General features: G+C 61.5%; 3 protein-coding genes across 6 annotated transcripts; 2 read left to right on the top strand and 1 right to left on the bottom strand.

Moving 5' to 3' along the window:
- Positions 1 to 6,250: 6,250 nt before the first annotated feature.
- SLC44A2 (solute carrier family 44 member 2 (CTL2 blood group)) lies at positions 6,251 to 28,879 on the bottom strand. 4 transcript variants are annotated; one of them, XM_069882425.1, is made up of 22 exons: positions 28,826 to 28,879; positions 22,551 to 22,599; positions 22,066 to 22,139; positions 21,883 to 21,967; positions 20,313 to 20,397; positions 20,114 to 20,227; positions 19,971 to 20,031; positions 17,238 to 17,361; positions 16,870 to 16,953; positions 16,435 to 16,547; positions 16,103 to 16,234; positions 15,599 to 15,698; positions 15,393 to 15,485; positions 14,174 to 14,258; positions 13,649 to 13,911; positions 13,485 to 13,579; positions 13,016 to 13,119; positions 12,612 to 12,685; positions 11,402 to 11,472; positions 11,155 to 11,243; positions 9,815 to 9,899; positions 6,251 to 6,489 (listed from the first exon to the last, which is right to left on the bottom strand). In XM_069882425.1, exons 1-22 carry the CDS (start codon positions 28,869 to 28,871, stop codon positions 6,383 to 6,385), a joined length of 2,133 nt encoding a protein of 710 aa, XP_069738526.1. In that variant the 5' UTR covers positions 28,872 to 28,879; the 3' UTR covers positions 6,251 to 6,382. The 4 variants fall into 4 exon arrangements, with proteins under 4 accessions (XP_069738526.1, XP_069738527.1, XP_069738524.1 ...); XM_069882426.1 differs by lacking the exon at positions 28,826 to 28,879 and adding an exon at positions 25,793 to 25,860; XM_069882423.1 differs by lacking the exon at positions 6,251 to 6,489 and adding an exon at positions 6,501 to 8,311.
- Positions 28,880 to 30,366: 1,487 nt separating this feature from the next.
- On the top strand, positions 30,367 to 39,895 carry AP1M2 (adaptor related protein complex 1 subunit mu 2). The gene is made up of 12 exons (XM_069882427.1): positions 30,367 to 30,423; positions 32,033 to 32,189; positions 33,403 to 33,470; positions 33,579 to 33,709; positions 33,794 to 33,941; positions 34,862 to 34,988; positions 35,651 to 35,793; positions 35,872 to 35,943; positions 36,529 to 36,687; positions 36,772 to 36,897; positions 39,020 to 39,095; positions 39,856 to 39,895. Exons 1-12 carry the CDS (start codon positions 30,382 to 30,384, stop codon positions 39,876 to 39,878), a joined length of 1,272 nt encoding a protein of 423 aa, XP_069738528.1. The 5' UTR covers positions 30,367 to 30,381; the 3' UTR covers positions 39,879 to 39,895.
- Positions 39,896 to 40,400: 505 nt separating this feature from the next.
- Positions 40,401 to 62,107, top strand: LOC138734669 (protein KRI1 homolog). Its single transcript, XM_069882440.1, is given in 20 exon segments — positions 40,401 to 40,524; positions 41,969 to 42,036; positions 43,123 to 43,228; positions 44,114 to 44,219; positions 44,331 to 44,388; positions 44,984 to 45,034; positions 45,132 to 45,237; positions 45,665 to 45,733; positions 47,916 to 48,021; positions 48,023 to 48,037; positions 49,330 to 49,432; positions 49,555 to 49,650; positions 55,191 to 55,361; positions 57,228 to 57,303; positions 57,386 to 57,474; positions 58,062 to 58,185; positions 59,344 to 59,474; positions 60,248 to 60,312; positions 60,400 to 60,495; positions 61,642 to 62,107. Coding segments are annotated over 18 exon segments (2,031 nt in total). The 5' UTR covers positions 40,401 to 40,524; positions 41,969 to 42,036; positions 43,123 to 43,125.
- Positions 62,108 to 65,583: the final 3,476 nt, after the last annotated feature.

The following is a 65,583-nucleotide window of genomic DNA, read 5'->3' as shown; positions in this document are numbered from 1 at the left end:
GGGGGGGGTCTCAAAGAGCCCCCCCTCCGCCTCTCACGGGGTGGGGAGGTTGTGGGGGGCCTGGGGGGGGGTGTAATTCACCCTCAGCTTTCCCTCCCCCATCCCATTTGTAAAGCGCAGGGAGAACAAAAGCGATGGGAAAGGGGATGGGGGGGCGCACTTTGAGACCCCCCCCTCTTTATTGATTGCGGGGAGGGGGCACTTTGAGACCCCCCCTTCTTTATTGAGACTCCCCCCCTTCTTTATCCAGTGGGGGGTTGTTTAAGATGTGAATTAGGAAGGGATTTACCGCAGCCCCCCCCCCAATTAAAAGCACAGGGAGAACAAAGGAGGTGGGAAAAGGGGGGGGGCACAGCCCCCCTCCAATCCCTGTTTCCCCCCCTCGGCATGGGGAGAATAAAAGATGGAAAAAAGAGCCCCCCCCCAATTTATAATCACGGGGAGAACAAAAGAAGCGGGGGGGGACGCTTTGAGCCCCCCCTAAATGGGGTGAGGGGTCTGAAGCTGGGGGGGAGGGTGATTTGCAGCCCCCACCCCTCATTTTACTCTTTCCACCCCCCATGTTGGGGGGGGGGAACACGTTGGGGGTTTGAATCACAGCCCTCCCCCCCATTTATAATCACGGGGGGCAACAAAAGAGGAGGAAAAAGGGGGGGGGGGGGCGCTTTGAGCCCCCCAAAATGGGGTGAGGGGTATGAAGGGGGGTTGATTCGCAGCCCCTCACCCCCCATTTCACTCATTCTCCCCCTCATGTTGGGGGGGGGGCACATGTGGGGGGGTTGAATCACAGCTCCGCCCCCCCCATTTACAATCACAGGAGGAACAAAAGGGGGGGGGGCGGTTTGAACCCCCACAAAATGGGGTGCGAGGTCTCAAGGGGGGGGGGTGTGACACGCAGTCCTTCCCGCCCCCCCCCATTTTCACTCCTTCCCTCCCATGTTGGGGGTTTGAATCACAGCCCCCCCCTCCCAAATTTACAATCACGGGGGGAACAAAAGAGACGGGAAAAGGGGGGGGGGCCCTTTGAGCCCCCCAAAATGGGGTGAGGAGTCTGAATAGGGGGTGAATCGCAGCCCCCCCCCCATTCCCCCACGTAGGAGGCTTGAATCACAGCCCCCCCCCCCATTTACAATCACGGGGGGAACAAAAAAGGCGGGAAAAGGCGGGGGGGGGCGCTTTGAGCCCCCCAAAATGGGATGAGGGGTCTGAATAGGGGGTGAATCGCAGCCCCCCCCCCCCCCCGCCATTTGCAAGCGCCCAAAAAAGGCGGGAAAAGGGGGGGGGGGGGCTGTGAGGGGGATTCGCCGCCGCCATTTTGTCCGCTCCGCACAATGGGCGGGAGGCGGAGGGGGCGGGTTACCGACTCCCCCCCCCCCCAAACCCCTCCCACAGCGGGTGCTGCCTTCCCCCCACAGCCCCCCCAGACCCTCCCGCGAGGCTCTTACCGGGCTGGGATGGAGGGGGGGGGGCGGCGGCGGCTCCTCCCGGGGCGGCGGGGCCCGGGCCTGGGGCCGGACCGGGGCCGCGGGCGGCGAGCGGCGAGCGGCGCGGGGTCACGTGGTGGCGCGCGGGGGCCAATGGGCGCGCGGCGGGCGGTGACACCGAGGGGGGCGGGGCTGAGGAGGGTCACGTGGGGCGCGCGGAGCCAATGGGAGAGCGCCCCGGGGCCCGGTGGGGGGGTGGGGGGAGCGCGCGGTCACGCGTTCGCGCGCGGCGGCGTTAGGGGGCGGGGCTGGTGGGGGTCACGTGTTTACGCGCGGTAGACGCTAGGGGGCGGGGCTAACCGAGGTCACGTGGGACGCGCGGAGCCAATGGGAGCGCGCGGGGGGGGGGGGAGACGCCAGGGGCGGGGCTAAGGGGGGTCACGTGGGACGCGCGGTGACGTCATGGCGGGCGCGTGTCCGTTCGTCCCCTCGGGTCCGTCTGTCCCGGCCTTTCCCCTCTTCAACCTTTCCCTCTTCTTCCTTTCTCTTTCCCCCTTTCCCTTTTTCCCCTTCTCTCCTTCCCCTCTTCCCCTTCCCCTTTTCCCCCTTTCCCCCCTTTCCCCTTTTCCCTCTTTCCCCTTTTCCCCCTTTCCCCTTTTCCCCCTTCCCCCTTTCCCCTTTTCCCCCTTTCCCCTTTCCCCCTTTCCCCTTTTCCCCCTTTCCCCTTTTCCCCCTTTCCCCTTTTCCCCCTTTCCCCTTTTCCCCCTTTCCCCCTCTCCCCTTCTCCCCCCTCCCCTTCTCCCCCTCTCCCCTTTTCCCCCTTCTCCCCATCCCTCTTTCCCCTTTCCCTTCCCCCCCTTTCTCTTTTCCCCTTTACCGCTTCCCCTTTTTCTCCTTTCCCTCTTCCCCCTTTTCCCTTTCTCTCCTTCCCCCTTTTCCCCTTCCCTTCTCCCCCTTCCTCTCCCTTTCCCCTCGTTCCCCTTCCCCTCTTCCCTTTTCTCTTTCCCCTTTTCTCTTTTCCCCATCCCCTTTCCCTCTTTCCCCTTTTCCCCTTCTCCTTTTCCCCTCTTCCACTTCGCCACCTTCTCCTTCCCATCTTCCCCTTCCCCCTTTCTCTCCCCCTTCCCTCTTTTTGCCTGTCCCCTTACCCCCTTTCCCTTTTCCTCTTCCCCACTTTCCTCCTTCCCCCTTTTCTATTTTTACCTTTTCTTTTCTCCCTTCCCCCTTTCCTCTTTTCCCTTTTCCTCTTCCCCCTTTCTCCCTTTCCCTTTTCTTCGTCCCCCGTTCCCCCTTTCCCTTTTCCACCCTTCCCCCTTTCCCTTTTTTCTTTTCCCTTTTCCTCTTCCCCTTCCCCTTTTTATCCCTTTCCCCCCTCCCTTTTTTCTTTTACCTTTTCCTCTTCCCCCCCCTTTTCTTTTTTCCCTTTTTCCCCCTTCCCTTTTCTTTTTTCCCTTTTTCCCCCTTCCCTTTTCTTTTTTCCCTTTTCCCCCCTTTCCCCTTTTTCTTTTCCCTTTTCCCCTTTCCCTTTTCCTCTTCCCCTGTTCCCCCTTTCCCTCTTCTGCCCTTCCCCCTCTTTTCTCTTTTCCCTTTCCCCTTCCCTTTTCTTTTCCCCTTCCCTTTTCTTTCCCCTTTCCTTCTTTCCCCTTCCCTTTTCCTCTTCCCGCGTTCCCCCTTTCCCTCTTCTGCACTTCCCCCTTTTCTTTTTTCTCTTTTCCCCCTTTCGTTTTTTCTTTTCCCTTTCCCCCTTCCCTTTCCCTTTCCCCCTTCCCTTTCCCTTTCCCCCTTCCCTTTCCCTTTCCCCCTTCCCTTTCCCTTCCCTTTCCCTTCCCCCTTCCCCCTTCCCCCTTTCCCTTCCCCCTTTCCCTTCCCCCTTTCCCTTCCCCCTTTCCCTTCCCCCTTCCCTTTTCTTTTCCCCCTTCCCCCTTTCCCTTTCCCTTTTTTCTTTTCCCTTTTCCTCTTCCCCTTCCCCTCTTCCCCTTCCCCTCCCTCCTCTCCCCCCCTCCCTTCTCAGCTCTGGATGAAGCCGAAGCCGCCGCCGGGAGCCAAAACCCCCTCCCGATTCCGGCACAGAAATAACCCCGAGGAGCCAGAAATAACGAGCCGGGAAACCACACGAACCCCAAACCCTTTAATGACTCCAGACACAAACCAGCCCCGTGTCGTACAAAAGTCTCCGCGAGCTCTAACCAGCCCCGACAAAGCCGGAGAAAACAAGCAAAGAGGAGCCCAAACCCCTCGATTTCAGCCCAAACCACCACGCGGGGAGCTGAGGGAGGCGCCCGCGGCTCAGCGAGGGGGGAAATTTGGCTTTAAGGGGGGAAATTTGGCTTTAAGGGGGTGAAATTTAGGTTTAAGGGATGAATTTTGGCTTTAAGGGGATGAAATTTGGCTTTAAGAGGGGGAAATTTGGCTTTAGTGGAGTGAAATTGCGATTTAATGGAGTGAAATTTGGGTTTAAGGGAGGAATTTTGGCTTGAAGGGCATGAAATTTGGGTTTAATGGAGTGAAATTTGGCTTTAAGGGGATGAAATTTGAGTTTAAGAGGGGGAAATTTGTGTTTAAGGAGGTGAAATTTAGGTTTGAGGGGTGAAATTTCAGTTTAGTGGGGTGAAATTTTGGTTTAATGGGGTGAAATTTGGGTTTAGTGGAGTGAAATTTGGGGTTAAGGGATGAATTTTGGCTTTAAGGGGATGAAATCTGAGTTTAAGAGGGGGAAATTTGTGTTTACGGGGGGAAATTTGTGTTTAAGGAGGTGAAATTTAGGTTTGAGGGGTGAAATTTGGGTTTAGTGGGGTGAAATTATGGTTTAATGGAGTGAAATTTGGGTTTAGTGGAGTGAAATTGCGATTTAATGGAGTGAAATTTGGGTTTAAGGGAGGAATTTTGGCTTGAAGGGCATGAAATTTGGGTTTAATGGAGTGAAATTTGGCTTTAAGGGGATGAAATTTGAGTTTAAGAGGGGGAAATTTGGGTTTAAGGAGGTGAAATTTGGGTTTAAGGAGGTGAAATTTAGGTTTGAGGGGTGAAATTTGGGTTTAGTGGGGTGAAATTTTGGTTTAATGGGGTGAAATTTGGGTTTAGTGGAGTGAAATTTGGGGCTAAGGGATGAATTTTGGCTTTAAGGGCATGAAATTTGGGCTTAAGGGGGAAAAGGTGGGTCTAGTGGAGTGAAATTTGGATTTAAGGGGGTGAAATTTGGGTTCAAGGGGGTGAAATTCAGGTTTAGTGGACTGAAATTTGGGTTTAAGGGGTGAAATTTGGGTTTAAGGGATGAATTTTGGCTTTAAGGGCATAAAATTTGGGCTTAAGGGGGGGAAATTTGGGTCTAGTGGAGTGAAATTTGGGTTTAAGGAGGTGAAATTTGGGTTTGAGGGGTGAAATTTGGGTTTAGTGGGGTGAAATTTGGGTTTAGTGGAGTGAAATTTGGGGTTAAGGGATGAATTTTGGCTTTAAGGGCATGAAATTTTGGCTTAAGGGGGAAAAGGTGGGTCTAGTGGAGTGAAATTTGGGTTCAAGGGGGTGAAATTTGGGTTCAAGGGGGTGAAATTTGGGTTTAAGGGGGGAAATTTGGGTTTAAGGGGGGAAATTTGGGTTTACGGGATGAAATTTCTGTTTAAGGGGATGAAATCTGGGTTTAGGGTGTGAAATTCAGGTTTAGTGGACTGAAATGTGGGTTTAAGGGGGTCAAATTTGGGGTCAAGGAGGTGAAATTTGGCTTTAATGGAGTGAAATTTGCGTTTAAGGGGGTGAAATTTGGGTTTAAGGGGGTGAAATCTGGGATTGAGAGGTGAAATTTGGCTTTAAAGGGTGAAATTTGGGTTCAATGGGGTGAAATTTGGGTTCAAGGAGGTGAACTTTGGGTTTAATTGAGTGAAATTTGGGTCTAAGTGCGTGAAATTTGAGTTTAAAGGGGTGAAATTTGGGTTTAATGGAGTGAAATTTAGTTTTAAGGGAGTGAAATTTGAGTATAAGGAGTGAAATTTGGGTTTAAGGGGGAGAAATTTGGGTTTAAGGGGTGAAATTTGAGTTTAAGGCGGTGAAATTTTTATTTAAGGGGTGAAATTTGGGTCGAAGGGGGTGGAATTTGGCTTTAAGGGACCGAAAATTGGGTTGGGAGGTTAATATTTCGGGTTTGCTGCTATTTAACCCCTTGTTGTCTCTTTCCCAGCCCCCTTTCCCTCTTCCTCGGGGCGGCAAGCGGAGTCGGATTTGGCACCGAAGGGCCTCAAGGCAACCTGGTGTCGTTTGTTTTTGCTGAAAATCACTCAAATAAACCTCAAAAAACCTGAATTATGTACAGAGTGACCCCCCCCACCCCGAATCCCCCCCCGGAGGCTCCGGGAACGCGGCGGCTCCGGATAATCCCGAAAACCAAGTTGGAAAATCCCAAATTTAGAATTTACGGGGAGGGTTCGGGAGAAGCCGGCGGCGTTTTCGGAGCCCGATCCCTGCTCCTCGTCCCCTCATTCCCCTCCGCCTCTGCCTCCGAGAGCACTAATTAGCCTTTTCCTACAGGAATTAATTAATTAGCATTTTCCTAAAGGAATTAATGGTGGCGCGGAGGTCGGAGCCGAGGATTCCGTCCCTCGGATCCGAATCGACTGCAATTTGAAGGCTGCGAAGTTAAAACAACTCAAGGAGCCACCAGAACCCACTAAAACCCGTCGGAAACGCAATTAACAACGCTAATTAACCCCAATTTGGTGCCGGAAGCGGGAATTCTGCCCCGCAGCAGGGAATTCATTCCCTGCCGATCGATCAGCGCCCGCGCTGGGAATTCCCAGGTTCCTCGTTTCGGCTGGGATCAACGGGCTAAGCGGCCTTCGTTAGGTTGATTAAAGCTGAATAATTAATTAATCCGCTCCCCTAATGATCCCCCCCTACTTCTTGCCCATCGCAGGCTCGTGAAGATGATTTTTTCCTGGTGGGACGAAGCGGGGAGGTGGCTCGGAGCGGCCTCAGGCGTCCGCTTGGCCCTTGTTCTTCTTCTTCAGGAGCCTCTTCAGGTCCGGAGACATGAAATACGGCTTCTCCGCCGACCCGTCGTGCCGCTCCAGGTCCTCCACTGCAAAGAGAAACCCCCCGGTGGCTACCAGGAGGCCAAAAAAGGCAACGAGGAGCCAAGAAAAGGCAACGAGGAGCCAAGAAAAGGCAACGAGGAGCCAAGAAAAGGCAACGAGGAGACCAAAAGAGGCAACGAGGAGACCAAAAGAGGCAACGAGGAGACCAAAAGAGGCAACGAGGAGACCAAAAGGGGAAGGAGGAGCCCCAAAAAGGCAACAAGGAGCCCCAAAAAGGCAACAAGGAGCCCAAAAAAGGCAACAAGGAGCCCAAAAAGGCAATGAGGAGACCAAAAGGGGAATGAGGAGCCCAAAAAAGGCAACAAGGAGGCCAAAAAGGGCAACGAGGAGCCCAAAAATGCAACAAGAAGCCCAAAAGGGGAATAAGGAGCCCAAAAACACAACGAGGAGCCCAAAAAACACAACGAGGAGCCCAAAAAACACAACGAGGAGCCCAAAAAACTCAATGAGGAGACTAAAAAGGGCAACGAGGAGACCAAAAAGTGCAACCAGGAGACCAAAAAGGGCAACAAGGAGCTGAAAAACACAATGAGGAGCCCAAAAAGGGCAACAAGGAGCCCAAAAACACAACGAGGAGCCCAAAAAGGGCAACAAGGAGCCCAAAAACACAACGAGGAGCCCAAAAAGGGCAACAAGGAGACCAAAAAAATTCAACGAGGAGCTGAAAAACACAATGAGGAGCCCAAAAATGCAACAAGGAGCCCAAAAAACTCAACGAGGAGCCCAAAAAGGGCAACGAGGAGCCCAAAAAGGGCAACGAGGAGACCAAATAAACGCAACAAGGAGCTGAAAAACACAATGAGGAAACCAAAAATGCAACAAGGAGCCCAAAAGGGGAATGAGAAGCCCAAAAACACAACGAGGAGCCCAAAAAACTCAATGAGGAGACCAAAAAGGGCAACGAGGAGACCAAAAAACTCAACGAAGAGACCAAAAAATGCAAGAAGCCGCCCAAAAAACTCAATGAGGAGACCAGAAGAGGCAATGAGGAGACCAAAAAAATAAAAAACTCAACGAGGAGACCAAAAAACTCAACGAGGAGACCAAAAAACTCAACGAGGAGACCAAAAAATTCAACGAGGAGGCCAAAAGGGGAATGAGGAGACCAAAAAACTCAACAAGGAGGCAAAAAACTCAATGAGGAGACCAAAAAACTCAATGAAGAGACCTAAAAAGGCAACAAGGAGACCAAAAAACTCAACGAGGAGACCAAAAAACTCAATGAAGAGACCTAAAAAGGCAACAAGGAGACCAAAAATCTCAACGAGGAGACCAAAAAACTCAACGAGGAGACCAAAAGGGGCAACGAGGAGCTCCATGGGGAGGGGCAGGGGCTCCAGAAAGTGGGAAGAAAGGGTCTAAATGAAGAAGAAGCTGCGTGGAACTCGGTTTTCGGCTGCAGAACCCGCGGTCCCGTCCATCAAACCACCGAGCAGCCCCCGCGCTGCTCCCACTCCCAAACACCAACTGGACTCTGCGGTTCCCGGTGATTCCTGGCACAAGCGGCCACGGGAGACGCCGGGAACGCCGAGGGAGACGCCGGGAACGCCGAGGGAGACGCCGGGACACGAGGATTTTCATGAGCGGGTAGGAAGAGGCAAGGATCGAGGTGAGGAACGGGCTGGGGGAGCCTCGAGGCTTTGAGGAGCATCTCCGAGGGGTTGGGGGCCGGTGGCTGGCGTCCCTATCCTTGGGTGTCGGCGGTTTTGGGGGGCTCCGAGGGCCCCTTCCTCAGGATCTCGCTCAAGGCGGGGGACATGAAGTAAGGTCTCTCCTGGGATCCATCGTTCCTCTCCAGATCTTCGCCTTGGGGAACCCCGGGAGGAGGAGATGGGGAAGAGAAAGGGGGGAGGAAAGGGGAGAAGAGGAAGAAAAAAGGGGAAAGAGGAAGAAAAAAGGGAAATTGGAGTCAATCAGAGTCAGGATCCACCAAGCCCAAAGCACCAAGAGGGAAAGAACCCAGAGGGGAGGGGAAAAAAAGGGGGAAAATGGGGAAAAAAGGGAATGAGGAGGCCAAAAAGGGCGACGAGGAGGCCGAAAGGGGCGACGAGGAGGCCAAAAGGGGCGACGAGGAGGCCAAAAAGGGCGACGAGGAGGCCAAAAAGGGCAACGAGGAGGCCAAAAGGGGCAACGAGGAGGCCAAAAGGGGCAACGAGGAGGCCAAAAAGGGAATGAGGAGGCCAAAAAGGGCAACGAGGAGGCCAAAAAGGGCAACGAGGAGGCCAAAAAGGGCAACGAGGAGGCCAAAAAGGGAATGAGGAGGCCAGAAAAAGGAATGAGGAGGCCAAAAAGGGCAACGAGGAGGCCAAAAAGGGCAACGAGGAGGCCAAAAGGGGCAACGAGGAGGCCAAAAGGGGCAACGAGGAGGCCAAAAGGGGCAACGAGGAGGCCAAAAGGGGCAACGAGGAGGCCAAAAGGGGCAGCGAGGAGGCCAAAAAGGGCAACGAGGAGGCCAAAAAGGGCAACGAGGAGGCCAAAAAGGGCAACGAGGAGGAAGGGAACTGGGAATAAATAGAGAGAACCAGAAAAAAGTGGGAGGAAACCAGCAAAATTGGAAGAAAAGTGGAAAACAAGTGGGAGAAAACCAGAAAAAGTGGGAGAAAAAGGGGAAAAAAAGGGGGGAAGCAGAAAAAAGTGGGAGAAAAATGGGAAAAAGCAGGAGAAAAGCAGAAAAAAAGTGGGAGAAACCCTCGAAAACGCAGAGGAAACCAGAAAAAGTGGGAGAAAACCGCAAAAGTTTGGAGAAAACTGCAAAAAAGTTGGAGAAAACCAGAAAAAAGTAGGAGGAAACTCCCCAAAAAGTGGGAGGACACAAGAAAAAAGTGGAGAGAAAACCTGAAAGGGTGGGAGAAAAATCCCGGGGAGGCCACGGGAGTTCGGAACAAACCCCAGGGTTGGACAACTCTGGGATTCACCAGCCCTGGGTGAGGTCTGGAGCTGTGGTGGCATCTCTGGAGGGATCCAAGGGCAGGTAGGTCGTGGCTTGGAGCCTCCTGAGCCTATGGGAGGTGTCCCTGCTCATGGAGTTGGATCTGGATGGGCTTTGAGGTTCCTTCCAACCCATCCCAGCCCATCATTCCATGGTTCTCCTGGGATGGGAAGGTGTCACCATCCATGGGGCTGGATCTGGATGGGCTTTGAGGTCCTTCCAACCCAACCCAGCCCATCGTTCCATGGTTCTCCTGGGATGGGAAGGTGTCACCATCCATGGGGCTGGATCTGGATGGGCTTTGAGGCCCTTCCAACCCATCCCACGATTCCAAAACTCCATGACTACCAGCAAGCGGACGCTCCTGGGTGGACACTTACAGAAGCAGAGGAAGAGGGTGTCCACGCACATCCCGTAGACGCTGAAGAACCCGTGGGCAATGAGGTAGGAGCCCACGATCACCGTCTGGAAGAGAAACGATGCGGTCACGCCGCCACCCGAGGCGCCGGGAGGAGGAACCTCCTGAACCTCCAGCTCCCGGCGGGAGAAACCAACAAGGAGGGACTGTTGGGAGCGAGGACAAAGAACCTCAGAGAGGACAAAGAACCTCAGTGAGGAGGGTGGATGGAAGCCAAGCTGGAAGGGCGCGACACCTCCAAAAAAAACAAAGAGCTCATTGCGAGCGGGAAGGAGGAAACTCCTCCAAGAAAAATTCCTTAGAGCGAGTCTGGAGGAGGCCACGGAGATGACCTGAGGGTGGGAGAACCTCCTGGAGGAGGACAGGCTGGAGAGCTGGAGAGGAGAAGGCTCTGAGGAGACCTCGGAGCAGCTTCCAGCATGGAAAGGGGCTCCAGGAAAGCCGGCGACGGGGGCTCTTGGCCAGGGAGGACAGGGAGAGGTCGAGGGGAAGGGGTTTGAGCTGAAAGAGGGAAGATTGAGGTGAGATCTTGAGGAGAAACGTTCTCCTGGGAGGGTGGGGAGGCCCTGGCGTGGGTTTCCCCATCGCTGGAAGTGTCCAAGCCCCATCCAACGTGGCCTTGGAGCCCCAGATCCAGAAGGAGGAGCCCCAGATCCAGAGGGAGACGTCCCTGCCCAGGGGGTTGGATCTGGATGGGCTTTGAGGTCCCTTCCAACCCAACCCAGCCCACCATTCCATGGTTCTCCTGGGATGGGAAGGTGTCACCACCCATGGGGTTGGATCTGGATGGGCTTTGAGGTCCCTTCCAACCCATCCCAGCCCATCATTCCATGGCTCTCCTGGGATGGGAACCTGCTGGGAAGGTGCCTCTGCCCATGGGGTTGGATCTGGATGGGCTTTGAGGTCCCTTCCAACCCAACCCATCCCATCATTCCATGGTTCTCCTGGGATGGGAAGGTGTCCCTGCCCACGGGGTTGGATCTGGATGGGCTTTGAGGTCCTTCCAACCCATCCCATCCCATCATTCCACGGTTCTCCTGGGATGGGAAGGTGTCACCACCCATGGGGTTGGATCTGGATGGGCTTTGAGGTCCCTTCCGACCCATCCCATCCCACCATTCCATGGTTCTCCTGGGATGGGAGGTGTCCCTGCCCACGGGGCTGGATCTGGATGGGCTTTGAGGTCCTTCCAACCCAACCCAACCCACGATTCCTTCCGGGATGTTGAGCGGAGAGAGGATTCGTGTGGAGAGTCTCCTTCCATCCCTCCTAAACCCACCGCGGGAGGAGGAAGCGTCTCACCAGGATGGGGACCCAGTAGTAGTTGAGGGCGGGCGCGGCGTCCTCCACCAGCTTGATGCGATGGGTGAAGAAGAAGAAGGCGAGAATTCCTAGAAAAACGTGGACACCACCAGCTTCACGTGACGCCGAGCAGAAGAAAAGCAGCAAGGAGACGGACGGGGAGCGAGAAGGGTCCGTTTGGTGGGACGGGGAGCGAGAAGGTGCGACCGGCTCCGAGGAGGAGAACCCTCCGGCCCCCGGCACTCACCGACGCTTCCCACGATGAGGAGTTTCCCCAGGAAGAAGAGGAAATCCGTGACTTTATCCAGAACGGCCACCCTGGAAAGGAGAACGAGGTGAAGGTCCATGTCCCCCACCCCGAATCCAGTTGGACGGGTGGGAGGAGGCGACCAGCGCGTGGAAAGCCAGCAGGAAACACCAGGAAGGGGCGGAAGAGACGACCCTGCTGACCTTCAGCATCATCTCTGCACCCGGGAAGATCACGGAGATCCTCCTGGAAGCTCTGCTGAAGCCCATGGAGGACACGGAGGCGACTAGTGGCCTTCTCTGATGTGGCCACGGGGCAACCAACGGGTGGGATCTAGCTGGGCTTCTGTGAAGCCTTCATAGAATCACCAGGTTGGAAAAGACCCACTGGATCATCGAGTCCAACCGTTCCCACCAACCGTTCCTCTGAGAAGGTCCCCCCATCATCCTTCTCTCTAAACTGGAGAGATGGGGATGGGGATGGGATGGGATGGGATGGGATGGGTTGGGTTGGGATGGGGATGGGATGGGATGGGATGGGTTGGGTTGGGATGGGGATGGGATGGGATGGGATGGGTTGGGTTGGGGGGAGGAGAAACGGGTTGGATGGTCGGATTCGGAGAGGAGCAGCCAACGGCTCCAAGTCCAGATGGAGATTGGTGGCTAGTGGTGGCCCTCAGGGGTCCGGGCTGGGATTGGTGCTGGTTGAGATCTTCATAAATCACCTAGAGAGTGAGATCAAGGGCACCCTCGGCGAGTTTGGAGGTGACACCGAGCTGCGCGGGGCTGGTGCCACACCAGAAGGATCCAGAGGGACCTGGAGAGGCTGGAGATGGGGCTGGGAGAACCTCATGAGGTTCTACAAGGCCAAGATCCTACAGCTGGGTTGGAATCCCCAGTTTCAATCCAGGCTGGGGGACGATGACGGGATTGGGAGCAGCGGGAGGAGAAGGATTTGGGGGGCTGGAGGTGAAGAAGCTCGACACGAGCCGGCAACTTCTTCATGAGGAGAACGATGAAGCCCTGGGCCAGGTTGCCCAGAGCAGTGGTGGCTGCTCCATCCCTGGAGGGGTTGAAGACCAGGTTGGATGGAGCTCGGAGCCCCCGATCCCGTGGGAGGTGTCCCTGGATGGGCTTGGAGGTCCCTTCCAACCCAAACTATTCTAGGATTTGACGACTCGGGAGCCACCGAGCCCTCCTCAGGGTCTCACCTGATGATGTTCCTCATGAGAAGGAAGAAGGCGTTCCTGGCCGAGGTGCAGAAGTTGGTGCCGTAGACGGCGATCTGGAGCGGATCGAAGGGAGGAGAGAGAATTGGAGCCGCCCTGACCCCACCACTCGCGACCCGGTGCCCTTAATCCCATCTTGGTGGGGGGAAAAACTTGGATAAACCCCATCCTGGAAGCCCTTCCTCACCCAGAGGTTGGACACCAAGAGCTGAACCCCCCAACCCAGCTGAGGCGCCTCCCAAATCCAAGAGATGGGGCTGGGAAACCCTGAAGAGCATCGTTCCCTGGGATGTTTCCCCATCTTCATGGGAAACGTGGCCCTCGGAAGCCCCCCAAGATCTCCAAGAGGGACACGGAGGCGCTGGAGAAGCCTCCCCGGCTCTTACCATGATGTAGGCGTTTCGGTTGAGGAATTTGAGGAACTTCTCCAGGCACCAGAAGCAACATTTGAGGCAACCCAGGAGGAACTTGGCAAACTTGTTCTCTGCCGCTGGAGGAAAACGATGGGAGAAGGTGAGTCCCCAAAACCTCCTCGAGGAGGAACTTTGTGGTCTCTAAGGAGACCTCGTCCTCTCCCACCCCGATGCCTCGTCCTCGGCTTCCCGGGGAGGCCGAAAACCCCAACGGACAATGGGATGAGACCCATGGGATGTCCCCACGGCGCGGACCCAGCCCAGCACGTGTCCCTCAGCTCCTGCCGGGGCTCATCCCTCAACGCTCGCCCCGTGGAGCTTCTCGTGGTGGAAGAGACGCCGAGAGGAGAAGCTCCGTTCTCATCCCAACCCCTGGAACCGTCACGGACGTCGGCCGGGAGGTCCTGGAAGCAGCACCCAACCTCGTCGATCTCCTCGTTACCTTTCAACCTGTGGTCCAGATACTCCAAAACGACGCGGATGACTTGGACGATGGCGAGGAGGAGGGAGCCGAAGGCCAGCGAGCCCGTGTGGTACCTGCGAAAGACGCTCCGGTTAGGAGAAGACAACCTCGAGGAGCTCCCAGATCCTGGAGACGAGACCCACCGGAGGGCGCGGCCGAAGGCGGAGAAGAGCGGGAAGGCCGGGATGTCCTCGGGCTTCTTGAAGGCCCAATAGTAGGAGGCGAAGGCTCCGGCCAGCGTCACCTGCCCCAGCGCCAGGACGAAGTTGGCCAACCAGAAGAACATGAAGAGGTTGAAGAACTGGAGGGCGATGAGGTACTTGTGGTAGGCGGTTTCGCCCCCGTAGAAGGCGAAGAGGCACTGGGCGGTGGGACACAGCTTGGTGATGTTGCTCGTGTTGAAGGTCTGGAGGAGACAAGAGACGTTCAGCGCCTCGTCGGGGCTGGAAACGGGACACCAGGTTGACTGGCGGCGTCTTCCAGTCAACCCAAAGCCATCCTGACGTTTCTCAAGAGGTTTCCCCGCCTGGTGGTGGTTGCTCAGCTCAAAACGTCACGCGACGGCACCAAGGAAAACAAGGAGGCGCCGTAAACGTGTTCGGGAAGGTGGAATCTCAACTCTAAGAGCTTCCACGCTCACGTTCTTAGGAGCTTCTCAGGTTCCTCACCTCCGGGTTGCAGGTCTGCCCAGCGAACGGGCAGGCGCTCTCGTTGAAGACCTTGTAGACGGCCTCGTTGGACGTAGAGAGGAAACTGTGGAGAGGTGGTTAAGGAGCAGCGTGTTTGTGACCCCTGGATGGGAACCCCGAGGTGGTTTTGCTCCACGATGGCTTTTCTACACCAAGTTCTGCTTGAAGTTGAACTTGGAGCCCCGACGTTGGCTGCTCAACGCGCTGGAAGAGCTTTGAGTCCATGGGATGGGTGGGAAGGGACCTCAAAGCCCATCCAGATCCAACCCCGTGGGCAGGGACACCTCCCACGGGATCGGGGGCTCCAAGCCCCGTCCAACCTGCCCTTGGACGCCTCCAGGGATGGGGCAGCCAAGAATCTCTGGGAAACCTCGTCCTGTGGAAGCTTCCCAGACCCCTTTCCCTACTGGAACCTGCTCTAAGGTCTCCCCAGAGCCTTCTCCTCTCCAGGCTGGACAACCCCAACTCTCAGCTTTGGTCAGGAGGTTCTCCAGCCCTCGGATCATCTCCATGGCCTCCTCTGGACCCTTCGGAAACTCTCAGCCTTGGGACTGGAGAGGAGAAGAACCTCCTGGGTGGAAAACTGGTGGGACAGAGGCCCAGAGAGTGGTGGGAGATGGAGTTAACTCCAGCTGGAGGCCAGTCCCAAGCGGTGTCCCCAGGGCTCCGTGCTGGGTCCTGGTCAATGTCTTTATCCACGACCTGGATGGAGGCATCGAGGGCTCCCTGAGAGAGTTTGGGGGTGACACTGAGCTGGGTGGATCTGCTGGAGGGTTTGAGGTTCTCCAGAGGGATCTGAGCTGCTTGGATCCATGGGCTGAGACCAAGGGGAGGAGGTTGGAGCAGGACCTTGGGGCACAACGACCCTGGGCAGCTCCAGCCTAGGAGGAGTCTGGCTGGAAAGGGCCTGGAGGAGAAGGACCTGGGGGGGTTGGTGGAACAGGAGCCAGCAGGGGCCCAGGGGGCCAAGAAGGCCAAGGGCATCTGGGCTTGGAGCAGCCCCGGCGTGGACAGCAGGGCCAGGGAGGTTCTTCTCCCTCCGGCCTCGGCCCCTCGACTCCTGGGGTCGGTTGTGGGGACTGGAGGGGTTGAAGGGCCGGGTGGACGAGGTGCTGAGGGACACGGGTCAGTGATTGATGGGGCCGGTTGGACTCGATGACCCCGAGGTCCTCTCCAAGCTGGTGGCTCCCAAGGATACACGGCGGTGCTGGCCCAGTAGGCGAGGCAGAGGCTCAGCAAGAAGAACGTGCACAGCGGGAAGAGCAGAGACGCCATGATGTGCCCCACGGCCCTGCCGAGAAGATCAAAGCCGCGGTTGCAGCCCCGGGGCCACCAGGAGGACCTCACGGGAAGGTCCCCGAGCTCTCCCGCTGCCCCACTGGAGGCCGGAGGAGCCCCCCGGACCTGCTGGCCTCCTTGATGAGGGCGATGGCGATGAGGATCCTCTTGCGGAGGAAGATGAGGAGCAGGATGACGATCACCTCCACCACGGACAGGATGATCACTGCCAGGAGAAGGAGAGCTCCGCTTAACCCCAAGAAGCCCCCTCGGACACCCCAAGAAGCCACTTTGGCCACCCCCAAGAAGCCCCTTTGGCCACCCCCAAGAAGCCCCCTCGGACACCACCAAGAAGCCCCCTCGGCCACCCCCAAGAAGCCACTTTGGCCACTCCCAAGAAGCCCCCTCGGTCACCACCAAGAAGTCCCCTCAGCCACCCCCAAGCGAATCCATCCACCCCTCAATCCCCATGGAAAAACAACCCTGTCCATGACCTCCATCCCCCCAAGAAGGTGACATCAAGAAACTGAGAAGATCCCAAAGCTCCTCAGCCTCCCCTTCCCGAGTCCTTGAAGGCTCCGGCGCTGAAGAACGTCCACCCCCCGGCTCCAGGAGAGGACGGAGACTCACTGAAGGCCAACCACGTCTGCCGCAGGTGGAGGTAGACGCGGAGGTCGGTTTGGAAGCCCAGGTCCTTCAAGGAGACGTCGGAGCCGGGTTCCCCTTGGAGTTTGGCGTATTCCAAGTAGCAGTGGAAGATTCCTGGTGGGAGGAAGGAGAGAAGCACGAGATCAGGAGCCAAAAGTGGAGCTGGAGACACGTTTGGAAGCTCCAACCCAACCCCACCGGTGCCTGCGTGGAGGTGGAAGCCACCCAGAAGGACACTGGGAGAGCTTCTCTCCAGTCAGTCCCACCGGAGACGGGGACGGGGCGGGACAGGGAAGAGCCCCGGAGCCGCTCACCATAGCCCAGCACCAGGATGACCATCACGATCATCACCCAGACCATGATCCCAGCCAGGAAACGGAGCAGGACGATGAAGATCAAGCTGGTCACCATGGCGATGACGAGGCCTCTGTGGGAGGAAGGTCACCAGGAGTCAGAAGCCACCTCACCGCGTCCCTCCTCGCCCCTTTTCCCGAGCTTTTAAACCTCAAAAAACCCGGAGTCGGGGATGGAGCGCGAGGAGGACCAAGCGAAGCTCCTCCAACCCCCATCCCGCCACCTGGAGCTCCGGGTGGGGGGGAGGTGACACCAAATCATGGAATCGCCAGGTTGGAAAAGACCCATCGGCTCATCGGCTCGGGAAAACGAGGCAGAAAAGACGGAAAAGGGGGAGACGGAGGAGCTCAGCCCCCAGTCCAAGCGCTGGTGGGAAGGGAGCGGCCGCTGCTCACATGATGATCCAGTACCAGGAGACCGTGTAGTCCTCGAAGATCTTCATGGCCAGCTGCCGCGCTTCCAGGACCACGTTGGCTTTCCTGGAATACGAAGAGAAACCAGACTTGGAGCAGGAAGCGGAAGGAGGGATCCGAGAATCCTGGAATGGGTTGGGTTGGGAGGGAAATCCAGTGGGGGGTGGTGGAACCACATGGGTTTTGAGGTCCCTTCCAACCCAAGTTTTCCACGAATGCGGCTCTGGTTGAGGTTCGTAGGGATGGGGCTGGTTGGCCTGGATGCTCTCCGAGGTCTTTTAAACCCTCAACGACTCCATCGTTCTATGAAATCGGAGGGAGCCGAGGGATCGGGGGCCCCGAGGACTCACTTGGCGCCCTCCAGCAGGTCGGTGACGTTGCGCTGCTGCTGGTGGCCGTCGTCGTAGGTGGTTTGGTTGCCGACCATGATGACGCCTTTCTCGGTCTGGATGGCCGGGAGGCAGCGCCGCGCCACTGCACGCGCCCACAGCTCCCTGAGGCCAGAGCCGCGACGGCCAACCCAACCCAACCAAGCCAAACCCAACCCAACCAAACCCAACCCAACCCAACCCAACCCAACCAAACCCAACCCAACTCAACCCAACCAAACCCAACCCAACCAAGCCAAACCCAACCCAACCAAACCCAACCCAACCAAGCCAAACCCAACCCAACCAAACCCAACCCAACCAAACCCAACCCAACCCAACCCAACCCAACCCAACCAAGCCAAACCCAACCCAACCAAACCCAACCCAACCCAACCAAACCAAACCCAACCCAACCAAACCCAACCCAACTCAATCCAACCCAATCCAACCAAACTCAACACAACCAAACCCAACCAAGAACTTAACCCAATCCCAACCCAACTCAACCAACCCAAATCCAAACCAACCAAACCCAACTCAACCCAACCAAACCCAATCCAACCCAACCCAATCCAAACCAACCCAACCAAACCAACCAAACCCAACTCAACACAACTCAACCAAACCAAATCCAACCCAACCAAACCAAACCCAGCTCAACCCAACTCAATCCAACCAAACTCAACCCTATTCAACCCAACTCAACCCAACCAAACCCAATCCAAACCCACCAAACCCAACCCAACTCAATCCAACTCAACTCAATCAAACTCAATCCAATCCAACCCAACCAAACCCGGCTCAACCCAACCAAATCCAACTCAACCCAACTCAATCCAACCAAACTCAACACAACCAAACCCAACCAAGAACTTAACCCAATCCAAACCAACCAAACCCAACTCAACCCAACTCAACCCAACCCAACCAAACCCAAACCAACCCAACCCAACTCAATCCAACCCAACCCAACTCAATCCAACCCAATCAAACCCAATCAAACCCAACCAAGAACTTAACCCAATCCCAACCCAACCAAACCCAACCCAGCTCAACTCCAACTAAACTCAACCCAATCAAACCCACCCCACCCCATCACAACCCAACTCAACTCAAATCAAACCGACTCAAACCAAACAAACCCAACTCAACCCAATCAAACCCAAGTCCACCAGCCAAACCAAACTCAACCAAATTCAATCCAACTCAATCAAACCCAACCCGATCTAACCCAGCAAAACCTGCTCCAACCCAACCGAACCCAAACCTAACCCAACCTAATCCAACTCAATTCAAATGAACCCAACCCAACTCAACCCAACTCAACCCAACTCAATCCAACCCAACCCAACCAAACCCAATCCAACTCAACCCAAGCCAAGCCAACCAAACCCAACTTAATTCAAACAAGCCCAACCCAACCCTACTCAACCCAACCCAATCAAACCAAACTCAACCCTACTCAACCCAACCCAACTCAACACAACCCAACCCAACTGAACCCAACCTAATCCAGCTCAATTCAAACAAAACCCAACCCAATCAAACCAACTCGAACCAAACCAACTCGAACCAAACCAACTCGAACCAAACCAACTCGAACCAAACCAACTCGAACCAAACCAACTCGAACCAGCTCATCAAACCAGCTCATCAAACCAGCTCAGATCAAACCTGCTCAAACCAAACCTGCTCAAACCAAACCAGCTCAAACCACCTCAGATCAAACCACCTCAGATCAAACCACCTCAGATCAAACCAAACCAACTCAAACCAACTCAACCCAACTCAAACCAACCCAAACCAACCCAAACCAACTCAACCCAAACCAGCTCAACCCAAACCAGCTCAACCCAAACCAACCCAAACCAACTCAACCCAAACCAACCCAAACCAACCCAAACCAACTCAACTCAAACCAACTCAACTCAAACCAACTCAACTCAAACCAACTCAACTCAAACCAACCCAAACCAACTCAACTCAAACCAACTCAACTCAAACCAACTCAACTCAAACCAACTCAACTCAAACCAACCCAAACCAACTCAACTCAAACCAAACCAACTCAACTCAAACCAACTCAACTCAAACCAACTCAACTCAAACCAACCCAAACCAACTCAACTCAAACCAAACCAACTCAACCCAAACCAACTCAACCCAAACCAACTCAACTCAAACCAACTCAACTCAAACCAACTCAACTCAAACCAACTCAACTCAAACCAACCCAAACCAACTCAACCCAAACCAACTCAACTCAAACCAAACCAACTCAAACCAACTCAACTCAAACCAAACCAACTCAAACCAAACCAACTCAAACCAAACCAACTCAAACCAAACCAACTCAAACCAAATCAACTCAAACCAAATCAACTCAACTCAAACCAACTCAAACCAACTCAAACCAAACCAACTCAAACCAACTCAACCCAAACCAACTCATCCCAACTCAACCCAACCCAACTCAACCCAACCCAACCCAACCCAACTCATCCCAACCCAACCCAACCCAACTCAACCCAACCCAACCCAATCCAACCCAACCCCAGCCCCTCCTGTGCTCCCAACCCCCCATCACCTCTCAGGAAACCCAACCGCGAGCCTCCACCCCCCCATCCCCCCCGCGCTGCGTCTCCTCCCCATCACCGTGCCGTGAGCCAAGGGGCTCGTTAACGATTGGCCTCGTTAGCACTCCGGACGTACGGGGGGCACTGGGGATGAGCGTGGCCGGGCACTCCCTGTCCCTCAACACCTCCAGCGCCGGCTGCGGGGGGGACACCGAACGGGGCGTTGAGGGTGGGGGGGGCGGCGGTGGGGAGGTCGCCCCCAGGTCCCCACGTTCTCACCTTCTGCGAGGTTTGGAAGCCGGGAACGCAGAATTCCCGGTAATAGTCCAGCTCGCCGGTTGCCGAAGCCGTGAGGAACGTCAAGTAGCGATCGGGGCAGCGGCTGACGCAGATCTAGGGCGAGAAGAAGACCCGGAGAGGTCACGGGGGAGGTCCCGGCATGGAGATCCCACAGCTCCAGCGGCGTCGCCATCGGTACCTGGGTGGTGGGACACTGGAACTCCAGCAGGACCAGGGGGCTGGCGCACTTGACGATGTCGAAGTAGAAGAGGAAGGGCTTCTTCCTGCCGAGGGACACGAGGAGAAGGCATCGTGGGGGACACAAACACCAACCAGACCAAAAATTGAGGTCGGAGGGGGAGCAGAATGAGAGGCCCCGCCTGGAGGTGCTGGTGACCCGGCCTGGACCAGGGGATGGTGATCCCAGAGCCACCAGGTGACCCAGCCCGGACCAGGGGTTGGTGATCCCAGAGTCACCCCATCCCAGAGCCACGTGATGTCCATCCCGGAGCCACCAGGTGACCCATCCCAGAGCCACGTGACGTCCATCCCGGAGCCACCAGGTGACCCATCCCAGAGCCACGTGACGGCCATCCTGGAGCCACCAGGTGACCCATCCCAGAGCCACATGACGTCCATCCCGGAGCCACCAGGTGACCCATCCCAGAGCCACGTGACGGCCATCCTGGAGCCACCAGGTGACCCATCCCAGAGCCACGTGACGTCCACCCTGGAGCCACCAGGTGACCCATCCCAGAGCCACGTGACGGCCATCCTGGAGCCACGGGATGGTGATCCCAGAGCTGCCCCATCCCGAAGCTACAGGATATCCATCCTGGAGCCACAAGGTGACCTATCTCAGACCAGGGGGTGGTGATCCCAGAGTCACCCCATCCCAGAGCCAGGTGACGTCCATCCTGGAGCCAGGGGAAGGTGATCCCGGAGCTGCCCCATCCCGGAGCTACAGGATGTCCATCCTGGAGCCACCAGATGACCCATCTCAGACCATGGGATGGTGATCCAGAGCTGCCCCATCCTGGAGCCATGGGATGTCCATCCTGGAGCCACAAGGTGATCCATCCCAGAGCTACAAGTTGACCCATCCTGGAGCCACAAGGTGACCCATCCTGGAGCCACAAGGTGACCCATCCTGGAGCCTCAAGGTGACCCCATCCCAGAGCCACAAGGTGACCCATCCCAGACCATGGGATGTCCATCCAGAGGCCATGAGATGCCCATCCTAGAGCCACCCACCCCAGAGCCACAGGATGTCCATCCCAGAGCCACCAGGTGACCCATCCTGGAGCCACGGGATGATGACCCCAGAGCCACCCCATCCTGGAGCCACGGGACGTCCATCCTGGAACCATGGGATGTCCATCCTGGAGCTCCAAGGTGACCCATCCCAGATCACAGGATGGTGATCCCAGAGCTGCCCCATCCTGGAGCCACGGGATGTCCATCCAGAAGACAGGGGATGTCCATCCTGGAGCTGCAAGGTGACCCATCCCAGAGCCACAGGATGTCCACCCTGGAGCCATGAGATGCCCATCTTAGAGCCACCCATCCCAGACCACAGGATGTCCATCCTGGAGCTCCAAGGTGACTCATCTCAGAACCATGGGATGGTGACCCCAGAGCTGCCCCATCCTGGAGGCACAAGGTGACCCATCCTGGAGCCACGAGATGTCCACCCTGGAGCCAGGGGACGCCGTCCCTCCCAGAGCCACCCACCCCACCCCACGTCTCATCCCTGTCCCTCTACGTACGCGTTGGGGGTTCCCTGCTGGCCGCAGAACTGCCCACGGCTGTCGGTGGGGTAGATGACCTTCCGGGGGTCCCCGTGGGTCCAGGCTGGGGGGAGGGAAGCAGGTGGTTACACCTCGGGATGGTCCCGTCCCACCAGACAGAGACCTGGAGGCCGAGAGCCCACCCGGAGCCATCGTACGTACCCACCACACCAACCACAACGTAGCCCACGATGGCGAGAAGGAGCAGGACACAGCAGAGAACGTCGGTGCAGCTCCTGGGAGAGGAGGAGAGGGACACGGTGGAGATGGAGGGGGAGATGGACACAGTGGAGATGGAGAGAGGGGAGGGAGGGGGAGATGGACATGGAGATGGAGAGAGGGGATGGAGGGGGAGATGGACACGGTGGAGATGGAGAGAGGGGAGGGAGGGGGAGATGGACACGGTAGAGATGGAGAGAGGGGAGGGAGGGGGAGATGGACACCGAGATGGAGAGAGGGGAGGGAGGGGGAGATGGACACGGTGGAGATGGAGAGAGGGGATGGAGGGGGAGATGGACACGGTGGAGATGGAGGAGAAGGGGATGGAGGGGGAGATGGACACGGGGGAGATGGAGGAGAAGGGGATGGAGGGGGAGAGGGACACGGTGGAGATGGAGAGAGGGGAGGGAGGTTGGATTTGGTCCTACCTGTCATGGATGGGACCTCGGAAGGTTGGGTCATATTTCTGTGGCATCCCTGGAGAGACGGACACGGAATGAGGACAGGGAACGAGGAGAAGGAACGAGGAGATGGAACGAGGAGAAGGAACGAGGAGATGGAACCAGGAGAAAAAGAGAACGAGGAGAAGCAAACGCGAAGGAGAAGGAACGAGGAGAGGATCCACCACCAAGTTATTTATAGAGTGGGAATCAAGGGATGGGGGGGCACCTGGGGGGCTGGGAGCTGCCCCATAGCGGGATGGGGGGGCACTTGGGGGGCTGGGGGGGGCACTTGGGGGGCTGGGAGCTGCCCCATGTGAGGCTCCCCCCCCCCCCCCCCCGCCCCAAACCAGTAGGAGCGGCTCGTTAACCATTAACCAGCCTTAACCAGCAATTAACCAGCCACCACCCAGCCGGTTCCAGCAGGGCAGGGGAGGGCGGCTCCCAGCTGCCCGGAACAACTGGTCCCAGTGCCCCCCAGTCCCAGTGCCCCCCCCATACTGGTCCCAGTGCCCCCCAGTCCCAGTGCCCCCCCCATACTGGTCTCCCCCTCCCCCCCCCATACTGCTGCCCCCCCCATACTGGTCCCAGTGCCCTCCAGTCCCAGTTCCCCCCCCATACTGGTCCCAGTGCCCCCCCCATACTGGTGCCCTCCCACACTGGTGCCCTCCCCATACTGGTCCCAGTGCCCCCCCAGTCCCAGTTGCCCCCTCATACTGGTCTTAGTGCCCCCCCCCATACTGGTTCCCCCCCTAGTCCCAGTGCCCCCCCAGTCCCAGTTCCCCCCCACTGGTCCCAGTGCCCCCCAGGTCCCAGTTCCCCCCCCATACTGGTCCCAGCACCCTCCTCCATACTGGTTCCCCCCCAGTCCCAGTGCCCCCCCATACTGGTCCCAGTGCCCCCCCAGTCCCAGTTCCCCCCCATACTGGTCCCAGTTCCCCCCCCCCACTGGTCCCAGTGCCCCCCAGGTCCCAGTTCCACCCCCCACTGGTCCCAGCACCCTCCTCCATACTGGTTCCCCCTGGTCCCAGTGCCCCCCCATACTGGTCCCAGTGCCCCCCCAGGTCCCAGTTCCCCCCCCATACTGGTCCCAGTTCCCCCCCACACTGGTCCCAGCACCCTCCTCCATACTGGTTCCCCCTGGTCCCAGTGCCCCCCCATACTGGTCCCAGTTCCCCCCCATACTGGTCCCAGTGCCCCCCAGTCCCAGTTCCCCCCCCCCACTGGTCCCAGTTCCCCCCCAGCCGGTGTCTCTTTCTCTTTCACTTTCGTTTCTCCGGCCCCGCTTCCCCCCTTTTTGCCTCCATTTTGGGGGCCCCGGGGGCGGCTCCTGCCCCACCGACTCCGCCCCCAGCCCCTGCCCCACGGCAGCCCCTGCCCCACAGATTCTGATGGCGGCTCCTGCCCCACAGCGGCTCCTGCCCCACAGATTCCAACCCCAGCCCCTGCCCCACAGATTCCAACTGCGGCCTCTGCCCCACAGCAGCCCCTGCCCCACAGATTCCAACAGTGGCACCTGCCCCACTGCCACCTCTGCCCCACAGATTGTGATGGCGGCTCCTGCCCCACAGATTCTGACAGCGGCTCCTGCCCCACGGCAGCCCCTGCCCCACAGATTCTGCTGGCGGCTCCAGCCCCACTGCCACCTCTGCCCCATGGATTCTGATGGCGGCTCCTGCCCCATGGTGGCCCCTGCCCCACAGATTCCAACTGCAGCCTCTGCCCCACAGCAGCCCCTGCCCCACGGATTCTGATGGCGGCTCCTGCCCCACAGCAGCTCCCACCCCACAGATTCTGTCAGCAGCTCCTGCCCCATGGCAGCTCCTGCCCCACAGATTCTGATGGCGCCTCCTGCCCCACAGCAGCCTCTGCCCCACAGATTCCAACCCCAGCCCCTGCCCCACAGCAGCCCCTGCTTCACAGATTCTGACGGTGGCTCCTGCCCCACAGATTCCACCCCCAACCCCTGCCCCGCAGATTCCAACAACAACCCCTGCCCCATGGCCACCTCTGCCCCACAGATTCTGACGGCAGCTCCTGCCCCACAGCAGCTCCTGCCCCACAGAGTCCAACAACAACCCCTGCCCCATAGATTCCAACAGCAGCTCCTGCCCCACGGCAGCCCCTGCCCCACAGATTCCAACTGTGGCCTCTGCCCCACAGATTCCACCAGCAGCTCCTGCCCCGCAGATTCCAACAACAACCCCTGCCCCACGGCAGCCCCTGCCCCACAGATTCTGATGGCGGCTCCTGCCCCACAGCAGCCTCTGCCCCACAGATTCCACCCCCAACCCCTGCCCCACAGCGGCTCCTGCCCCACAGATTCCACGGGCAGCACCTGCCCCATGGCCACCTCTGCCCCACAGATTCTGACGGCGGCTCCTGCCCCACAGCGGCTCCTGCCCCACAGATTCCAACAACAACCCCTGCCCCACAGCAGCCCCTGCCCCACGGATTCTGATGGCGGCTCCCGCCCCACACCAGCTCCCACCCCACAGATTCTGTCAGCAGCTCCTGCCCCACAGATTCCACCAGCAGCCTCTGCCCCACGGATTCTGTCAGCAGCTCCAGCCCCACTGCCACCTCTGCCCCACAGATTCCGCCAGCAGCTCCTGCCCCATGGCAGCCCCTGCCCCACAGATTCTGATGGCGGCTCCTGCCCCACAGCAGCCCCATGGCAGCCCCTGCCCCACAGATTCTGATGGCGGCTCCTGCCCCACAGCAGCCCCATGGCAGCCCCTGCCCCACAGATTCTGATGGCGGCTCCTGCCCCACAGCAGCCCCATGGCAGCCCCTGCCCCACAGATTCTGATGGCGGCTCCTGCCCCACAGCAGCCCCATGGCAGCCCCTGCCCCACAGATTCTGATGGCGGCTCCTGCCCCACAGCAGCCCCACACCAGCCCCTGCCCCATAGATTCCACCAGCAGCCCCTGCCCCACGGCCATCTCTGCCCCACCGATTCCACCGGCAGCCTCTGCCCCACAGATTCCACCCCCAACCCCTGCCCCACGGCAGCCCCTGCCCCACAGATTCTGACAGCGGCTCCCGCCCCACAGCAGCCCCACAGCGGCTCCTGCCCCACAGCGGCTCCTGCCCCACAGATTCTGATGGCGGCTCCTGCCCCACAGCAGCCTCTGCCCCACAGATTCCAACCCCAAGCCCTGGCCCCACGGCGGCTCCTGCCCCACAGATTCCAACCCCAAGCCCTGGCCCCACGGCCGCCCCTCACCGTGCTTCCCATAGTAGTTTTCCCGCTGGCCCCCCATGGCAGCGCCCCACGCGTTGCCTGCCCCACGGCGGGCGTCGCAGGCCCCACGGCGCGAGTCGCAGGCCCCACGGCGGGTGTCGCAGGCCCCACGGCGCGAGTCGCAGGCCCCACGGCGCTCCCAGCATTCCGGCTGCTCCGGTTTGGCTCCGGTTCAGCTCGTAATCCCAGTTTGGCCTTTGAAGGCGCCGGCGGTGGCGGCATCGGGCCCCACGGCGGCCACCGACGCCTCCCTGGTGGCCACCGAGCCCGGGCAGCGGCCAAAGCCCCCGGAACCCGCAGCCGCCCCCATCCCAGCCCACGGCGGGAGGGGAAACGGAGAGCGAGGAGCCGCGGGTGGGACTGGGATTGGGATTAAGGACAGGATTGGGGGGGGTGGGATTGGGATTAGGGTTGGGAGGGAGGGGTGGGGAAAGGGATGGAGGAGTGGGGAAAGGGATTAGGAATGGGATGGAGGGGTTGGGATGGGATCAGGGTTGGGATCGAGGGGTCGGGAGTGGGATCGAGGGGTGGGGAGTGGGATTGAGGGGTCGGGAATGGGATTGAGGGGTCAGGAGTGGGATTAGGAATGGGATTGAGGGGTGGGGAGTGGGATTAGGAATGGGATTGAGGGGTTGGGATTGGGATGGAGGGAACAGGAATGGGATTAGGGTTGGGATCGAGGGGTCAGGAATGGGATCGAGGGGTCGGGAGTGGGATTAGGAATGGGATTGAGGGGTGGGGAGTGGGATTGAGGGGTCGGGAATGGGATTGAGGGGTCAGGAGTGGGATTAGGAATGGGATTGAGGGGTGGGGAATGGGATTGAGGAGTGGGGAAGGGGATTAGGATTGGGATCAAGGGGTCAGGAATGGGATCGAGGGGTCGGGAACAGGATTAGGATTGGGATCAAGGGGTCAGGAATGGGATTGAGGGGTCGTGAGTGGGATTAGGAATGGGATTGAGGGGTGGGGAAGGGGATTAGGATTGGGATCAAGGGGTCAGGAATGGGATCGAGGGGCTGGGAATTGGATTGAGGGGTCAGGAATGGGATTGAGGGGTCGCAAATGGGATTAGGAATGGGATCGAGGGGTTGGGATTGGAATGGAGGGATGAGGAATGGCATTAGGGTTGGGATCGAGGGGTTGGAATTAGAATGGAGGGATCAGGAATGGGATTAGGGTTGGGATCGAGGGGTTGGGAAAGGGATTGAGAGGTCACAAATGGGATTAGGAATGGGATCGAGGGGTTGGGATTTGGATTGAGGGGTCAGGAATGGGATTGAGGGGTCAGGAATGAGATTGAGGGGTCGGGAATGAGATCGAGGGGTCGGGAATGCGATTAGAAATGGGATCAAGGGGTTGAGAATGAGATTGGGATTGAGATCAAGGGGTCGGGATTGGGGATCGGGATTGGGTGTGGGGATGGGATTAGGAATAGGATTGGGGGAGTGGGGGGTCTGGGGGTGCAGGGACCCCAATGGAGGGGGTCTGGGGACTCCAGTGGGGGGGTATGGGGGTTCAGGGACCCCAATGGGGGGGGTCTGGGGGTGCAGGGACCTCAATGAGGGGGGTCTTGGGGGTGCAGGGACCCCAATGGGGGGGTCTGGGGGTTCAGGTACCCCAATGGGGTGGGGGGGTCTGGGGGTTCAGGTACCCCAATGGGGGGGGGGTCTGGGGACCCCAATGGGGGGGGCGGGTATTGGGGTTCAGGGACCCCAATGGGGGGCAGTCCGATGGTCTGAGGGTGCAGGGACCCCAATGGGGGGATCTGGGGACTCCAGTGGGGGGAGTATTGGGGTTCAGGGACTCCAATGGGGGAGGGTCTGGGGGTTCAGGGACCCCAATCGGGTGGGTGGGGGTGTGCAGGGACCCCAATGGGGGGCTCTGGGGACTCCAATGGGGGGGTATTGGGGTTCAGGGACCCCAATGGGGGGAGTCTGATGGTCTGAGGGTGCAGGGACCCCAATGGGGCGTCTGGGGACTCAATGGGGGGGGGTATTGGGGTTCAGGGACTCCAATGGGGGGGGTCTGGGGGTTCAGGGACCCCAATCGGGTGGGTGGGGGGTGTGCAGGGGACCCCAATGGGGGGGCTCTGGGTGTGGCAAGGACCCCAAGTTGGGGGGGTCTGGGGGTTCAGGTACCCCCAATGTGGGGGGGTCTGGGGACTCCAGTGGGGGGGTATTGGGGTTCAGGGACCCCAATGGGGGGAGTCTGATGGTCTGAGGGTGCAGGGACCCCAATGGGGGCATCTGGGGACTCCAATGGGGGGGGATATTGGGGTTCAGGGACTCCAATGTGGGGGGTCTGGGGGTTGAGGACCTCAATGTGGGGGTCTAGAGTTTCAGGGACCCCAATGTTTAGGGGTCTGGGTGTTCAGGGACCCCAATGTGAGGGGGTTTGGGGGTGCAGGACCCCAATGTGGGGGGCTCTGGGGTGCCAGGACCACAGTGTAGGGGGGTCTGGGGGTTCAGGGACCCCAAGGGGGGCGTCTAGGGGTGCAGGGACCCCAACAGGGGGGGGTCTGGAGGTTCAGGGACCTCAATGAGGGGGGTCCTGGGGGTGCAGAGACCCCAATAGGGGGTTCCTCTGTGGGTTCAGGGACCCCAAAGTGGGGGTCTGGGGGTTCAGGGACCCCAATGGGGGCCGGTCTGGGGGTTCAGGGACCCCAACGGGGGGGATCTGGGGGTCTGGGGCTGCAGACACCCCAATGAGGGGGTCTGGGGGTTCAGGGACCCCAATGGGGGGCGGTCTGGGGGTGCAGAGACCCCAATGGGGGGGGTGCAGGTACCCCAATGTGGGGGTTCTCTGGGGGTTCAGGGACCCCAATGGGGAGGTCTGGGGGTGCAGAGACCCCAAAGAGGGGGGGGGGCCCTGGGGGTTCAGGGACCCCAGTGTGGGGATGTCTAGGGGGTTCAGGGGCCCCATTGTTGGGGGGGTCTGGGGGTCTAGGGGTTCAGGAACCCCAATGAGGGGGAATCTGGGGTCTCTGGGGGTTCAGGGGGGGGGGTTTCCCGGTACCGTAAGCGCCGTCGGGGTCCTTGTTGCCCTCGGGGGGGGTCTCCATGGCGGCGGGGGGGGGGCGGCTCCGGTGGCCCCGGGCGAGTGAAAGGGGGGGGGGGGGGGCGATACCCGCGGGGTCCGGGCGGCGGCGGCAGGAAGGGGGGCGTGGTCTATATTGGCCACGCCCACCGGGTGGGGCTCAGCCAATGGCTGTGCGGGCTGTTGATTGACCACGCCCGTAGTGGGCGGGGCTTAAGGGTAGCCACGCCCCTTGTTTTGGTGTAACGGTTTCCGTGGCCACGCCCACTGGGGAGCGCGCCAACGGGTTTCGCGGGAACGTGGCCACGCCCACAGTGGGCGGGGTTTCGCTGTGGCCACGCCCACCCCGTGTGTTTGTATTATATATACAGCATAACCGACCCCCAAACCCAAGGACCCCCAAACCCAAAGAACACGCCCCCCCCATTCTGTGACCCCCAAACCCAGGGACCCCCAAAGCCAAGTAACACACCCCCCCTTCCCTGCACCCCCAGACCCTCCCTTACCCCTCCGGTCCTGCCCCAGGAGGGGGTCCTAGAATGGGGGGGGGTGTTCCTTGGGTTTGGGGGTCCCTGGGTTTGGGGGTCCCAGAATGGTGGGGGGGGGTGTTCCTTGGGTTTGGGGGTCCCTGGGTTTGGGGTCCTTGGATTTGGGGGTCACAGAATGGGGGGGGGGGTGTTCCTTGGGTTTGGGGGTCCCTGGGTTTGGGGGTCACAGAATGGGAGGGGGGGGCGTGTTGCTTGGGTTTGGGGGTCCCTGGGTTTGGGGGTCACAGAATGGGGGGTTGTTCCTTGGGTTTGGGGGTCCCTGGGTTTGGGGTCCTTGGGTTTGGGGGTCACAGAATGGGGGGGGGGTGTTCCTTGGGTTTGGGGTTCCCTGGGTTTGGGGGTCACAGAATTGGGGGGGGGTGTCCCTTGGGTTTGGGGGTCCCTGGGTTTGGGGGTCACAGAATGGGGGGTGTGTTCCTTGGGTTTGGGGGTCCCTGGGTTTGGGGGTCACAGAATGGGGGGGTGTTCCTTGGGTTTGGGGGTCCCTGGGTTTGGGGGTCACAGAATTGGGGGGGGGTGTCCCTTGGGTTTGGGGGTCCCTGGGTTTGGGGGTCACAGAATGGGGGGGTGTTCCTTGGGTTTGGGGGTCCCTGGGTTTGGGGGTCACAGAATGGGAGGGGGGGGCGTGTTCCTTGGGTTTGGGGGTCCCTGGGTTTGGGGGTCACAGAATGGGGGGGTGGGTGTGTTCCTTGGGTTTGGGGGTCCCTGGGTTTGGGGGTCACAGAATGGGGGGGGGGGTGTTCCTTGGGTTTGGGGGGGTCCCTTGGTTTGGGGGTGTCCCAGGGTTTGGGGGTCACAGAGTGGTGAGGTCCCTTGGTTTGGGGGGGGTCCCTAGGTTTGTGGGGGGGTCCCTTGGTTTGGGGGATGTCCCTGGCTTTGGGGGTGTCCCCTAGGACTGGCCCCCCCCCCCCCCCGTTGCCCCTTTAAGAGGCTGCTCACCTGGCGCAGGTGAGGCCCAGGTGAGGCCAGGTGAGGCCCGGCAGCGCCATGGCCGCCTCCGCCCTCTTCATCCTCGACCTCAAGGGGAAGGTGAGGGGGGACCCCAAAAAATACCCCAGCGGGGGGGGGACCCACAAACCCGGGGGGGGGACACACCCCAAAACCCCGGGGGGGGGGGGGGGGAGGAGGGGGGGCTGCATCCTGCGAATGTGACCTTGACCCCTTGACCCCTAAGGGGGGTCCCCCAATTCTGACCCCCCCCCCAAACCCCAGGGGACCCCAATTCTGGCCCCTAAGGGGGGGGACCCCCAATTCTGACCCCCCCAGATACAGGGGTGCCCCAATTCTGACCCCTAAGAGGGGGGTCCCCCAGTTCTGACCCCCCCCAGACCCTAAGGGGACCCCAATTCTGGCCCCTAAGAGGGGGGTCCCCCAGTTCTGACACCCCCAGACCCCAAGGGGACCCCAAATCCAACTCCTAGGAGGGGGGGTCCCCCAATTCTGACCCCTAAGAGGGGGGTCCCCCAGTTCTGACCCCCCCCAGACCCTAAGGGGACCCCAATTCTGGCCCCTAAGAGGGGGGTTCCCCCAATTCTGACCCCTAAGAGGGGTGTCCCCCAGTTCTGACCCCCCCCAGACCCCAAGGGGACCCCAAATCCAACCTCTAGGAGGGGGGGTCCCCAATTCTGACCACTAAGAGGGGGGCCCCTTGCTTCTGTCCCCCCCCAGACCTAAGGGTCCCCCAAATCCAACCCCTAGGAGGGTGGGTCCCCCAATTCCGACTCCCCCAGACCCCAAGGGTCCCCCAATTCCGACCCCTAGGAGGGTGGGTCCCCCAATTCCGACTCCCCCAGACCCCAAGGGTCCCCCAAATCCAACCCCTAGGAGGGGGGGTCCCCCAATTCCGACTCCCCTAGACCCCAAGGGTCCCCCAATTCCGACCCCTAGGAGGGTGGGTCCCCCAATTCCGACTCCCCCAGACCCCAAGGGTCCCCCAATTCCAACCCCTAGAAGGGGGGCCCCCCAATTCCGACTCCCCCAGACCCCAAGGGTCCCCCAATTCCAACCCCTAGAAGGGGGGTCCCCCAATTCCGACTCCCCCAGACCCCAAGGGTCCCCCAATTCCAACCCCTAGAAGGGGGGTCCCCCAATTCCGACTCCCCCAGACCCCAAGGGTCCCCCAATTCCAACCCCTAGAAGGGGGGTCCCCCAATTCCGACTCCCCCAGACCCCAAGGGGACCCCAAATCCAACCCCTAGGAGGGTGGGTCCCCCAATTCCGAATCCCCCAGACCCCAAGGGTCCCCCAATTCCAACCCCTAGGAGGGTGGGTCCCCCAATTCCGACTCCCCTAGACCCCAAGGGTCCCCCAATTCCGACCCCTAGGAGGGTGGGTCCCCCAATTCCGACTCCCCCAGACCCCAAGGGTCCCCCAAATCCAACCCCTAGGAGGGTGGGTCCCCCAATTCCGACTCCCCCAGACCCCAAGGGTCCCCCAAATCCAACCCCTAGGAGGGTGGGTCCCCCAATTCCCACTCCCCCAGACCCCAAGGGGACCCCAAATCCAACCCCTAGGAGGGTGGGTCCCCCAATTCCCACTCCCCCAGACCCCAAGGGGACCCCAAATCCAAGCCCCAGGATGGGAGGGGTCCCCCAATTCCGACGCCGTGCGGGGAGGGTGACTCCGTTGTGCCCCCCAGCCCCTGATCAGCCGCAGCTACAAGGGGGACGTGGGTCTGGGGGAGATCGAGAGCTTCGCGGGGCTCCTGGAGCAGCGCGAGGACGAGGGGACCCTGACCCCCCTGCTGCCCCACGGCCACCTCCACTTCCTCTGGATCAAACACAGCAACCTCTACCGTAACCTCGGGGGGACCCGGCAACGGGGGGGGGGGGTGTGGAGATGGAGATGGAGATGGAGATGATGGAGATGGAGATGATGGAGATGGGGATGGAGGTGGAGATGATGGAGATGGGGATGGAGGTGGAGATGGAGGTGGAGATGGAGATGGAGATGGAGATGATGGGGATGGAGATGGGGATGGAGATGATGGGGATGGAGATGGAGATGGGGATGGAGGTGGAGGTGGAGATGGGGATGCAGGCGGAGATGGAGGTGGGGATGGGGATGGAGATGGAGGTGGAGATGGAGGTGGAGATGGGGATGACGGAGATGGGGATGACGGAGATGGGGATGACGGAGATGGAGATGACAGGGATGGAGATGACGGGGATGGGCATGGAGGTGGAGGTGGGGATGGAGGTGGGGATGGAGATGGGGATGGAGGTGGGGATGGAGATGGACATGGAAATGGAGATGGGATGGGGTGGGGATGGAGGTGGAGGTGGAGGTGGGGATGGAGGTGGGATGAGGTGGGATGAGATGGAGGTGGAGATGGGGATGGAGATGGAAATGGGGATGGGGATGGGGTTGGGGATGGAAGTAGAGATGGAGATGGAAATAGTGGTAGGACAAGGGATGGGATGGAGATGGGGTGGGCTGGAGGTGGAGATGAAGATGGGAAGGAGATGGCATTGAGATGCGGTAGGACAAGGGATGGAATGGAGGTGAGGGTGAGGGTGGAATGGAGATGGAGATCGGATAGGACGGAGACAGACGGAGATGGAGATGGAGATGGAGACAGAGATGGGGATGGGATGGAGATAGTGGTAGGACAAGGAATGGGATGGAAATGAGATGAAGATAGTGGTAGGAAAAAGGATGAGATAGGATAGAGATGGAGGTGGAGAGGGGGATTGGATAGGGTGGAGGTGGAGATGGAGATGGAGATGGGATGGAGATGGCATGGAGATAATGGAGATGGAGATGATTGGAGATGGAAATGGAGATGGAATGGAGATGGGGATGGAGATGGTTGTGGGACAAGGGATGGGATGGGATGGGGTGGGATGGGATGGAGATAGTGGTAGAACAAGGGTTGGGGATGGGGGTGGTGGGACCAGCAATGGGATGAGATGGAGATGAGATGTGATCAGATGGAGGTGGGATGGGATGGAGATGGGATGGTGGTAGGACCCGGGGGGTTGCTCCCCTTTTCCTTAACCCCCCCAGTGGTGGCCACCACCAAGAAGAACGGCAACGCCTCCTTGGTCTACGCCTTCCTCTACAAGGTGGTGGAGGTGAGCTTGGGGGTCTCGGGGGGGGGTCCTAGCGGGACAGGGACCCCCGTGTGGGTGGTTCCTTCTCCAAGAGGGGGTGACGGAGGCTCTGGGCGTCTCCTCCCCGAGGTTTTCTGCGAGTACTTCAAGGAGCTGGAGGAGGAGAGCATCCGCGACAACTTCGTCATCGTCTACGAGCTCCTGGACGAGCTGATGGACTTCGGGTTCCCCCAGACCACGGACAGCAAGATCCTGCAGGAGTGAGCGGGGACCTGGGGCCACCGGGGGTGGGGGGGGGACACGGGGACCTCCCGACCCCCCCTGACCCCCTCCCGATCCCACAGGTACATCACCCAGGAGGGCAACAAGCTGGAGACGGGCAAGTCCCGCGTGCCGACCACGGTGACCAACGCCGTGTCCTGGCGCTCCGAGGGGATCCGCTACAAGAAGAACGAGGTCTTCATCGACGTCATCGAGTCCGTCAACCTCCTGGTGAGAGCGGGGGTGGGGATGGGGATGATGGGGATGATGGAGGTGATGGAGATGATGGGGATTATGGGGATGATGGAGATGATGGGGATGATGGAGATGATGGAGATGAAGATGATGGAGATGAAGATGATGGGGATGGAGATGATGGGGATGGAGATGATGGGGATGGAGATGATGGGGATGGAGATGATGGGGATGGGGATGATGGGGATGGGGATGGAGGTGATGGAGATGATGGAGATGATGGAAGTGGGGATGATGGGGATGATGGAGATGATGGAGATGATGGAGGTGGAGATGATGGGGATGGGGATGGAGACAATGGAGATGATGGAGATGATGGAGATGGGGATGATGGAGACAATGGAGATGATGGAGATGATGGAGATGGGGTTGGAGATGGGATGGAGATGGAGATGGGGATGATGGGGATGGAGATGGAGATGGGGATGATGGGGATGGGGATGGAGGTGGGGATGGAGATGGAGGTGGGAATGGAGATGGGGATGGAGATGGGGAATGGGGATGGAGATGGAGGTGGGGATGGGGATGGAGGTGGAGATGGGGATGGAGATGGAGGTGGGGATGGAGATGGAGATGGGGATGGGGATGGAGATGGGGATGGGAATGGAGATGGGGATGGGGATGGGGATGGGGATGGGGATGGGGATGGGGATGGGGATGGGGATGGGGATGGGGATGGGGATGGGGATGGGGATGGGGATGGGGATGGGGATGGAGATGGAGGTGGGAATGGAGATGGGGATGGAGATGGGGATGGGGATGGAGATGGGGATGGGGATGGGGATGGAGATGGAGGTGGGGATGGGGATGGGGATGGGGATAGAGATGGGGATGGAGATGGGGATGGGGATGGAGATGGAGGTGGGACCAGGGCGAAGGAGTCTGTGGTGTCCCAGGTGAGCGCCACGGGCAGTGTCCTGCTGAGCGAGGTGGTGGGAACCATCAAGCTGAAGGTTTTCCTCTCGGGGATGCCCGAACTGCGCCTGGGCCTGAATGACCGCGTCCTCTTCGAGCTGACCGGCCGTGAGTGACAACCCCAAGGGACGGTGGCCCCCACCAATGGACCCCCACCTCTATCCTCTGACCCCCACCTCTATCTCCACTTCTATCCCCATCCCCATCTCCATCATCTCCATCATCTCCATCATCTCCATCATCTCCATCATCTCCATCCCCATCCCCGTCTCCATCGTCCCCATCCCCATCATCCCCATCATCCCCATCATCCCCATCATCCCCATCATCCCCATCATCCCCATCCCCTCCATCCCCATCCCCATCGTCTCCATCCCCATCCCCATCGTCTCCATCCCCATCCCCATCGTCTCCATCATCTCCGTTGTCTCCATCTCCGTTGTCTCCATCTCCGTTGTCTCCATCTCTATCTCCATCTCTATCTCCATCTCTATCTCCATCTCTATCTCCATCTCTATCCCCATCGTCTCCATCGTCTCCATCGTCTCCATCTCCATCTCCATGTCCATCTCCATGTTCATCTCCGCCTCTATCTCCATCATCTCTATCTCCATCATCTCTATCTCCATCATCTCTATCTCCATCATCTCTATCTCCATCATCTCTATCTCCATCATCTCTATCTCCATCTCTATCCCCATCATCCCCATCATCCCCATCATCCCCATCCCCATCTCCATCCCCATTCCCATCCCCACCTCCATCTCCAGGAGGGAGGAACAAGTCCGTGGAGCTGGAGGACGTCAAGTTCCACCAGTGTGTCCGTCTGTCCCGCTTCGACGTCGATCGCACCATCTCCTTCATCCCCCCCGACGGGGACTTCGAGCTCATGTCCTATCGCCTCAGCACCCAGGTGGGACCAGAAGCTCCTCCCGGTGGGGACGTGGGGGACACGGGGGACACGGAGGTGACCCCTTTGTCCCCATCCCAGGTGAAGCCGCTCATCTGGATCGAGTCGGTCATCGAGAAGTTCTCCCACAGCCGCGTGGAGATCATGGTCAAGGTGAGAGGCCACCAGCAGCACCATTGGGGACCCCTAGAGCCCCCCCAGCAGGTTTCTGCTGGGGCTGTTCCATCATTCCATGGTTCTCCTGGGACGGGAACCTGCTGGGAAGGTGTCACCACCCATGGGATTGGATCTCGATGGGCTTTGAGGTCCTTCCAACCCATCCCATCCCATCATTCCATGGTTCTCCTGGGATGGGAGGTGTCCCTGCCCACGGGGTTGGATCTGGATGGGCTTTGAGGTCCTTCCAACCCAACCGTTCCACGATTCCATGGTTCTCCTGGCATGGAAACCTGCTAGGGAAGGTGTCCCTGCCCATGGAGTTGGATCTGGATGGACTTTGAGGTCCTTCCAACCCAACCCATCCCACCATTCCATGGTTCTCCTGGGGTGGGAAGGTGTCCCCAGCCACGCTATTGGATCTGGATGGGCTTTGAGGTCCTTCCAACCCAACCCATCCCATCATTCCATGGTTCTCCTGGGATGGGAAGGGGTCCCTGCCCACGGGGTTGGATCTGGATGGGCTTTGAGGTCCCTCCAACCCCTCCCCCGCCCCCTCCCGCGGGTGGGCGTCCCCTGCAGGCCAAGGGCCAGTTCAAGAAGCAGTCGGTGGCCAACGGGGTGGAGATCGTGGTGCCGGTTCCCAGCGACGCCGACTCCCCCAAGTTCAAGACGAGCGTGGGCTCGGCCAGGTACCTCCCGGAGAAGAACGTGATCGTCTGGAGCATCAAGTCCTTCCCGGTGAGGGTCTCCTCCGCCCCGGGGAGGGGTCGGGGTCCCCGGTGGCCTCGGGTCCCGGCACCGACGGCCTCGGCCACCGCGTAGGGTGGGAAGGAGCATCTGCTGCGAGCCCACCTGGGGCTGCCCAGCGTCGAGAGGGAGGAGGACGAAGGGCGACCACCCATCGCCGTCCGCTTCGAGATCCCCTACTTCACCGTCTCCGGCATCCAGGTGCCACCACGGGGCAGGGGACACGGGATGGGGGGGGGGGGGACGTGGTCCACGGGGTCTCCAGGGTGGTGGGAACGAGGTCTATGGGGTCTTCAGGGTGGTGGGAACGTGGTCTATGGGGTCTCCGGGGTGGTGGGAATGTGGTCCATGGGGTCTCCAGGGTGGTGGGAACGTGGTCCATGGGGTCTCCGGGGTGGTGGGAATGTGGTCCATGGGGTCTCCAGGGTGGTGGGAATGAGGTCCATGGGGTCTCCAGGGATGGGGGTTTGAAGTTCTGGGATGGGGTGGTGGGAACAAGGTCTATGGGGTCTCTGGGGTGATGGGAACGTGGTCTATGGGGTCTCCAGGGTGGTGGGAATGAGGCCCATGGTGTCTCCAGGGTGGTGGGAACAAGGTCTGTGGGGTCTCCAGGGTGGTGGGAATGAGGTCCATGGGGTCTCCAGGGATGGGGGCCTGATGTTCTGGGATGGGGTGATGGGAACGTGGTCCATGGGGTCTACAGGGTGATGGGAACGTGGTCCATGGGGTCTCTGGGGTGGTGGGAACAAGGTCCATGGGGTCTCTGGGGTGGAGGGAACGTGGTCCATGGGGTCTCTGGGGTGATGGGAACATGGTCTGTGGGGTCTCCAGGGAGGTGGGAACAAGGTCCATGGGGTCTCTGGGGTGGTGGGAGTGTGGTCCATGGGGTCTCTGGGGTGGTGGGAACAAGGTCCATGGGGTCTCTGGGGTGGTGGGAACAAGGTCCATGGGGTCTCCAGGGAGGTGGGAACATGGTCTATGGGGTCTCTGGGGTGGTGGGAACGTGGTCCATGGGGTCTCCGGGGTGGTGGGAACGTGGTCCATGGGGTCTCCGGGGTGGAGGGAACGTGGTCCATGGGGTCTCCAGGGAGGTGGGAATGAGGTCCATGGGGTCTCCAGGGATGGGGGCCTGATGTTCTGGGATGGGGTGGTGGGAACAAGGTCTATGGGGTCTCTGGGGTGATGGGAACGTGGTCTGTGGGGTCTCCAGGGAGGTGGGAACATGGTCTCTGGGGTCTCCAGGGTGGTGGGAACAAGGTCCATGGGGTCTCTGGGGTGGTGGGAACAAGGTCCATGGGGTCTCCAGGGAAGGGGGTTTGATGTTCTGGGATGGGGTGGTGGGAACGTGGTCCATGGGGTCTCTGGGGTGGTGGGAACGAGGTCTATGGGGTCTCCAGGGTGGTGGGAACGAGTTCCATGGGGTCTCCAGGGAGGTGGGAATGTGGTCTATGGGGTCTCCAGAGAGGTGGGAATGAGGTCCATGGGGTCTCTGGGGATGGGGGCCTGATGTTCTGGGATGGGGTGGTGGGAACGTGGTCCATGGGGTCTCTGGGGTGATGGGAACGCGGTCTATGGGGTCTTCAGGGTGGTGGGAATGAGGTCCATGGGGTCTCCAGGGAAGGGGGTTTGAAGTTCTGGGATGGGGTGGTGGGAACAAGGTCTATGGGGTCTCCGGGGTGGTGGGAACGAGGTCCATGGGGTCTCCAGGGTGGTGGGAACGTGGTCCATGGGGTCTCCAGGGAGGTGGGAACAAGGTCTGTGGGGTCTCCAGGGTGGTGGGAACGTGGTCCATGGGGTCTCCAGGGAAGGGGGTTTGAAGTTCTGGGATGGGGTGGTGGGAACAAGGTCTATGGGGTCTCTGGGGTGATGGGAACGTGGTCCATGGGGTCTCCGGGGTGGTGGGAATGAGGTCCATGGGGTCTCCAGGGTGGTGGGAACATGGTCCATGGGGTCTCCGGGGTGGAGGGAACATGGTCCATGGAGTCTCTGGGGTGGTGGGAATGAGGTCCATGGGGTCTCCAGGGATGGGGGCCTGATGTTCTGGGATGGGGTGGTGGGAACGTGGTCCATGGGGTCTACAGGGAGGTGGGAACGTGGTCTATGGGGTCTCCAGGGAGGTGGGAATGAGGTCCATGGGGTCTCTGGGGTGGTGGGAACGTGGTCCATGGGGTCTCCGGGGTGGTGGGAACGTGGTCCATGGGGTCTCCAGGGCTGGGAGGGGGGGTCCCCGTGTTTCGGGTTCAGCGGGTGGCCCCGGGGTGGCCGCTGGTGGCCGCAGGGAGGTGTCCCCGGGGGGTCCCAACGTCCCCGTCCCCCCCCCCAGGTTCGTTACATGAAGATCATCGAGAAGAGCGGCTACCAGGCTCTGCCCTGGGTGCGCTACATCACCCAGAGTGGGGGTGAGCCCCCCCGACCCCCCAAAACCCCCTCTGAAACCCCCCTGAACCCCCCCACGACCCCCCCAGCCCCTCTTCTGCCCCCCCCAGCCCCAAAGCCCCCCCCAGCCCCCCCCGGACCCCCCCAATACCCCATTCACCCCTTCTGGACCCCCCTACGAGTCCCCTTTGAGCCCCCCCAGGACCCCCTGAGCCCCCCAGCCCCTCTCCTGCCCCCCCAAACCCCCCCGAGCCCCCCCAGGACCCCCCCAATACCCCATTCACCCCTTCTGGACCCCCCTACGAGTCCCCTTTGTGCCCCCCCAGGACCCCCTGAGCCCCCCAGCCCCTCTCCTGCCCCCCCCTCATTCCCAACCCCCCCACCGAGCCCCCCCAGGACCCCCCCAATACCCCATTCACCCCTTCTGGACCCCCCTACGAGTCCCCTTTGAGCCCCCCCAGGACCCCCTGAGCCCCCCCCCACCCCCAGTGCCCCCCTGAGCCCCCCCAGGACCCCCCCAATACCCCATTCACCCCTTCTGGACCCCCCTACGAGTCCCCTTTGTGCCCCCCAAGACCCCCTGAGCCCCCCCAGCCCCTCTTCTGCCCCCCCCTCATCCCCAATGCCCCCCCAAACCCCCCAGAGCCCCCCCAGGACCACCCCTCACCCCCCCTTCACCCCCCTCTTGCCCCCCCAGGACCCCCTGAGCCCCCCCAGCCCCCCAATTCTCCAGGACCCCCCCCCCTTGAGTCCCCCCCCCCTCACCCCTCTCTCCCTTTGCAGATTACCAGCTCCGCACCAGCTAAGGGGGGGGCTCCCGGACCCCCCCCCCCCGCCGCACCCCCCGGCCCCCCCATTTTTTATCCCATAAAGATAGAACTGACCCCCCCCCCTTTGTGGCTCTTTTTGGGGGGGGGGTGAATGGGTTTGGGGGGGTCTGGGGACACCGGGACCCCCCCCCAAATGGCTTGGGGGGGGTTATAGGAGCGAAGGGGGGTTTTAAGAGTGAGGGGAGGTTATAGGAGTGAGGAAGGGGCGGTTTGGGGGTGCGGGGGGGGCACAGAGGTTTTTTCTGGGGGGGTGGATGCTGAGGTGGACCCCACTTGGAGAGCAGGGCGCGTTGCCCTTTTAAGAGAAAGATAAGGGGGGGGTGGAGGGGAGGAGGGGGCGGGGTCAGCGCGGAGGGGACTGCTCGTCACGTGACAGCGAGGGGGCGGGGCCAGGCGCGGCGCCAGAAAGACCCGTCACGTGACTGAGGGGAAGCGGGCGGGAGGGGGCGTGGCCACGCCCCCCTCCCCCTGCTTCCCCTCAGTCACGTGACGGGAAGCGGAAGCGGCGCTACCGGAAGCGGCGGTCACGTGGGGCGGCCATGGCGGCGCCGGCGCTGCGGGGTGAACGAGGCCTTTGCCGAGCGTTACGGGCGGTACCGGCGGCGAGAGGAGCTGCAGCGGCGTGAGCGGGGGGGGGGGCACCGGGACACCGGGGATACCGGGCCTCTAGTGGGGGGGGGACCGGGATGTGTGTGGGGGGACACCTGGATTTGGGGGGGGGGGACACTGGGATCGGGGGGGACACTGGGATTGGGGGACACTGGGATCGGGGGGACACTGGAATGGGGGGGACACTGGGATCTGAGGGGGACGCTGGGATCGGGGGGACACTGGAAGGGGGGGGGACACTGGGATCGGGGGGGGCACTGGGATGGGGGGACACTGGGATGGGGGGACACTGGGATCTGGGGGGACACTGGGATGGGGGGGACACTGGGATCGGGGGGGACACTGGATCGGGGGGGACACTGGGATCTGAGGGGGACACTGGGATTGAGGGGACGCTGGGATTGGGGGGACACTGGGATCGGGGGGACACTGGGATCTGGGGGACACTGGGATCTGAGGGGAACACTGGGATCGGGGGGACACTGGGATCGGGGGGACATTGGGATTGGGGGGGACACTGGGATCTGAGGGGGACACTGGGATCGGGGGGACACTGGGATCGGGGGGACACTGGGATCGGGGGGACATTGGGATTGGGGGGGACACTGGGATCTGAGGGGGACACTGGGATCGGGGGGACACTGGGATTGGGGGGTCACTGGGATTGGGGGGACACTGGGATCTGAGGGGGACACTGGGATCTGGGGGGGACACTGGGATCGGGGGGGACACTGGGATCTGAGGGGGACACTGGGATGGGGGGACACTGGGATCTGAGGGGGACACTGGGATGGGGGGGACACTGGGATCTGAGGGGGACACTGGGATTGGGGGGACACTGGGATCGGGGGGGACACTGGGATCTGAGGGGGACACTGGGATCGGGGGGACACTGGATGGGGGGGACACTGGGATGAGGGGGACACTGGGAGCTGGGGGGGACACTGGGATCTGAGGGGACGCTGGGATTGGGGGGACACTGGGATGAGGGGGACGCTGGGATCTGGAGGGGGACGCTGGGATTGGGGGGACACTGGGATCTGAGGGGGACACTGGGATCTGAGGGGGACACTGGGATCTGGGGGGACACTGGGATCGGGGGGGACACTGGGATCTGAGGGGGGACACTGGGATTGGGGGGACACTGGGATCTGAGGGGGACACTGGGATCGGGGGGGACACTGGGATCGGGGGGGGCACTGGGATCTGAGGGGGACACTGGCATTGGGGGGGACACTGGGATTGGGGGGGGACACTGGGATTGGGGGGACACTGGGAGCTGGGAGGGGGATACTGGGATTGGGGGGGACACTGGGATGGGGGGGGACACTGGGACCAGGATTGGTGGGGGGGGGGACACTGGGATTCGGGGATGTGGGGACACACGGGGGGGGGGGTCCCGGGGGGTGTGGGTTTTGGGGTGCCCCCCCCCCACTCTGTGCCACCCCCCCCCCCAGTGCAGGCTCGCTACGGGGACCCCGGCAGCGGCTCCAGCTCCGACAGCGACTCCAGCAGTGACGATGGGGTCGGGGACCCCCCCAAATTGCCCCCCCCAACTCCTGGGTGCCCCCCCCAACCCCTGAGTGCCCCCCCTGACCCCTGAGTGCCCCCCCGCACCCCAATTACCCCCCCCAAACCCCAGTTGCCCCCCTCAAACCCCTGGGTGCCCCCCCTCTACCCAGACCCGCCCCCCAAACCCCCAGGTGCCCCCCTGGACCCCAATTCCCCCCCCCCAATCCCTAGATACCCCCTCTCTACCCCATCCCCCCCCTCCCCGGTAATTGCCCCCCCCAAACCCCTAAAACCACCCCCCAACCCCAATTGCCCCCCCAAACCCCCCTAGATGCCCCCCCACCCCAACTACCCCCCCCAAACCCCCTAGATGCCCCCCCCCAATTGCCCCCCCCCAAACCCCCAGATGCCCCCCCCACTACCCCCCCCAAACCCCTAGATGCCCCCCTGGACCCCAATTATCCCCCCCAAACCCCCTAGATGCTCCCCCTCACCCCAATTGCCCCCCCCAAACCCCTAGATGCCCCCCGACCCCAATTGCCCCCCGACCCCAATTGCCCCCCTCAAACCCCCTAGATGCTCCCCCTCACCCCAATTGCCCCCCCCAAACCCCTAGATGCCCCCCGACCCCAATTGCCCCCCGACCCCAATTGCCCCCCTCAAACCCCCAGGTGACCCCCCCCCAGCTCCTGGGTGCCCCCCCCCTTAACCCCTGAGTGCCCCCCCACACACCCCAGTTACACCCCCCAAACCCCCAGGTGCCCCCCCGGACCCCAATTACCCCCCCCAAACCCCCTAGATGCCCCCCCCCAATTGCCCCCCCCCAAACCCCTAGATGCCCCCCCACCCCAACTACCCCCCCCGCACCCCAATTACCCCCCCCCCAATTGCCCCCTCAAACCCCTGGGTGCCCCCCCCCCCAAACCCCCAGGTGCCCCCCCCCAACCCCTGACTCCCCCCCCCGCACCCCAATTACCCCCCCCAACCCCAATTGCCCCCCTCAAACCCCTGGGTGCCCCCCCCTACCCCAGCCCCCCCCATTTCTGACCCCCCCCTCCCCATTTCTAACCCCCCCTCCCCATTTTTCCCCCCCCCCCAGGCCATGGCCCCCCCCCTGGAGCGGGATTTTTACCGGACTCTGGCTCTGCTCAAGAGCCGCGACCCCCGAATTTATCGCCCCGAAACCACCTTCTACAACCAGCACGGTACGGGGGGGGGCCCCCCCAAAACCGAGGGGGGGCCCCCCAAAATCGAGGGGAGGGGCTGAAACCGTGGGGAGGGTCCCCCAAAATCAAGGAGGGGGGGCCCAAACTGCCCCCCCCCCCCCCCAGTCACCCTTGTCCCCTAAACCGCTCTCTTTGCACTCCTTGGTTTCTCTGTCCCCCCAAAATCGAAGGGGGGGGGTCCCTAAAATCAGGGGGGGCCCCAAAACCACCCCCCCTTGCCCCCCACCAGCCTCCCAAACCCCCCCTGCCCCCCCATCCCTTTTTATTCCCCCCCCCAAGCTCCTTTTTCCAGGTCCCCAACTCCTCTTTGCCCCCCAAACCTCCCCCCTGTACCCCCCAGACCCCCCAAATTTTGAGGGGGGGTCCCCAAAACAGCCACCCCAGCCTCCCAACCCCCCCAATCCCTCTTTATTCCCCCCCCGACTCCCCCAAACTCCCTTCTCCACACCCCAACTCCTCTTTGCCCCCCCAAAACTCCCCCCTGCACCCCCCAATGGCCCCAGACCCCCCCAGATTTTGAGAGGGGGTCCCCAAAACCGCCCCCCCAGCCTCCCAACCCCCCAATCCCTCTTTATTACCCCCCCCGACTCCCCCAAACTCCCTTCTCCAGGCCCCCAACCCCTCTTTGTCCCCCCAAAACTCCCCCCAATGGCCCCCAGACCCCCCCCAAATTTTGAGGGGGGGTCCCCAAAACCGCCCCCCCAGCCTCCCAACCCCCCAATCCCTCTTTATTCCCCCCCCACTCCCCTAAACTCCCTTTTCCAGGCCCCTAACTTCTCTTTGCCCCCTTAAGATTCCCCCCTATACCCCCAGATCCCCCCAAATTTTGGGGGGGGGGTCCTCAAAATTTCTCTGCCCCCCCAGATTCCTCATCAGGGAGCGAAGAGGAAGAGAAGAAAGAAAAGAAAGAGAAAAAGCAGCCGCTGTTCCTCAAGGATTATGAGAGGAAAGTGGTGCTGGAGAAGGAAGGGTGAGAAAGGGGGGGGTCATTTTGGGGGTGCAGGGGGTTATTTTGGGGGGTTCTGGGCTGATGAAGGGTTCCAAAAAGGATTTGACCCCCCCCTTTTCTTTTCCCCTACAGCAAATACGTGGATGAGGAAGATGAGGAGGACGAAGAGGCCGCGGCCAAGCGGAAAAAGGTGGGGGGCCCCCCTAAAATTGGGGCCCCCTAAACCCCTCAGAGCCCCCCCAAACCCCCTCTGTGACCCCCCTGTTCCCCCCCAAACTCCTCAGAGCCCCCCCAAGTTCCTTAGTGCCCCCCTCAGAGCCCCCCCAAACCCCTCTGTGACCCCCCTGTTCCCCCCCAAACTCCTCAGAGCCCCCCAAATTCCTCATTACCCCCCTCATTGCCCCCCCAAACCCCACGTTGCCCCCCTAACCTGCCTCAGTGCCCCCCCAAACCCCCTCAGAGCCCCCCAAACCCCCTCAGTGCCCCCCAAACCGCCTCAGAGCCCCCCAAACCCCCTCAGTGCCCCCCAAACCGCCTCAGAGCCCCCCCAAACTGCCTCATTGCCCCCTCCAAATCCCTCAGTGCCCACCCAAAGCTCCCCAGACCCCCCCCAAACCCCCTCATTGCCCCCCCAAACCCCTCAGATCCTCCCAAACCCCATAGAGCCCCCCCCAAACCCCCTCAGAGCCCCCCCAAACCCCCTCAGATCCTCCCTAAACCCCTCAGAGCCCCCCCAAACCCCTCAGAGCCCCCCCAAACCTCAGTGCCCCCCTTTCCCCCCCCAGCTCGCCGCCTCCCCGCAGCTACATCGAGGAGCAGAAGGAGCTGAAGGAGAGGTTAGAGTCGGGGGGGCTGTAGCTTTTTTTTGGGGGGGCTGTGACATTTTGGGGGGCAGGGGGGAGTTAATCCTGTGCCCTCCTCTTTTTCTGGCAGCTTCCGAGCCTTCGTTGCGGACAGCGAGGAGGAGGAGGAGGAGGAGGGGGGGGCTCGGCCCTGCTGCGCCCCCGCAGCCGCACGGCGGAGGAGAAGGTTTGGGGGGGTCCCCGGGGGGATTTGGGGGGGTCCGGGGTGGGATTTGGGGTCCTGGGGGGAATTTCAGGGGGATTTGGGGTGTGGAGGGGAGTTTGGGGGCGTCCTGGGGGTGTAATTGGGGTCCTGGAGGGGGGATTTGGGGTGTGGAGGGAATTTGGGGGGGTCCTGGGGGGATATTTGGGGTCCTGGGGGAGTTTGGGGGGGCTCGGGGGGGGATTTAGGTGCAGGGGGAGTTTGGAGGGAGCTGGGGGGGATTTGGGGTCCTAGGGGAGGTTTTGGGGCATGGAGAGAATTTGAGGGGGTCCTGGGGGGGATATTTGGGGTTTGGGGGGGTCCTGGGAGGGATTTGGGGTGCTGGGGGGGAAATTTGGGGTCTGGGGGGGGGGGTTGGGCTTTGGGGGTGACCCTGTGCCCCCCCCCGCCAGGAGAAAGAGGGGAGGATTACGTGCAGTGGCTGAAGGGCCAGGGGGGCCCGGCCCCCCCCCGAGCCGCTGCAGGACCTGGTGAGGGGCCCCAAAAACCCCCCCCGCACCCCAAAAACCCCTCAGACCCCCCCCCTGCACCCCAAAAACCCCTCAGACCCACCCTGCACCCAATAAACCCTTTTAGACCCCAAACAAGCCCCCCCCCCCCGCTGAGGCTGAGAGCAACTCATGACAGGGGTGAGGGTAGGAGGAGCCCCCCCCAGACCCTGCCTGCACCCCCAAAATGCCCCCCCCCGCACCCCCAAACCCCTCCTGTGTCCCCCAAATGCCCCCCCCCGCACCCCCAAACCCCTCCTGTGTCCCCAAATGCCCCCCCGCAGCCCCAACCCCCCTCTTTGCCCCCACAAATGCCTCCCTGCACCCAAAACCCTCTCCCAGACCCCCAATTTCCCCCCCAACAGCCCCCTGCGCCCCAAATTCCCCCCTTTGCACCCTGAAATGCCTCCCTGCACCCCAAGCCTCCCCCTTTGCCCCCCCAAATGCCTCCCTGCACCCCCAAACCCCCTCTGTGCCCCCCAAGTGCTCCCCAACACTCCCCCCCGCACCCTCAAACCCTCCCTGTGCCCCCCAAATGCCCCTGACGGCCCTCGCTGCACCCCAAAACTCCCCCTGTGCCCTCCCAAATGCCTCGCTGCACCCCCAAACCCCTCCCAGCCCCCCAATTTCCCCCCCAACAGCCCCCCTGCAACCCCCAAACCCCCTCTGTGCACCCTAAGTGCTCCCCAACCAGCCCCCCCTGCACCCTCAAACCCACCCTGTGCCCCCCCCAAATGCCCCTGACAGCCCTCGCTGCACCCCAAACCCCCCCCTGTGACCTCCCAAATGCATCCCTGCACCCCCAAATCCCCTCCCACGCCCCCAATTTCCCCCCAACACCCTCCCTGTGCCCCCAAATGCCCCCTGCGCCCCCAAATTCCCCTCGACAGCCCCCTTGCACCCCCAACTCTCCCTTCTGCACCCCCAAACCCCTCTGTGCCCCCAAGTGCTCCCCAACACTCCCCCCCGCACCCTCAAACCCTCCCTGTGCCCCCCAAATGCCCCTGACGGCCCTCGCTGCACCCCAAAACTCCCCCTGTGCCCTCCCAAATGCCTCGCTGCACCCCCAAACCCCCTCCCAGCCCCCCAATTTCCCCCCCAACTGCCCCCCTGCACCCCCAAACCCCCTCTGTGCACCCTAAGTGCTCCCCAACAGCGCCCCCTGCACCCCCCAAGCCCCCCTGTGACCCCTAAATACCCCCCTTTGCCCCCCTAAATGCCTCCCTGAACCCCAAAACCCCCTCCCAGACCCCCAATTTCCCCCCCAACAGCCCCCCCGCACCCTCAAACCCTCCCTGTGCCCCCCCAAATGCCCCTGACGGCCCTCGCTGCACCCCAAAACTCCCCCTGTGCCCTCCCAAATGCCTCGCTGCACCCCCAAATCCCTTCCCAGCCCCCCAATTTCCCCCCCAACAGCCCCCCTGCACCCCCAAACCCCCTCTGTGCCCCCCAAGTGCTCCCCAACACTCCCCCCCGCACCCTCAAACCCTCCCTGTGCCCCCCAAATGCCCCTGACGGCCCTCGCTGCACCCCAAAACTCCCCCTGTGCCCTCCCAAATGCCTCGCTGCACCCCCAAACCCCCTCCCAGCCCCCCAATTTCCCCCCCAACTGCCCCCCTGCACCCCCAAACCCCCTCTGTGCACCCTAAGTGCTCCCCAACAGCCCCCCCTGCAGCCCCCAAGCCCCCCTGTGACCCCTAAATACCCCCCTTTGCCCCCCTAAATGCCTCCCTGAACCCCAAAACCCCCTCCCAGACCCCCAATTTCCCCCCCAACAGCCCCCCCGCACCCTCAAACCCTCCCTGTGCCCCCCCAAATGCCCCTGATGGCCCTCGCTGCACCCCAAAACTCCCCCTGTGCCCTCCCAAATGCCTCCCTGCACCCCCAAATCCCTTCCCAGCCCCCCAATTTCCCCCCCAACAGCCCCCCTGCACCCCCAAACCCCCTCTGTGCCCCCCAAGTGCTCCCCAACACTCCCCCCCTGCACCCTCAAACCCTCCCTGTGCCCCCCAAATGCCCCTGACGGCCCTCGCTGCACCCCAAAACTCCCCGTATGCCCTCCCAAATGCCTCCCTGCACCCCCAAATCCCCTCTCAGACCCCCCAAATGCCCCCCCTGCACCCTCAAAACCCCCCTGGCACCCCCTTTCCCCCCCCCCCCCCAGGCTCCGCTGCGGCAGTTCTGGTCGGACCCGGGGCTGGATCCCGGGGAGCGATTCCTCCGCGATTACATCCTCGACCACGGATACCGCGACGGCTCCGACCGCGACGAGGAGGGCGACGAGGGGTACGGACCCCCCCTGCACCCCCAAATCCCCACCCCGCACCCCCAAATTCCCCGCCCCCCCCACCTCCCGCACCCCAAAATCCACCCTGGAAACTCTCCAGGGATCCCTATGACCCTAAACTCTTCCCCTTTTCACCCAGGACCCCCCCTAGATCCCCTCTTCACCCCCTATTTCCTCCTCCAGACTCCCCCATTTCCCCTCGCGGACCCCCCAAATCCCTCCTTCCCCCCTATTTCCCCCCCTATTTCCCCCCAAACCCCCTCATTTCCCCCCAGGACCCCCCCAGATCCCTCCTTCACCCCCTATTTCCCCCCTATTTCCTCCCAGGACCCCCAAATCCCTCCTTCCCCCCCTATTTCCCCCTCTAATTCCCCCCAAACCCCTTCTTTTCCCCCCAGGACCCCCCCAAATCCCTCCTTCACCCCCTATTTCCCTCCCAGGACCCCCCCATTTCCCCCCAGGACCCCCCCAAATCCCTCCGTCACCCCCTATTTCCCCCCTATTTCCACCTAGGACCCCCCCAAATCCCTCCTTCACCCCCTATTTCCCTCCCAGGACCCCCCCATTTCCCCCCAGGACCCCCCAAATCCCTCCTTCACCCCCCATTTTCCCCCCATTCCCCCCAGGACCCCCCAAATCCCTCCTTCACCCCCTATTTCCCCCCCCATTTCCCCTCAAACCCCCCCTATTTCCCCCCAGGACCCCCCAAATCCCTCCTTCACCCCCTATTTCCCCCCCTAATTCCCCCCCAACCCCCTCATTTCCCCCCAGGACCCCCCCAAATCCCTCCTTCCCCCCCTATTTCCCCTCCTATTTCCCCCCAAACCCCCTCATTTCCCCCCAGGACCCCCCCAAATCCCTTCTTCACCCCATAATTCCCCCTCTATTGCCCCCCAACCCCTTCATTTCCCCCCAGGACCCCCCCAAATCCCCCCTTCGCCCCCTATTTCCCCCCAGGACCCCCCCAAATCCCTCCTTCACCCCCTATTTCCCCCCCAAACCCCCTCATTTCCCCCCAGGACCCCCCTAAATCCCTCCTTCACCCCCTATTTCACCTCCCATTTCCCCCCAAACCCCCTCATTTCCCCCCAGGACCCCCCCAAATCCTCCCTTCACCCCCTATTTCCCCCCAGGACCCCCCCAAATCCCTCCTTCACCCCCTATTTCCCCCCAGGACCCCCCAAATCCCTCCTTCCCCCCCTATTTCCCCCTCTATTTCCCCCCAAACCCCCTCATTTCCCCCCCAGGACCCCCCCAAATCCCCCCCTCACCCCCTCTTCCCCCCCCCCAGGGCCCCCCCCGACTCCTCCGACGAGGGGGAACTTTTCCTGGCCCGGCAGGAGGATTTCGAGCGACGTTTCAACTTCCGCTTCGAGGAGCCGGGAGCCGAGCAGGTTTTTTTTTGGGGGGGGGGGGTGGTTTGAGTGGATTTTGGGGTTCGGGGGGGGGGTATTTAGGGGTTTTGGGGGCCCCCCCCCTCACCTGGCGAGGCTCTGAAGGGGTTTTTGGGGGGCAGGTGCAGACGTTCCCGCGCAGGATCCCCACCTCGGTGCGCCGGCGCGACGAGCGCCGCAAGGAGAGACGCGAGCGGCTCAAGGAGAAGAAGAAGAAGGTGAGGGGGGCGTCCGTCTGTCTGTCCGACCCCCCCCCCCCCCCCCAATCCGTCTGTCTGTCTGTCCGTCCCCTCCCTCCATCCATCCCTCCATCCATCCCCCCACCCCCCCCAACCTCCATCCACCCCCCAACAACGCGGCATCGGTCCGTCTGTCCCTCTCCGGTGTCCCCGTGTCCGTCTGTCCGTCCTCCCCTGGTGCCGCTGTGTCCGTCTGTCCTCCTCCAGCGTCCCCGTGTCCGTCTGTCCTCCCCCAATACTGCTGTGTCTGTCTGTCCGTCCCCTCCAAGTGCCGCCATGTCCGTCTGTCCCCCTCCAACGCCCCCGTGTCCGTCTGTCTGTTCCCCTCTGATGTCTCCGTGTCCGTCTGTCCCCCTCCAACGTCCCCATGTCCGTCTGTCCTCCCCCAGTGCTGCTGCGTCCGTCTGTCTGTCCCCACCAAGGGCTGCCGTGTCCGTCTGTCCCCCTCCAACACCCCCGTGTCCGTCTGTCTGTCCCCCTCCAATGTCTCCGTGTCCGTCTGTCCTCCCCAAGTGCCACCGTGTCCGTCTGTCCCCCTCCAACCTCCTCACGTCCATCTGTCCGTCCCCCCCAAGTGCTGCCGTGTCCGTCTGTCCCCCTCCAACACCCCCATGTCCGTCTGTCCTCCCCCAATGCTGCTGCGTCCGTCTGTCTGTCCCCACCAAGGGCCGCCGTGTCCGTCTGTCCCCCTCCAACATCCTCATGTCCGTCTGTCTGTCCTCCCCCAGTGTCCCCACGTCCGTCTGTCCTCGTCCAATGTCCTCACGTCCATCTGTCTGTCCCCCCCAAGTGCCGCCATGTCCGTCTGTCCCCCTCCAACACCCCCATGTCCGTCTGTCTGTTCCCCTCTGATGTCTCCGTGTCCGTCTGTCCCCCTCCAACGCCCCCATGTCCGTCTGTCCTCCCTCAGTGCTGCTGCATCCGTCTGTCTGTCCTCCCCAAGGGCTGCCGTGTCCGTCTGTCCCCCTCCAACACCCCCGTGTCCGTCTGTCTGTCCCCCTCCAATGTCTCCGTGTCCGTCTGTCCTCCCCAAGTGCCACCGTGTCCGTCTGTCCCCCTCCAACATCCTCGTGTCCGTCTGTCCATCCTCCCCCAGTGCCCCCACGTCCGTCTGTGCTCGTCCAACCTCCTCACGTCCATCTGTCTGTCCCCCCCAAGTGCTGCCGTGTCCGTCTGTCCCCCTCCAACGCCCCCGTGTCCGTCTGTCCTCCCCCAACACTGCTGCGTCCGTCTGTCTGTCCCCCCCAAGTGCCACCATGTCCGTCTGTCCCCCTCCAACACCCCCGTGTCCGTCTGTCTGTTCCCCTCCAATGTCTCCGTGTCCATCTGTCCTCCCTCAAGGCTGCCGTGTCCGTCTGTCCCCCTCCAACGCCCCCATGTCCGTCTGTCTGTTCCCCTCTGATGTCTCCGTGTCCGTCTGTCCCCCTCCAACGCCCCCATGTCCGTCTGTCCTCCCTCAGTGCTGCTGCGTCCGTCTGTCTGTCCTCCCCAAGTGCCACCGTGTCCGTCTGTCCCCCTCCAACATCCTCACGTCCGTCTGTCCATCCTCCCCCAGTGCCCCCATGTCCGTCTGTGCTCGTCCAACCTCCTCACGTCCATCTGTCCGTCCCCCCCAAGTGCTGCCGTGTCCGTCTGTCCCCCTCCAACACCCCTGTGTCCGTCTGTCTGTTCCCCTCCAATGTCTCCATGTCCATCTGTCCTCCCCCAAGGCTGCTGTGTCCGTCTGTCCTCTTCCAACGCCCCCATGTCCGTCTGTCCTCCCCCAACACCCCCGTGTCCGTCTGTCTGTTCCCCTCCGATGTCTCCATGTCCGTCTGTCCCCCTCCAACGCCCCCATGTCCGTCTGTCCTCCCTCAGTGCTGCTGCATCCGTCTGTCTGTCCTCCCCAAGGGCTGCCGTGTCCGTCTGTCCCCCTCCAACACCCCCGTGTCCGTCTGTCTGTCCCCCTCCAATGTCTCCGTGTCCGTCTGTCCTCCCCAAGTGCCACCGTGTCCGTCTGTCCCCCTCCAACATCCTCGTGTCCGTCTGTCCATCCTCCCCCAGTGCCCCCACGTCCGTCTGTGCTCGTCCAACCTCCTCACGTCCATCTGTCTGTCCCCCCCAAGTGCTGCCGTGTCCGTCTGTCCCCCTCCAACGCCCCCGTGTCCGTCTGTCCTCCCCCAACACTGCTGCGTCCGTCTGTCTGTCCCCCCCAAGTGCCACCATGTCCGTCTGTCCCCCTCCAACACCCCCGTGTCCGTCTGTCTGTTCCCCTCCAATGTCTCCGTGTCCATCTGTCCTCCCTCAAGGCTGCCGTGTCCGTCTGTCCCCCTCCAACGCCCCCATGTCCGTCTGTCTGTTCCCCTCTGATGTCTCCGTGTCCGTCTGTCCCCCTCCAACGCCCCCATGTCCGTCTGTCCTCCCTCAGTGCTGCTGCGTCCGTCTGTCTGTCCTCCCCAAGTGCCACCGTGTCCGTCTGTCCCCCTCCAACATCCTCACGTCCGTCTGTCCATCCTCCCCCAGTGCCCCCATGTCCGTCTGTGCTCGTCCAACCTCCTCACGTCCATCTGTCCGTCCCCCCCAAGTGCTGCCGTGTCCGTCTGTCCCCCTCCAACACCCCTGTGTCCGTCTGTCTGTTCCCCTCCAATGTCTCCATGTCCATCTGTCCTCCCCCAAGGCTGCTGTGTCCGTCTGTCCTCTTCCAACGCCCCCATGTCCGTCTGTCCTCCCCCAACACCCCCGTGTCCGTCTGTCTGTTCCCCTCCGATGTCTCCATGTCCGTCTGTCCCCCTCCAACGCCCCCATGTCCCTCTGTCCTCCCCCAATGCTGCTGCGTCCGTCTGTCTGTCCCCTCCAAGTGCCGCCGTGTCCGTCTGTCCCCCTCCAACATCCTCATGTCCGTCTGTCTGTCCTCCCCCAGTGTCCCCACGTCCGTCTGTCCTCGTCCAATGTCCTCACGTCCATCTGTCCATCCCCCCCAAGTGCCGCCATGTCCGTCTGTCCCCCTCCAACACCCCCGTGTCCGTCTGTCTGTCCCCCTCCAATGTCTCCGTGTCCATCTGTCCTCCCTCAAGGCTGCCGTGTCCGTCTGTCCCCCTCCAACGCCCCCATGTCCGTCTGTCCTCCCCCAATACTGCTGTGTCTGTCTGTCTGTCCCCTCCAAGTGCTGCCATGTCCGTCTGTCCCCCTCCAACATCCTCGTGTCCGTCTGTCCATCCTCCCCCAGTGCCCCCATGTCCGTCTGTGCTCGTCCAACGTCCTCACGTCCATCTGTCCGTCCCCCCCAAGTGCTGCCGTGTCCGTCTGTCCCCCTCCAACGCCCCCGTGTCCGTCTGTCCTTCCCCAACGCTGCTGCGTCCGTCTGTCTGTCCCTTCCAAGTGCCACCATGTCCGTCTGTCCCCCTCCAACACCCCCGTGTCCGTCTGTCTGTTCCCCTCCGATGTCTCCATGTCCATCTGTCCTCCCCCAAGGCTGCTGTGTCCGTCTGTCCTCTTCCAACGCCCCCATGTCCATCTGTCCTCCCCCAACACCCCCGTGTCCGTCTGTCTGTTCCCCTCCAACGCCCCCATGTCCGTCTGTCCTTCCCCAACGCTGCTGCGTCCGTCTGTCCGTCCCCCCCAAGTGCCACCATGTCCGTCTGTCCCCCTCCAACACCCCCGTGTCCGTCTGTCTGTTCCCCTCCAATGTCTCCGTGTCCATCTGTCCTCCCTCAAGGCTGCCGTGTCCGTCTGTCCCCCTCCAACGCCCCCATGTCCGTCTGTCCTCCCCCAATACTGCTGTGTCTGTCTGTCTGTCCCCTCCAAGTGCTGCCATGTCCGTCTGTCCCCCTCCAACATCCTCGTGTCCGTCTGTCCTCCCTCAGTGCTGCTGCGTCCGTCTGTCTGTCCTCCCCAAGTGCCACCGTGTCCGTCTGTCCCCCTCCAACATCCTCACGTCCGTCTGTCCATCCTCCCCCAGTGCCCCCATGTCCGTCTGTGCTCGTCCAACCTCCTCACGTCCATCTGTCCGTCCCCCCCAAGTGCTGCCGTGTCCGTCTGTCCCCCTCCAACACCCCTGTGTCCGTCTGTCTGTTCCCCTCCGATGTCTCCATGTCCATCTGTCCTCCCCCAAGGCTGCTGTGTCCGTCTGTCCTCTTCCAACGCCCCCATGTCCGTCTGTCCTCCCCCAACACCCCCGTGTCCGTCTGTCTGTTCCCCTCCGATGTCTCCGTGTCCGTCTGTCCCCCTCCAACGTCCCCATGTCCGTCTGTCCTCCCCCAGTGCTGCTGCGTCCGTCTGTCTGTCCCCACCAAGGGCTGCCGTGTCCGTCTGTCCCCCTCCAACACCCCCGTGTCCGTCTGTCTGTCCCCCTCCAATGTCTCCGTGTCCGTCTGTCCTCCCCAAGTGCCACCGTGTCCGTCTGTCCCCCTCCAACATCCTCGTGTCCGTCTGTCCATCCTCCCCCAGTGCCCCCATGTCCGTCTGTGCTCGTCCAACCTCCTCACGTCCATCTGTCCGTCCCCCCCAAGTGCTGCCGTGTCCGTCTGTCCCCCTCCAACACCCCTGTGTCCGTCTGTCCTCCCCCAATGCTGCTGCGTCCGTCTGTCTGTCCCCACCAAGGGCCGCCGTGTCCGTCTGTCCCCCTCCAACACCCCCATGTCCGTCTGTCCTCCCCCAATGCTGCTGCGTCCGTCTGTCTGTCCCCACCAAGGGCCGCCGTGTCCGTCTGTCCCCCTCCAACATCCTCATGTCCGTCTGTCTGTCCTCGTCCAATGTCCTCACGTCCATCTGTCCATCCCCCCCAAGTGCTGCCATGTCCGTCTGTCCCCCTCCAACACCCCCATGTCTGTCTGTCTGTTCCCCTCTGATGTCTCCGTGTCCGTCTGTCCCCCTCCAACGCCCCCATGTCCGTCTGTCTGTCCTCCCCAAGTGCCACCGTGTCCGTCTGTCCCCCTCCAACATCCTCGTGTCCGTCTGTCCATCCTCCCCCAGTGCCCCCATGTCCGTCTATCCTCGTCCAACCTCCTCACGTCCATCTGTCCGTCCCCCCCAAGTGCCACCATGTCCGTCTGTCCCCCTCCAACACCCCCGTGTCCGTCTGTCTGTCCCCCTCCAATGTCTCCGTGTCCATCTGTCCTCCCTCAAGGCTGCTGTGTCCGTCTGTCCCCTCCAATGCCCCCATGTCCATCTGTCCTCCCCCAATGCTGCTGCATCCGTCTGTCTGTCCCCCCCAAGTGCCGCCATGTCCGTCTGTCCCCCTCCGACACCCCCATGTCCGTCTGTCCATCCCCCCAAGTCCTGCCGCGTCCGTCTGTCCCCCTCCAACCTCCCTATGTCCGTCTGTCCATCTACCCCTCCAACCTCCCCGTGTCCGTCTGTCCCCGACCCCATCTGCGCTCCCCCCGCGTCCGTCTGTCTGTCCCTAATCCCTCATCTTTCTCCCCCACCCCGTCCGTCCGTCCCCCCTGATCTCTCTGCCCCCTTAATCCCTCCGTCCGTCCGTCTGTCCCCCGTGTCCGTGGGTCTGTCCTGACCTGGGGGGGGGTCGGTGCTGCTTTCAGGCGCGGCTGCGGGCGCACGAGGAGCTCAAGCAGCTCAAGAACCTGCGGCGAGCGGCTCTGGCCGAGCGGCTGCGGCTCCTCCGCGAGGCCTCGGGCGACGCCGACCTCCCCCTGCCCCCCGACCTGCTGCGCGGAGACTTCGACCCGGCCCGGCACGACCGCGCCATGGCGGTGGGACCCCCCAGAGAACCCCCCGGACACCCCCAAAATACCCCCAAACGCCCCAAAATACCCCGAAACGCCCCAAAACCCCCCTGAAATGCTCCAAAACCCCCCTGAAATGCTCCAAAACCACCCTGAAATACCCCAAAACGCCCCAAAACCACCCTGAAATGCCCCAAAACCCCCCTGAAATGCTCCAAAACCCACCCTGAAACGCCCCAAAACCACCCCGAAACACCCCAAAATGCCCCAAAACCACCCTGAAATGCCCCAAAAACCACCATGAAATGCCCCAACCCCCCCCGAAATACCCCAAAACCACCCCAAAATACCCCGAAACGCCCCAAAACCACCCTGAAATGCCCCAAAACGCCCCAAAACCCCCCGAAATGCCCCTAAACCACCCCAAAATGCCCCAAAACGCCCCCGAAATGCCCCAAAACCACCCCAAAATGCCCCAAAACGCCCCCGAAATGCCCCAAAACCACCCCAAAATGCCCCAAAACCACCCTGAAATACCCCAAAATCCCTTGAAATGCCCCAAAACCCCCTGAAATGCCCCAAAACCACCCCAAAATACCCCGAAACGCCCCAAAACCCCCCGAAATGCCCCAAAACCACCCTAAAATGCCCCAAAACCCCCTGAAATGCCCCAAAATGCCCCTAAACCACCCCGAAATGCCCCTAAACCTCCCTAAAATGCCCCAAAACGCCCCAAACCCTCCCTAAAATACTCCAAAACCCCCCTGAAATACCCCGAAATGCCCCTAGACCACCCCGAAATGCCCCTAAACCACCCTGAAATGCCCCAAAACCCCCCTGAAATACCCCAAAATGCCCCGAAACCACCCCAAAATGCCCCAAAACCACCCTAAAATGCCTCCAAATGCCCCCAAACCCACCCTAAAATACCCCAAAACAACCTAAAACCACCGTAAAATGCCCCAAAACTACCCTAAAATACCTCCAAATGCCCCAAAACTACCCTAAAACACCCCAAACCACCCCAAACCCACCCTAAATACCCCATAACTGCCCTACAATACCACAAAATGCCCCCAAAAACCCCAAAACTACCCTATAATACCCCAAAACGCCCCAAAATGACCCCAAAACCACTCTATAATTCCCTTAAATGCCCCCAAACTACCCTAAAATACCACAAAATGCCCCAAAACTACCCTAAAATACCCCAAAACACCCCAAAACCACCCTACAATACCCCAAAACGCCCCAAAAAGCCCCAAACCCCACCAAAATGCCACAAAACCACCCTAAAATACCCCGAAACACCCCAAAATTGCCCGTAACCCCCCAAAACACCCTGAAATACCCCAAAATGACCCTCAATCCCCCTGAAACACCCCAAAACCATCCTAAAATACCCTAAAACACCCCAAATCCACCACAAAACACCCTTAAAACACCCCGAAGCACCTCAAAATGTCCCCTGAACACCCTAAAATCACCCGCAACCCCCCAAAACACCCTGAAACACCCCAAAATCCCCTGCAATCTCCCTGAAACACCCCAAAACCATCCTAAAATTCCCTCAAACATCCCAAATCCACCCCAAAACACCCTTAAAATACCCCGAAACACCCCAAAATGTCCCCTGAACACCCCAAAATCGCCCGCGACCCCCAAAAACACCCTGAAACACCCCAAAATGCTGCAAAATACCCCCAACCTCCCCCCCCGCCCCCCAAAACCTCCCGCCCCCCCCCCAGGCTGAGCCCGGGAGCAACTCATGACGGGGATGAGGGTGGGAGAAGCCCCCCAAAACCCCTCAAATTCGCCCCAAAACCCCTCAAATCCCCCCCTGACCCCCCAATTTGCCCCCCTGACCCCCCCAATTTCCATTACCCCCCCCAGGAATGCTTTGGCGAGGAATATTATGGGCTGGAGGAGGCGGAGAAACCGCAGTTCGAGGAGGAGGAGGAAGAGGAGGGTGAGGGGACCCCCCCAATTTGTCACTGTCCCCCCTTTTTTGTGCCCCCCCCCCCCATTGTCACCGTGTCCCCCCCCCAAAGACAATTGGAACTGGGACTCGTGGCCGGGACGGGCCGAGGACTCCGGGGGGGCCCAGCAGGAGCCACACTGCGAGGACCCCGATTTTGTGGTGAGTTTGGGGGGGGGGGGACACCCACAAATTCCACAAGCCCCCCCGGGACCCCAAAATCCCCCCCCGACCCCCAATTCTCTCCTACCCCCCCCCCCAAGCTGAGACCGGGAGCAACTCATGACGGATGAGAGTGGAAGGAGCCCCCCCCAACCCCATCGTGACCCCCCCAAACCCCTTTTGTCCCCCCAAAACACCTCTAGGACCCCCCCGAATCCCTGTAGCCCCCCCCGAACCCCCAAATTCACAGCCCCCCCCCCCCAATTCCCTCCTACCCCCTCCCAGGCTGAGACTGGGAGCAACTCATCACATTGATGAGCTATGGAAGGAGCCCCCCAACCCCATCGTGACCCCCCCAAAACCCCTTTTGTCCCCCCAAAACACCTCTAGACCCCCCCCAAATCCCTGTAGCCCCCCCCGAACCCCAAAATTCACAGCCCCCTCCCCAATTCCCTCCAACCCCCCCCCCCCAGGCTGAGACTGGGAGCAACTCATGACAGGGATGAGGGTGGGAGGAACCCCCCCCAGAGACCCCCAAACCCCTTCCTGACCCCCCAAACCCCTTCCTGACCCCCCCAAATTTTCAGATGGACGCTGACTACGAGGAGGGGGCCCCCCCAAAACGCCGGCCCCCCCCAGCCCTGGGCAAGCGGCGCCGCAAATCACGATTCCGGGAGGCCCTGGAGAGGGAGAAACCGCAGTTCGACCCCGGTGAGAGTGGGGGGGGGAACCCCAAAAATCTGAGACACCCCTCAGGGCCCCCCCAAACTCCTGTGCTCCCCCCCCAATCTCCACCTCAGGCTGCCCCAAACCCATTGGGACCCCTAAATTCTCTGTGCCCCCCCCCCCCGCCCCAAACTCCTCAGGGGACCCCAAACCCCTCTGTGCCCCCCCCCTAAACCTATTGGGACCCCCAAAACTGTCCCCCCCACCTCCAAACCCCTTGGGACCCCCTGACCCCTCTGTGCCCCCCCCCAAACCCCTTTGGGACCCCCAAAACTCTCTGTGCCCCCCCTTAAACCCTTTAGGGCTCCCCAAACCCACTGGGACCCCCCCAAACTCCTCAGGGTGCCCCCAAACCCCTCTGTGCCCCCCCCTTAAACCCTTTAGGGCCCCCCAAATTCCTCAGGGTCCCCCCAAACCCCTTTGTGCCCCCCCTTAAATCCTTTAGGGCCCCCCAAACTTCTCAGGGTCCCCCCAAACCCCTTTGTGCCCCCCCCTTAAACCCTTTAGGGTCCCCCAAACCCCTCTGTGTCTCCCCCTTAAACCCTTTAGGGCCCCCCAAACTCCTCAGGGTCCCCCCAAACCCACTGGGACCCCCCCCAAACTCCTCAGGGTCCCCCCAAACCCCTCTGTGTCTCCCCCTTAAACCCTTTAGGGCCCCCCAAACTCCCCAGGGTCCCCCCAAACCCACTGGGACCCCCCCCCAAACTCCTCAGGGTCCCCCCAAACCCCTTTGTGCCCCCCCCTTAAACCCTTTAGGGCCCCCCAAACTCATCAGGGTCCCCCCAAACCCCTTTGTGCCCCCCACTTAAATCCTTTAGGGCCCCCCAAACTTCTCAGGGTGCCCCCAAACCCCTTTGTGCCCCCCCCTTAAACCCTTTAGGGCCCCCCAAACTCATCAGGGTCCCCCCAAACCCCTTTGTGCCCCCCACTTAAATCCTTTAGGGCCCCCCAAACTTCTCAGGGTGCCCCCAAACCCCTTTGTGCCCCCCCCTTAAACCCTTTAGGGCCCCCCAAACTCATCAGGGTCCCCCCAAACCCCTTTGTGCCCCCCCCTTAAACCCTTTAGAGCCCCCCAAACTCCTCAGGGTCCCCCCCACACCCCTTGGGGCTCCCCCCTAAAGCCCCCCCCCCCCTTTTTTCCAGCCGCGGGCCCCTTCGAGCGCTACGTGGACGAGTTTTACAGCCTGGACTACGAGGATCTGATCGGGGACCTGCCCTGTCGCTTCAAATATCGCAGCGTCGTCCCCTGCGACTTCGGCCTCACCACCGAGGAGGTGGGGGGCACCCCCAAAACCTCCAGGGCCCCCCCAAATCACACTCGCCCCCCCCCAGGCTGAGACCAAGGGCAACTCATCACAGGAATGACGATGAAAGGAGCTCCTTAAACCCATCCTGCCCCCCCCCACACCTCCAGGACCCCCCCAAATACCTCCAGGACCCCCCCAAATCCCTCTAGCCCCCCCCAAACCTCCAAGGACCCCCCCAAAATGCCTTGTGTCCCCCCCCAATCTCTCCTGGGCCCCCCCCAGGCTGAGACTGGGAGCAACTCATCACAGGAATGAGGGTGGAAGGAGCCCCCCAAACTCATCCTGACCCCCCCAGACACCTCTAGGACCCCCCCAAATCCCTCTAGCCCCCCCCAAACCTCCAAGGACCCCCCCAAAATGGCTTGTGTCCCCCCCCCAATCTCTCCTGGGCCCCCTCCAGGCTGAGACTGGGAGCAACTCATCACAGGAATGAGGGTGGAAGGAGCCCCCCAAACTCATCCTGCCCCCCCCAGACACCTCTAGGACCCCCCCAAATCCCTCTAGCCCCCCCCAAACCTCCAAGGACCCCCCCAAAATGCCTTGTGTCCCCCCCCAATCTCTCCTGGGCCCCCTCCAGGCTGAGACTGGGAGCAACTCATCACAGGAATGAGGGTGGAAGGAGCCCCCTGAACTCATCCTGACCCCCCCAAACACCTCCAGGACCCCCCCAAAAACCTCTTCCCCCCCTCCAAAGTCTCGGGGACCCCCCCCCAAATTTATTTCCCCCCCCCCCCCTCCAGATCCTGGCAGCAGACGACAAGGAGCTGAATCGCTGGTGCTCGCTGCGCAAAACCTGCATGTACCGGTGAGGGGGGGGCCCCAACTTCAAACTGGGGGGTCCTGTGCCCCCCCCATGAGGTTTTTGGGGTGCTCAGCCCCCCCCACCTCTCAGATCAGAGCAGGAGGAGCGGCAGGACCAGGCCAACTACAGCCGGCGGGCGCGTGATGGGAGGAAGAAGCTGCTCATCCTCAAATCCCTGGCCGAGGGGTGAGATTTTTGGGGGGCACGGGGGGGGTCTCGGGGGGCTCCAGGGGTTTTAGGGGGGATTGAGTGGTATTTGAGGGGGCTACGGTGGGTTTAGGGGGGGTCTAGGGGCTGTCTGGGGGGGCTACTGGGGTTTTTGAGGGTGTCGGGGGGGGGGTTACAGGGTGTTTTGGGGGGGCCTGGGGGGGCTACGGTCTGTCTGGGGGGGCTACTGTGGGTTTTTGGGGGTGTCTGGAGGGGCTACAGGGGGTTTGGGGGGGGCTATGGTCTGTCTGGGGGGGCTACTGGGGTTTTTGAGGGTGTGGGGGGGGTTACAGGGGATTTTGGGGGTGTTGGGGCTGGTTACAGGGGATTTTGGGGGTGTTGGGGCTGGTTACAGGGGATTTTGGGGGTGTCTGGGGGGGCTACAGCCTGTCGGGGGGGGCTACTGTGGGGTTTTAGGGGTGTCTGGAGGGGCTACAGGGGTTTTGGGGGGTCTACAATCTGGGGGGGGGGCTACTGTGGGTTTTTTTGGGGTGTCTAGGGGGGGCTACAGGGGTTTTTGGGGGTGCCTGTGGGGGGCTACAGTCTGTCTCGGGGGGCTACTGTTTGTTTTTGGGGGTGTCTGGGGGGGCTACAGGGGTTTTTGGGGGGCTACTGTTTGTTTTTGGGGGTGTCTGGGGGGGCTACAGGGGTTTTTGGGGGTGTCTGAGGGGGCTACTGTGGGGTTTTTGGGGTTTCCGGAGGGGCTACAGGGGTTTTGGGGGGGCTACAATCGGGGGGAGGGCTACTGTGGGGTTTTTTGGGGTGTCTAGGGGGGCTACAGGGGGTTTGGGGGGGGCTACGGTCTGTCTGGGGTGGCTTTTTGGGGGTGTCTGGGGGGGTTATGATTCGTTTGGGGGGGGGGGTGGTCAGGAGGGGCTCCAGGGGGGTTTGGGGGGGGCTGCAGAGGATTTGGGGGTGTCGGGGGGGGCTAAGATCCATTTGGGGGGGTCAGGAGGAACCCCAAGGGGCTTTTTGGGGGGGCTCCAGAGGATTTGGGGGTGTCTGAGGGGGTTAATAGGAGCTGCAGTGAGTTTTGGGGGGGTCCATCTGGGGGAGCGTTTCGGGGGGGGGGGGGACACACCCCAAATTACTGTACCCCCTTTTTCTCTCCCCCCCCCCCCCCAGCCCCGAGCCGCCCCCCCCCAGCTCCCTCCAAGCGGAAAGTGGGGAAGAAAACCCGAGACAAACGGAAACGGCTGGAAAAAGGGGGGGCCGGGGAGCCCCCCCGACCCCGAAACCTCCGACCCCCCCGAAAAAAGCCTCGGCCCCCCCTCTCCGACCCCCCAAAGTGTGGCTGGGGGGCGGGAGTTCGCGGGGGGGCGCCTGGCGGCCTCGGCCTCAACCCCCGGCGCCTGCGCTTCCGCCAGCTCCGCCGCAAGAAAGGGGGGGCCCCAGGGAACCCCAAAAAAAAAGGGGGACCCCCCCCTTCTTAAAACATGGGAGACGCCGGCTGGTTGCGAAGAGGGGGCTCCTTTATTTTTGGGGGGGCGGGGGGGGCAATAAATCTTCACAAACAACCCCCCCCGCCATGATCCTGAGTGGGTTTTTTGGGGTGCAGGAGTGTTTTGGGGGGGCCCAGGGGGGGTCTTGAGGCGATTTTGGGGGTGGGGGAGGGTCTTGAGGTGGTTTTGGGGTGGGGGGAGGGATCATAGAGTGAGTTTGTGGGGGGTCCTAAATCACTTTGGGGGTTTGTGGGGTTCGTGAATCAAATTTTTGGGGTGGGGGGGGGGTCCTGAAACACCTTTGGGGTTCGGGGGGGGTCCTAGATCACTTAGAGGTGCTGGGGGGGGTCACAGAGTGGGTTTAGGGGGGTCCTGAATCACTTTTGGGGTGCTGGGGGGGGTCACAGAGTGGGTTTAGGGGGGTCCTGAATCACTTCTGGGGTGCTGGGGGGTCACAGGGTGGGTTATGGGGGGTCCTGAATCACTTTTGGGGTGCAGGGGGGTTCGCAGGGTGGGTTTAGGGGGTCCTGAATCACTTTTGGGGTGCAGGGGGACCTGGAGTGGGTTTAGGGGGTGTCTGAATCACTTTTGGGGTGCTGGGGGGTCTTAGAGCGGGTTTGTGGGGGTCCTGAATCACTTTTAGGGTGCAGGGGGGGTCCCAGAGTGGGTTGGGGGGGTCCTGAATCACTTTTGGGGTGCAGGGGGGTCCTGAATCACTTTTGGGGTGCAGGGAGGGGTCACAGAGTGGTTTTGGGGGGGTCCTGGATCACTTTTGGGGTGGGGGGGGGTCACAGAGTGGGTTTGCGGGGTCCTGAATGATTTTTGGGTGCAGGGGGGGTCATGGAATGGGTTCAGGGGGTTCTGAATCACTTTTGGGGTGCTGGGGGCTATTAGAGTGGGTTTTGGGGGGGTCCTGAATGACTTTTGGGGTGCTGGGGGGTCACAGAGTGGGGTTGGGGAGGTCCTGAGGTGGTTTTGGGTTTGGGGGGCTCCTGAATGACTTTTTGGGGTGCAGGGGGGGGTCACAGAGTGGGTTTGGGGGTGTCCTGAGTCACTTTTGGGGTGCGGGGGTGGGGGGGGGGTCACAGGAAGACGAAGTCGTCTCCCGCGGGGGTTTTGGGGCGCTTGCCGGCACGAGGCGGGTTTGGGGGGGTCGGGGGGGGCTCCGGCGCGAACCCCTCGACCAGCGTGAAGAGGGGGTACCGGGGGGCCAGAACCTGGGCGGGGGGGGAAAGGAGGGGTTAAAAATGGGGGGGGGGGCACCCCAAAACTGACCTCCCCCCCTCCAACATCAGGAACTCATGAGGGGGGATTTGGGGGGGTCCTGGGTTAATGGGGGGGGGCTCAGGGGGGATTTGGGGGTCCTGGGTTAATTGGGGGGGCTCAGGGGGGATTTGGGGGTTCCTGGGTTAATTGGGGGGGGGCTCAGGGGGGATTTGGGGGTCCTGGGTTAATTGGGGGGGTGCAGGGGGGATTTGGGGGGTCCTGGGTTAATTGGGGGGGGGGGCATCTTGGGGGTTCCTGGGTTAATTGGGGGGGGCCCCAGGGGGGATTTGGGGGTTCTAGGGGATTTGAGGGGGATTTTAGGGTTCAGAGGAATTTTGGGGGGGGTCCCTGGGGGGATTTAGGGGGTTCCCATGGGTTTGAGGGGGAATTTGGGGGGGGCCCTGGGGGATTTGGGGGTTTGGGGGGGTGAGAGGGGATTTTGGGGGGGACCTGGGGGAGGGATTTGGGGCTCCAGGGGGGTCAGAGTGGATTTTGGGGGGGCCCTGGGGGGGATTTGGGGGTTCGGGAGGGGTGAGAGGGGATTTAGGGGGGCCCTGGGGGGGAGGATTTGGGGGGGGTTGCGGGGATCAGAGGGGATTTTGGGGGTTCGGGGTAGGGATTTGGGGCTCAGGGGTGGGGTTTGGGGGGGTCAGAGGAGATTTTTGGGGGGTCAGGGGAGATTCTGGGGGTTCAGGGGAGGGATTTGGGGGTTTGGGGGGGGATTTAGGGGTTCAGGGGAGGGACTTGGGGGCTCACGGGGGTGAGGGGACGCCAAGCGCCTCTGGGTTGGTGCCGGTGGTGGCGTAGGAGCAGGGGGGGATTTTGGGGGTCGTGGGGGGGTTTGGGGGGTCAGAGGAGATTTTCGGGGGGGCAGAGCGGTTTTGGGGGTTCAGGGGAGGGATTTGGGGGTTCAGGGGAGGGATTTAGGGGTTCAGGGGAGGGATCTGGGGGGCTCACGGGGGTGAGGTGGACGCCAAGCGCCTCTGGTTTGGCACCACCAGCAGCGTAGGAGCAGGGGGGGATTTGGGGGGTCGTGGGGGATTTTGGGGGTTCAGGGGAGGGATTTGGTGGTTCGGAGGGGGATTTAGGGGTTCAGGGGAGGGATTTGGGGGGCTCATAGGGGTGAGGTGGACACCAAGCGCCTCTGGTTTGGCACCACCAGCAGCATAGAAGCAGGGGGGACATTGGGGAGTCGTGGGGGGTTTGGGGGTTCAGAGGAGATTTTTGGGGGGCCAGAGGGGATTTTGGGGGTTCAGGGGAGGGATTTGGGGGTTCGGGAGGGGGATTTGGGGGTTCAGGGGAGGGATTCGGGGGGGCTCATGGGGGTGAGGGGGACGCCAAGTGCCTCTGGGTTGGCACCACAAGCAGCGTAGGAGCAGGGGGGGATTTTGGGGGGTCGTGGGGGGTTTTGGGGGGTCAGAGGAGATTTTGGGGGGGCAGAGGGGTTTTGGGGGTTCAGGGGAGGGATTTGGGGGTTCAGGGGGGGATTTGGGGTTCAGGGGATGGATCTGGGGGGCTCATGGGGGTGAGGTGGACGCCAAGCGCCTCTGGGTTGGTGCCGCTGGTGGCGTAGGAAGCAAGGGGGGGATGTTGGGGGTCGTGGGGGGTTTGGGGGGGTCAGAGGAGATTTTGGGGGGCAGAGGGGTTTTGGGGGTTCAGGGGAGGGATTTGGGGGTTCGGGGTGGGGTTTAGGGGTTCAGGGGAGGGACTCGGGGGGCTCACGGGGGTGAGGTGGACGCCAAGCGCCTCTGGGTTGGTGCCGCTGGTGGCGTAGGAGCAGGGGGGGATTTTGGGGGGGGTGTGGGGGGTTTTGGGGGTTCGGGGCGGGGTTTTGGGGTTCGGGGGGGGTTTTGGGGTGCTCACGCGGTGCAGGCGGTCGCAGAGGGCGTCGAGGGCGGCGCTGCCGGCGATGTAGAAGCCGAGGGTGCAGCTCAGGTCCATCCGCGAGAAGGGCAGGCGGCGCGGGCAGGCGGCAGTGGAACGACTTTTGGGGGGGGGGGGCATGATTTTTGGGGTTCAGGGGGAACCGGGGGGGTCGGGGGGGTCAGGGGGTTTGGGGTTCAGGGGGTGCCATGGGGTTTGGGGAGGATCAGGGGGTTTCAGGGGTTCAGAGGGCTTGGGGGGGTCAGAGGGTTTGGGGGGGTCAGAGAGGTTTTGGGGGGGTTTAGAGGGTTATGGGGGGGACTCAGGGGATTTGGGGGCTCAGGGGGTTTGGGGGGGTCAGAAAGGTTTGAATGGGGGGGGCTCAGGGGGTTTGGGGGGTCAGAGGGTTTGGGGGGGTCAGAGAGGTTTGAAGGGAGGGGCTCAGGGGGTTTGGGGGGTCAGAGAGGTGTGAATGGGGGGGCTCAGGGGGTTTGGG

This window comes from Phaenicophaeus curvirostris, unplaced genomic scaffold (assembly GCF_032191515.1).
Source record: "Phaenicophaeus curvirostris isolate KB17595 unplaced genomic scaffold, BPBGC_Pcur_1.0 scaffold_127, whole genome shotgun sequence".
NCBI classification, from domain to species: Eukaryota; Metazoa; Chordata; class Aves; order Cuculiformes; family Cuculidae; genus Phaenicophaeus; species Phaenicophaeus curvirostris.
Note: the sequence above shows the minus strand (reverse complement) of the source record. Positions and strands in the feature narration are given on the sequence as shown.

Excerpts from the sequence above, each read along its gene's own strand:
- SLC44A2 (XM_069882423.1), bottom strand. The coding sequence starts at position 28,871 with ATGGAGACCCCCCCCGAGGGCAACAAGGACCCCGACGGCGCTTACG. Across the intron at positions 15,699-16,102 it reads GCAGACGTGGTTGGCCTTCA|TGATCATCCTGTCCGTGGTG; the intron begins GTGAGTCTCCGT and ends TTCTCCTGGCAG. Across the intron at positions 11,244-11,401 it reads CCTCATCGTGGGAAGCGTCG|GAATTCTCGCCTTCTTCTTC; the intron begins GTGAGTGCCGGG and ends ACGTTTTTCTAG.
- AP1M2 (XM_069882427.1), top strand. The coding sequence starts at position 30,382 with ATGGCCGCCTCCGCCCTCTTCATCCTCGACCTCAAGGGGAAG. Across the intron at positions 30,424-32,032 it reads TCCTCGACCTCAAGGGGAAG|CCCCTGATCAGCCGCAGCTA; the intron begins GTGAGGGGGGAC and ends TGTGCCCCCCAG. Across the intron at positions 33,942-34,861 it reads TCGAGTCCGTCAACCTCCTG|GTGAGCGCCACGGGCAGTGT; the intron begins GTGAGAGCGGGG and ends GTGGTGTCCCAG.